The sequence below is a fragment of the Phodopus roborovskii genome, unplaced genomic scaffold, assembly GCF_943737965.1.
Source record: "Phodopus roborovskii unplaced genomic scaffold, PHOROB, whole genome shotgun sequence".
NCBI lineage: Eukaryota > Metazoa > Chordata > Mammalia > Rodentia > Cricetidae > Phodopus > Phodopus roborovskii.
Genome location: NW_026126485.1, coordinates 19760093 through 19828123, shown reverse-complemented (window position 1 = coordinate 19828123; position 68031 = coordinate 19760093). Strand labels below are relative to the sequence as shown.

The 68031-nt window shown below is 39.1% G+C and overlaps 3 protein-coding genes across 4 annotated transcripts; 1 reads left to right on the top strand and 2 right to left on the bottom strand.

Annotated features, from left to right (window-relative positions):
• Positions 1-8921: 8921 nt before the first annotated feature.
• On the bottom strand, positions 8922-17000 carry Orc6 (origin recognition complex subunit 6). 2 transcript variants are annotated; one of them, XM_051195029.1, is made up of 7 exons: positions 16712-17000; positions 15586-15715; positions 13881-14044; positions 13314-13403; positions 12122-12234; positions 11318-11386; positions 8922-9819 (listed from the first exon to the last, which is right to left on the bottom strand). In XM_051195029.1, exons 1-7 carry the CDS (start codon positions 16774-16776, stop codon positions 9692-9694), a joined length of 759 nt encoding a protein of 252 aa, XP_051050986.1. In that variant the 5' UTR covers positions 16777-17000; the 3' UTR covers positions 8922-9691. The 2 variants fall into 2 exon arrangements, with proteins under 2 accessions (XP_051050986.1, XP_051050987.1); XM_051195030.1 differs by lacking the exon at positions 13314-13403.
• Positions 17001-17077: 77 nt separating this feature from the next.
• On the top strand, positions 17078-47530 carry Vps35 (VPS35 retromer complex component). The gene is made up of 17 exons (XM_051195028.1): positions 17078-17237; positions 21436-21534; positions 25160-25256; positions 26916-27039; positions 28149-28331; positions 30420-30633; positions 32396-32479; positions 33079-33188; positions 34948-35044; positions 35140-35288; positions 37374-37581; positions 38735-38890; positions 40441-40563; positions 43754-43933; positions 44579-44818; positions 45335-45478; positions 46611-47530. Exons 1-17 carry the CDS (start codon positions 17235-17237, stop codon positions 46788-46790), a joined length of 2391 nt encoding a protein of 796 aa, XP_051050985.1. The 5' UTR covers positions 17078-17234; the 3' UTR covers positions 46791-47530.
• Positions 47531-63137: 15607 nt separating this feature from the next.
• On the bottom strand, positions 63138-64111 carry LOC127229959 (olfactory receptor 7C1). Its single transcript, XM_051195064.1, has one exon. It carries the CDS (start codon positions 64074-64076, stop codon positions 63138-63140), a length of 939 nt encoding a protein of 312 aa, XP_051051021.1. The 5' UTR covers positions 64077-64111.
• Between the last annotated feature and the right edge of the window lie 3920 nt (positions 64112-68031).

Sequence of the window (68031 nt, the reverse complement as noted above, 5' to 3'; positions counted from 1 at the left end):
ATGCTTGTATGGTAAGCAGTTTACCTACTGAGCCATCTCTCCAGCCCTCAGATCCCTTTTCCAGTCACTGTAGTGACTTCCAGATTTTAGTTACAGGTGCATAAGTTCCACCACACACACACACACACACACACACACACACACACACACACACACACCTACCTATCTACCTTTCTGGCAAAGAGACTGGGTGCAGAAAAGGAATCATTCTGCTGCTGTAGTTCTCAATTTGCAACATTCCTCAGCAATGGTAGCCCTTGTCAGGACAGTGAGGTTTCTGGGACCATCATGTAAAAGCCTGCCCCAAGATGACCACGAATGAACATCTGAAACAGAGCTGTGAAGGAATCTTAGACAGGCAGTGATCTGGCACAATGCCAGTTATTTTCCTGGGGAAGCAGTCTCTAGAGCCTAAAAAGGACCTTCTTAGTTCCTTCTAGGAGTTTGGTTCTTACCCTCCTGGACTTAGGACCCTTAGTGGACGTTTAGTCTTCCTGGAAATACACATAGGTTGTTGCACTGATCTAGAGAAGCTTGTCCAATAGGAATGCAAAACAAACCATGCACAAAGTTTAAATTTTCTCATCATTCCTCCAAAACATCTATTTAAATCGACTTCAATCACTTAACCAAATTTTTAGAGTCTAACAATGTACCAAATATTTGTTAATATTAAGTCTCCAAAATCTGGTGTGTAATTTATATGTATAACATGCCAATTCAGATTCTATGCTTTTTTAAAGATAGAACCTATACTTGGAGTTTATAAACTACACTGTAGAGAATGTATTTATATAGTCAAACACCTTGGAACATACTTAAAACTTCATCAAGTGAGGTATCCATTTTTACACTTAATTAAAATTAGAAAATGAGTTTAGGGGGTGGAGAGATGACCCAGTGCTTAAGAGCACTGACTGGCTGCTTTTCCAGAGGATCCCCGGTTCAGTTCCCAGCACCCACATGTCAGCTCACAACTGTCTGTAACTCCAGTTCCAGGGGACCCAACACCCTCACACAGACATAAATGCAGGCAAAATGCCAGTACACATGAAATCAAAATACATTTAAAAAAGAAATTTAGTCACTGGATTAGCTATATTTAATATTTAGTATTGCTGTTTTTAATGGTTTGTATGTTGGGTTGGCTGGTCTAGAGAGAATCCTGTGTCTATTTTATTGCTGCAATTCTTTGGTTATGTTCTTAGTCTTTGCCTAGAGAAACAATTTCTCTTAAAAGCCTCTATCACCAATGAACCAATGTGCTTTAGATACAGGATGTGGAGAAATCAGGGGGTGCTGAACTTCTATCTGGCTGGCATTCCCAATGCTGAAAGAGGATATATAAGCTGCTGAATTGTCACCAACAGTCTTGCTCAGCTATGGAATACCTGTTAGGCTATCACCATGCCAGGCAAGATGGGCCCATCACGGTAGTGATACAACTCTTGACGGTACAACCAAGTTTTCCAATAGGATTTAAGTCCACTTCACAGGAGGCACTCCATTCTTCCTCTTGTAAAACAGGGCAAGACCCTGTGGCTAGGAGAGACTTGGGTCCCAGTGAGGAGTCTAACATCCCTGTTAAATTGTCCTCTGAACATTTGTGCTGACACCCATATGTTGCTGCTGCTTTCAGTCATGCGGAGAAGTTCTTGCTACAGTTGGTGTCTAGCTAATCAAAGCACTGGGGCCAAGCGGCTGTTACTGTGGTCTTCAGTACTGTTTGACACAGCATCCCAATGTCAGCCTTAAAGAGAAAAACACAATCATATATGCATATCAAGCCCTCAAGGGTCAAACCTTGCATAAGAGTGGGAGAATGTAAAACCTGGAAGGAAAAGTGCAGTATAGTTATTTTCTCTTGGCCTGATACGCTCATTTATGTCTTGAAGCAGAGGCATTAAGATGACTATAGGAAACCTATAGAGCATAACTGACATCGAGATCTAGGGAATGGTACTCCACTTTTTGGCTTCTCATGGGCCATGTTGAATGAAGGATTATTTTGAACTACATATTAAACACACAAACACCATGAAAGCTGATGAGAAAAAGTCCATGATTATTTTATGATATCCACCTCCACAGATAAGCCAAAGGATCCTTTTAGAATAGTCCTAATTATAGGGTGCTCCATTTAGACTCTACATTTTAGAGTCTTTTAAATTGCGGAGTTGGCCCAAATTTGACATCATTAATAAAATGACTATACCTAAGTAATACAACTTCATCAGTCTTTATTTATTTGTTAGAAAAGTGAAAATAGAATAATAAGAGTAGTGGGATATTGACATTGTATTTGTGAGACAAACACATCAATGCTTGTGGTTGCAGCTGCTTATTCCTATATTTCGATATTAATTTTATTCTTGCTGAGTTCCATTCTTGAAAATAGTTGCTCACAAATATGAGTGTCATCAGAAAGTGATGACATGTGAATCAAAGGATATTTGTCACTGGAAAGACAGGAATATAGTAAAGTGTAGTGTAGTAAAGTAGTATAGTGTACTAAGGTAGAATAGTGTAGTAAAGAAGCTGGGCATAGTGGCACACATGTTTAGCCTCAGCACAGGGAAGCAGAGGCAGGCAGGCAGATCTCTGTGAGTTCAAAGCCAGCTGGGTCTACATAGTGAGTTCCAGGACAGCCTGAGATACATAGAGGGACCTTGTCTCAAAACAATAATGGTAATATACAAACAAAAACCCAAAGCAAATAAAAACCAGTAAGGAGACATGATCCAATTTTTCTTTGTGTTGCATGGCAGACCACCAGGAAGCTTTTTTAAAAATTGAAAATAGACATTTTTCTAGTAATATATTCTGATCACAGTTTCCCTCCTTTATGTTCTTCTAGAGCCTCCCTACCTCCCCACCCACCCAACTCCACACCTTCTACCTTGGAAGGGGATTAGTATACATTTTCCCTTTAGTCCAGCACATTCTCCAAACTCATATTCTCTGCACCTTGGCCATTTGTGTCTCACAGAGTTAATCTCCCTGGACAGCAGATAGAAAATTCTGAAGTAAGGCTTGAAAGATGCATTGATCTACTAGTATAAGAAGCTGGTTTAATATTATATTCATTTGGCATCATAACAGTAATGGATTATTCTTTGGGAATTATGACATGTCTAGTCCTATTATGTTAAGCAAGTAATGGTGGTTTTGGTTTCATCCTGTGTATCAGGACTTAAATCCAATCAGTAAGTGGTTGGTTCCTTCCATGACATAACTGCCACTACTGCATCAGTGGACATGTCAGACCAACCACTATTTTGTAGCTTACATGATTACCAGCTGGGTACTACTAATTGTTTTTTATACATTGCTAGATTGCTAAGCACCTTCCAATCACTTGTAATCTTGTGAACAGAGAAGAACCATTCAGGACATTTCCATCTGTATTTTACCATAGCCTACTACTCAAGTACGTTATATTTTTTTTAAAACCCTTCAGAAGTTGATGTTATTTTATGTTTTAAAATCTTCACTCCTGCATGAATACCTCTTAATGGTCTTGTTTTAATTTTTATGCTGCTCAATTAAGTTTTATAACTGTTCTTGTTTTCTTCCACACATACCCTATAGTGTATTCTCTAGTATTCTTATGCAGAAAGCTTATTCTGCCCTCTCTCATTTCTGCCTCACTTCATCTCTCTCCACAATCCTTTGTTTCATAAATTTACCAAACATTTCCATAGCAGTAATATTTAAACTGTGTATACTGACATTACAACTTAAGCTTCTATTTTTTTCTACTCAATATTTTTTTCTCAGTAGATGTTATATTAATTACCTTCTTTATTCAGCTGGATTCACTTATTTCCTAACCATGTTAACTAATATCTTATATACACCATGCTTTCCATTTCATTACTTTATTTCTCAGTAGTTACTGGTTAAAGGAATGAATTTTCTGTCTATTATGGCTTCAACAATGAGTATCTCAATCTTCTGTGATTTCTGGAGTTAATATTATGCTCTCAGAGTTGTGTTAGGGGTTTTGAAAAGCAAACAGAGCACATGATGTGAAGTGTTAGCTATTCCCTTACAACCACAGTCCAAAGAATACAAAGGACGTTTCAATACTACACAGCCTTGTTTCAGTTGAACATTCCAGATAATTTATTTGCTAGGCACATATTAGTCAGGTCCAATGTGGAAATACAAAAAAACAGGAGAACTCAAGCCCTGTGATTCCTAAAGCTACTAATTCTACAGTCAGGGAATGAGAGTGAACTATTCAAATGTATAATTGAAAGAATGTTTAATTTAATCAACAAAAATACCAATGAATTTTAAAATGAACTTTTATGGAATACAAATAAACTGCTAAATGGAATAAGGACATCCAAAGAGGGCATCCAAAAAGAATTTCATATGGAGATTAAAAATACTGGAGAAATTAGGGGACTGTAGAGTTGCCTCAATAGTTAAAAGCAGTTAATCCTTTTCCAGAGGACATGCCAGGTGACCTACAAACAGCTTTTAGGGTTTCATGCATTCTTCTTGTTCTTGAGGGAATTCACACATGTATGGAATACATACACATAGGCACTCATACATAATAAAACTCGATGATAAAAATACTGATAAAATAAGCTTAAATTTGAGATAAGAAAATCCCATTGAGTCAAACATTTAGAATTCAGTAGCTTCACAAATATAGTGAATCAAACAAAAGACAGTTTATGAGGCATGAACAACAACAAAATAAGCTAGAGCATTCATTTGTACTAAGGATAAGAAGATAAAAAATATTTTTAAATCAGTACAGGAAGATGGGCAGGAGAGAGGTTCAAAAGCATAGGGGAAGCTGGAAGGAGAAGTGAATGGCATATATTATCAAAATATATTATATGAAAAATTTTCAAAAAGGAAATAAAAATAATAATGATACTAGACCAAGTAATTCTTAATTTTAAATAAGGACATTATGAAAATATATGATATCTTTGACATTATTAAAAATTTAGCTTGTACAACATGATGAGAAGAAAATACATAGATTTTCTACAATGAGATCATTGTGCTATTTTCCAAAATACAGACAGAGAAGACCATACAATTCAGGGACATTTAGAACACCAAATTAAAAAAAAAAAAAAAAGTGGGAAAAAAAAAAAAAACATTTCTACCTATGTCAAGTTAAAATTAAAACTCTACATATAAATAAAAATAAGAAATTGAAAGTTACACAAGAGAAGGAACAAGCCCTCTATGTAGGCAAAGCACTGAGAATTACAGGAAAATTCTTAATAGATGTCATAAAAGACAGGAGAAAATGAAATTATGTGTTCTGAGGTCTGAAAAACAATGACTGGCAACATAGATATTACATACAGCAAAAATTTCCATCAACATTCAATAGCTTTTCAGGATGTACAGAAACTAAATTCATGACCACCAATCCAGCATTATAAAAGATACTTAAAGAAATCCTATTCACTGAATAAAAAGAAAACATAAATATGTGAGTATATAGGACATTATATGAGTAATCAAGAAAAGGAAAAACAAGAATCATGGGCAGAATTAACACATGCATCATAATAATTAGGAATACTGATACAAATTACATTGTTTTAGAAAACAGAACACAGCTTTTCTTGTTTTTCAAAATTAATCTCAATATCAAAGACAAACACATCCATAGAAGGAAAGCTTATAAAAAGGCATTCCAAGAAAATTGAACTAAGAAACAAGTGGCCTTGTTGGAGGAAGTGTGGTCTTGTTGGAGGAAGCTGGATGACACACCTTTAATGCAGACCTTGAGGCTAGAGGGCACATCTTTAATCTGAGCCATGCTTTCTGTTGAGGTGTGTCACTGTGGAGGCAGGCTTTGAGGTCTTTTACTCTAGCTTCACTCAGTGTGGTAGTCAATTGACTTCCAGTTGCTTCTGAGTCAAGATATATAGCCCCAGCACCTTGTCTGCCTGCATGCTGCCATTCTGCCCTTGATGATCATAATGGACCGAATCTCTCAAACTGTAAGCTAGTCACCTTCAATTCATTGCTTTCTTTCTAAGAGTTGCCACCATCACAGTGTCTCTTCACAGCAATAGAAACCCTAATTAAGATAGAAATTGGTACCAGGGATTGAGGTACTGCTGTGATACTGTATTTTTGTTTGGCATAACATGAACCTTGGGATTTTGAATTAGAAAAGCAGTTGAATGCATTAAGTGTTTCTTAATGGTCCATCCTAGTAGGAACATGGAAGATAATGGTGCTGAAAATGGCTTGAAATGTTGGGAGGTGATTCAAGAGTAACACAGGAAGTCTGGGCAGGGGGGGTGTTCCCTTTTATAAATATCAAACCTGTACACAATTACTACAAGATAGAATGAGGACTTTGAGTTGCTCCACTGTTCCCACTGGGGGACCAGCTTTCTGCAAGCCTCATTCCCAAAGGGCAAAGGGGGAAAGGAAGCCCCAAGCCATGGCTCTGCCAGCTCCCAAGGTCCACTCTTCCACTTGGATTTTATTGGGTTACATTGTCTTCAGAGAAGACCACACCTATTGGGCCATAAACACCCCCCATACAATTGGCTATCAGATCAAATTCCCACATTTCCCCCTTTTACCCTAACATAAAAAGGTTTTAATCCTAACAACAATAAAAACTATATACAATAAGAATACTTATCAAGTAAGAAATACACCTTAGATGTCCAGACCATAGGTAATAGGCAATTTTATAGAGATTACTCCAATAGTTGTCCCAAAAATCTAGACTGATATCTGATATGGCTTTAGTTAAAATTCATGAGGATCATAACTGTAACTATCAAGTCTTCAATCCCATCAAAGACCTAAGAAGGAAAATATTACCTGAGTAAGCAGGAAGTTCGAGCATGTGACTTCCAAAAAATGCAAGAAATGACAGAAACAGCTGGCTGCTCAAACAGTCACCCAAGATCTCTCTGCAATATTGGGTCATCCAATTTTGGTTTATAGGCCTAAAATATCTGATAGACCCTTTTTTTCAGAAGCAGGAAAACATCAAGGACTGTTCTACTCTGTCTTGGCAAACTTCAGTGATTGCTTTCATGTTCTCTTTGTCTAGACTGGACAGCATGATGTCAGCAGTCGAGACAAGGGCAGTTTTTGCCCAATAGTCCAGTTTTGTCAAAAGGAAAAAAACTCTATATAGAGTGTCTTTGTTGCTTATCATCCTCCCAGGAATAGATTGGTGCTGCCAGGAGCAGACATGTCTCATGCCAAAAGAATTCTGTTATTAATACATTTAAAATGTCATATTCTACAGGTCTTTGCAGATCACCTCTCTATTTGGAACATATCTCTGCATGCCTAGAAAACCTAACTAACATGACTATAAGTTTGATAAACATGGGTGACCTGTAATTCTTATTAACCTACATAGCTTAAGGACTAAACCTTCACATAAAAATACACAGGCTAGAGGGAAAATACTTTGTGCAAAAACAGAAACAGATGTACAAGATATGTACAGTATGACAATAACCACAAAATTGTGACAAAACAACAAAAATATATTTTTTGACAAAATAACAAAAATCCAGAGGTAGAAATGTATAATGTAATATGAACAAAAATAACATTTTTTTCCCCCCCGAGACAGGGTTTCTCTGTATTGCTTTGGAATCCTAGCTCTGTAGACCAGTCTGGCCTCGAACTCAGAGATCTGCCTGCCTTTGCCTCCTAAGAGCTGAGACTAAAGGCGTGTACCACCAATGCCTGGCTAAATAACCTTAATTTGAATCAATATACAAAAATATCTTAAACAGAAGTAGAAACATATATACAGTATAACAAAAATAATTTTACATTTGTCTCAATAAATAAAAATATCTTAAACAGAAGTAGGAATAAATATACTATATAATAAATATAATTTAAATTTATATCAATATACAAAAATATCTTAAACAGGAATAGGAACATAGTTAACAAAAATAACTTTGAATTTGTATCAATATACAAGAATCCACACCAATGTAAATTATTTAAAACTGATTGTTGCTTTTTTAGTTTACAAGTAGAATTAATAATCTACCTTATTAACCTACCATATCTATCCCTTTTTTTTTCTATTCCAAATGCAATATCTGAGCCTAACCTCTATTGTTCTGTCTCCAACCCTATAACAACTTATTACCAAGCCCCTAGAGATGGCAATTATCCACAACCCTGAGAAAAACAAAAAAACCACCTACCCCACCTATTGGGAAAGGGTGTGTCATTTTCTTAGAATTACTTCCTGGTGTCTGCGGGGAGATTGGTATCTCTATGGGACCCTGCAAAAACTAAAACAATGGTTTTAAATCTTAGGAGGACAAGCTGCAATATTTGTAGCCAGTCTCTAAGTAATGGGTAAAGCTTATCTAAAGTTCTGGCTAGAGTGGTGCAAGAGGGTGGACCAACTCAGCTAGCTATCCTGGAATTGCCCTGGGCAGTTTGTAGTCCCAAATCACCCTGGTTAAATGTTTAAATGTTTTTAGGGTTGCTATTGCACTGAAGAGGCACCACGAACACATAACGTTTTTTAGTGTATGGACATACACAAAGAAATAAACTTTGGTGCATTGTATAATGCACAAAATGGTGCTAAAATGTAATTCATTATGTCAGGCCTCTGTGTATTTTAAATCATTCATATTTCTTCACAGTAGATATTGTACTATATGCTTTCATGCATAGGGTCTGATATGCCTTTCAGCTATTCTAGGCAGCAGTGAAACAGGTTTTTGTGTATCCCACACTAGCTTTAAACTCATTTTGTAGTTGAGGATGACTTTGAACTTTTGATTCTCTTGCCTTCTTTTCCTAAGTGCTAGGATTACTGGGGTGCACCATGCCTGGTTTTAATGAAGTGCTGGTAATCAAACCCAGGCCTTCAAGCATGACAATCACCAGAGCAACTGAGACACATCCATAGTCAAACCAGTAAGTACCTTTTAATTTCTACTTTAGAGATGCAGCAAACAGAAGTTAGTTGTATTTATTCAAATGGCAAAGTAAAGTTTGTCTGAGTCTGGGCTCCAGGGAGAAGTAAGGCTCAGTACTCATGAGCTTTTTCATTTGGGCAGATATAGAGTTTGGCTTAATAAAGATTACTCAAAGCTGAAAGTGCAACTCAAATGCATACTAAAATAACATTTATTGGACTAGAGAGATGGTTCAGTGGTTAAGAGCACTGGGGTATGAGTCCCAGCACAAACATGACAGCTCACACTGTCTGAAACTCTAGTCTTAGTAGATCTGGCATCCTTTTCTGGCCTCCACTGGCACCAGGCATACATGCGGTACACAAACATACATGCAGGCAGAATACTCATAAACATAAATGAATCTTATAAAAACATTTATTAACTTAGGCTGTATAACCCTGATTTAGTGAAATAAAGTTAAAACATAAAAACAAGTAAAATGTCTGAGATGCCTTTCAGCTTGAAATGCGCATTCTCAGTTAAGTCAGGAGACTTCCCTAACTAAGCTTAACACAGAGAAGCAAAATGGTCCCAATTCCACCCCACAGGAGAGGACAGACCCGAGCCTATGGAGGTGGTATGGCTGATCTATTTTCATGTGAGGAGCATGTGTTAGTGGATTGAGGCAAACCTCAGCATGCCTGATATATAAGTTTAGACAAGATTGCCCTTCATCTTCCAGACCAAAGTGCAGGACAGCAGCGGACTAGAAATCACTCTGTTGTGGCTGTTTGAGCGTTGGCAGCATTTTCCAAAATCTTCCTTTTCCATTCTTCATAATCCTGTGACAGACCTTCATCTTTCGGTGGTTTATGTGGGGTTTCTATTACTTCTTCTAGTTCTGTAAGAGAAAGTTATCAAAAGTAATTTCAAACTTACATTTACAAATGGCATAAAAGTGAAAATTAACAGTATCTACTTTCATTAAGGTAAGAGAGAAAGACCCTAAAGTGGAAATGTAACAGGGCAGATTTTGCTTTTCTTTGTCTTACATGCTAAGTGTTCTAAAACACTGAGAAACATCACAAACATTATGAAGTAGGTGCTAACATTAATCAGGTTTTACAGATTAGGAAACAAACTTGTTGAAGTTGTGTTACCTTTTCAAATGCACAAAACCAGTGGGTGGTTGTTAAACAATTAAAAAGGAGGCCATTAGCATCAGATTGTCTTTGTAGATAGAGTTCCTATGTAAGTAACTAGAATTTAATTTTTTTTTTCAAGACAGGGTTTCTCTGTGGCTTTGGAGGATGTCCTGGAACTAGCTCTTGTAGACCAGGCTGGTCTCGAACTCACAGAGATTCGTCTGCCTCTGTTTCCCAAGTGCTGGGATTAAAGGTGTGCGCCACCAATGCCCGGCTTTAAAAATATAGTTTTAAGGAAAAAAGTAGCCAATCGCAAAAGCTACCTTTCTGGTTATCCAAATATGGACCTCACATTAGACCACACTTAAAAGTAAATGAGTAGTTTGACTCAACTGGATCTTTTCTATTCTCCTTTTAGGCTCAGTCTTGCTGTTCAACTATGAGGTGGAGTTCTCTGAGTCAGTTTTGGGTTTGATGCTGCCCAATTTATGAGTCAGTTTCTGCTTAAATTCTACTTAAATTGCTTAAAGATTTTAATAGTGACAAAGAACAGGCAGCGTAGGCATCCCCACTCCCATACACTGTTTTGTGTGTGGTGTGTGTGTGTGTGTGTGTGTGTGTGTGTGTGTGTGGTGTGTGTGTGTGGTGTGTGTGTGGTGTGTGTGTGTGTGTCTGGGTTTTTTTTGTTTGTTTGTTTGTTTGTTTGTTTTTTAAGACATGGTCTCACTGGCCTAGAACTTGCTTTGTAGACCATACTGGCCTTGAACTCAGAGATCTGCCTATCTCTGCCTCCTCTAAGTACTGGTATTAAAGGAGTAAAGGAGTGCTGGGATTCAAAGTGTATATCATCATACTTATACTGCACATACTTTTAAAAATTAGGAATATTTTTATTTTTGACACTTTAGATATATTTTTACTTACACTTCTCTTACTTCTACTTAACTATTTCTTAAAGGTAGTTTTTGTTGTTGCTGTGAGAACGTATCAACATGTAGTCAGCCCATGCTGGTCTAGAATTCACTATATAGACAAAACCTGCCTTGAATTTATAGCAATCCTCTTGTGTCTACTTCTGAGTGCTAGGATTACAGCTGTGCACAACCATGCCTGGCTTTAAAAATAGGTCTTATCAAAAGTTAGTTAGTAGTCAGACTTTTCTCTTGTCATGTAACTGTTGGGAGTGTAGAGGATTGCTCACTGCATAAATCACATCGCACCAACTTCAGCACAAGCACAGCTAGTGTGTCCTACCTTTTGCTGGTAGTTCAACCAATGGCTTCTTTTTCTTCAGTGCTGGACTAGCTAAATCTCCAGAGTCTCCTTTCAGAAAAGGAAAAAGTGGTTTTCAAGGTTGATTTTTTTGTTTTTATTCAATTTTATTATTTGGCCATATAGGTCCTTAGCTGGATCACAGAAATTAAAACCCCAGAGGAGCAAAGAGTGGTGAAGGAAAAGCAGATAATCTTGCTGTTCTCTTTTCTGGGTACATCTCTTGTTAGACATGAGAATCACTTCCATCCTAGCTTATGAACTCAGAGGCTGGCATTTAACACTGGAGTTTCTTAGTTTTTAGACAGGGTTTCACTACTTAGTGCTGGCTGATCTACTATGTAAACGAGGCTGACCTCAAACACAGAGATCTGCTTGTCTTTACATCCTGAGTTCTGGGATAACTGCCTAACGGACACTGATGTTTCTTAAAATATCTATTTTTAAATAATGTTTTAAAAATTTAAATTAGAAACAATCTTATTTTACGTATCAAACCCAGTTCCCTCTCTCTCCCATCCTTCCACGCCCCAAATTGACCCCGTCCCACCCCCCCCCCATCCACTCTCCAGGGAGAGTGAGGCCTTCCATGGGGGAATCATCAATGTCTGTCACACCATTTGGGGCAGGGCCTAAGTTCTCCCCCCGTTTAAAATATCTATTTTCTAGGCGTGGGTTTGTAGAACCATATTTTTTGAAGGTACTAAACCACTGCATTTGAAGAACAGGACAATTTTCTCATTAAAGAATTCATAAATGAGCATTTTTCAACTACAGCATACTCACTGTTAATCTGCTGCCCAATCTTCTCTAACTGCTTACATAGCCGATCAAATATTGCTTTTTTCACACCGGATGTTGTTATCATTTTAGTTTTATCCACTTTTAGCTTCAGAATTCTAAAATATAATTTCATAAATTTGCTTTTTTTCAATATCATCAATCTTCTTGGTAAGTCAACCAGATCACAGAATTATTACCCATTACCCACATTTTACTAAGATTCTCCAGCTGTCTAGATTTTCCTTTATTACAAATGTTATTAGCTAGAAGCTTGTAAATTTGTTCTTATTGAACCAAGAGCTAAACTACATCTATTCTGCAATAAATGGGGCAAATAAAGTTATCTGTTGTAGAGCTTCATGCCTTTCAAATGTTTCCAATTTGCATAATGGATTCATATCTTTTATGTGTTCAACTCACTTTGAGAATGTTTCTATTTATACAGGAGTGTCACATCACTTTGCCTCACCCCCAAAGCCCCAGAGCAAGCAATTAAAAAATAAAACAACTGGGGCTGGAGAGATGCAGTGGTTAAGAGCACTGGCTACTCTTTAAGAGGGCCTGGGTTCAATTCCAACACCCACATGGTAGGTCATAGCCACCTGTAACTCTAGTTCAGGGCATCCAATGCCCTCTTTTGGCTTCCACAGGGGCAGCACATAAGACACACACACACACACACAACAATTGACCATTTCTTGCTCAATTTAATATAATTCCAAAAGTGGAGTTATTTCAGAAATGTTTTATACTCAAATGAACAGTTGTAGGCAGCACTTTTTAAACAATGTGCCTGGAAAATCAAACATGACCATGGTCCTGATAAATTTTACCACTTACAAAAAGCATGGTCTGAATGAGACTTTGGTTGCCACTTGGCAAGTAAACTTCTTGAAACACTAGTTCTAAGTTGGCAGCTATATTACCTGATAACCCAAGAATCTGATCACCAGGCCACAAACCACAGTGTTTCAGGAATGAAAAACTTACATATTGGCAACATTTAGACTAGAGCTGGGTGTTGAGGCACACACACTTGAAATCTCAGCATTTGGGAGTCTAAGGCAAGAGGGTTACCATGAGTTTAAATCCAGTCTAGGGTACACAGTGAGTGTCAGGCCAGCATGGACTACACAGCAAAACTCTGCCTCAGAAAACCATAATAGCACCCCTCTTCCTCCCCAAACCCACTCACTTGCATGCTGAAAGTAGTGCAGCAGTGGTAAAGAGTGGTCTGGACAAGTCGAGATCTGCCTGCTGAGTTTCAGTGAGACTGGACTCATAGCTAGGAGATAGCAACATTAGTGGAGTTATTTGTCAGAAGTATTATTTCAAAGGGGTTCAAAATGCAACGAAATCATTTAGAAAACAAAACACAACTTGGGTATAGTCTCACCTAGCTTCCAACTTGAATTGCTCTCACCTATTGCTAGCATCTGTTTGTTGGCTGTGTTGTAATTAACTGCCAACAGTTATTACATATATTACCAATAATAAAAACATTTATTAAGAATAAAAAATATTTATTTAGGAGCTGGAGAGATGGTTCAGTGGTTCAGAGCACTTATTGCTTTTGCAGAGGACCTGGGTTCAGTTCCCAGTGTCCAAGTGATGGCTCACATCCATCCATAACTCCAGTCCAAGGAACCTGATACTCTCTTCTGACCTGAGGGTACCAGACATGGACATAATCTCTACAGACATACATGCAGGTAAACACTTGTACACATAAAATAAGTAAGTCTTTAAAAATAATACACACCTTTGCAGTATCTTTGAAGCCATGTCCACTGCTTCTGTACAGCTGAACTGTACAGCTAGGTCTCTTATTCCAATATTTGAATTTAATCCCAGTAAACACTCAAAAGATTTAAGACAGCTCTGATACATCTTTCTGTTCAAGCCAGAGAGCTTAATTAAATAAGCCTTTGAGAGGAAAACATACAAATTTTAAGTTCAGTTTATTATTGCCCTTAAATACTTATTAAGTGGTATTAATTATGTACTAATTTAATTTAACTAAAAAAATCAACAATCACATCAAGCAGACCACTATTTCAAAGAACTCACATCATAGAAAGAGACAATCATGCACATGTACAAATAATTTAAAAATGATTAAAAAGTATAGCTTGTCTAAGCTTCGCAAAACTATCCAGAGGGAGACACATATATGTGATTTTGGTGGAAATGTGCAAATCATGCTGGGAAAAGTGAGGGAAGTAATAGGAGTGAGGAAGGTGTGTGTCTGGAACAAGGGAGAAGAGCAGGATGCTCCACCACACAGGGAACCAGCTCCATCTGGGGGAAGTTAGGGGAGCTTTATAAAAGATATAACAACAAAGCACAGTCACATTCAGACAAAAAGAAACTTGGCAGAAAAGAATGGGAGGGGGATGTTGCATTTACAAAACTAGAAGTCACTAAGTGAATTTATAGCTTGAGGTCAGGATAAAAGACACCAAAGAATTGGATAGCAATAGAAAGTGAACAGAGCTTTAATGAATATATCAATTATAACACAAGTACTGTCAAATACATTACATAAAGATAGACTTCTTCTCTAATTATAATAATAATCCAGTGAAAGACCTTCTGTTTAGTTTTTGATTTCAGGGTTTCTCTGTGTAACTGTCTGGGAACTCACTTTATAGACCAGGCTGTCCTTGAACTCACATCTTCCTGCCTCTGCCTTGAAAGTGCTGGGGTTAAAGGTGTGTGCCACCACCACCCAGCAACATTTTCTGTACTCATTTTATGGATGAAGAAAGTGGCAGCTCATAGAGGTAGTAAATAGTACTGACGTTTGGTTTCAACATGTGACTCTTCCTGACTCTAATATTCTAAAACATTAACCTCCAACTGTGAGAGTTAACCTCAACTTTCAACTCGATGAGATCTAGAATCAAATGAAGAACATCTGGGCATGCCTATCACGGATTATGTCACTGGATTAACTGGGTGGGAAGACTTGCTCACTGTGGGTGGCATAACTTCCTGACACAGGATGCTGGGCTGTGTAAAAATGACAAAGTGAACCAGGTACAATAATTCATTGATTTCTGTTTCCTGACTGTAGCTGCCATACAATCAAATTGTTTTGATTGTAGCCTTGAGTTAGGAGCTAGAAACCCTCTCCTGTGAACAGTTTTTATTGGGGTAACATCACAGCAACATGAAAAGAAACCAAATCACTCAAAATATTAAAATGAAGCAAGAAGCTTGAGTTTTGCCTGGCACTGGTGGTGGCAGCACAGGCTTTTGATTCCAGCACTCTGGACGCAGAGCAGGTGGATCTCTGAATTCCAGGTCAGCCTGGTCTACAAGAGCTAGTTCCAAGACAGCTAGGGCTGTTACACAGAGAAACTCTGTCTCAAAAAAAAAAAAAAAAAAAAAAAACCAAAAAGAAAAAAAAGAAGCTTGAGTTTCATATCAGATCATTCAGATGTCCTATGGAACCTACTTACTCTATCCAAGGGGCACTTCATACAGGAAGCTGCAAGGTCCAGGCATATGACAGCACTGCTGGTTTCTGAGCTGTGCACAGACAGACCGGCACATTTCACCTTGGACAGCCGCAAGTACTCCTCTGCTTTCCTGGTTATAAAGGCAATATATTCACTAAAATGGTTGCCGAACTTTGTCTCACACTTCGGCAAAGAATTGAATGCGGCAGACTCATACCTCACCTAACTTTTGTGCACATTCATTTGGGACCTAGAATACACATCCTTTGGGGAGGGAAAGTTCTTTAGATTAGCTGTGGCCAAGCGCTTTTCAAAGAAACGTGAATTTAAGTCTCCACCAAACAACCCCCTTCCTTCGAACATTACTTCAAGTATAAAGAGTTAAAGGCAGGCAGGTTAGAGAAAATCAAATTCTTTCTTTCTCTTCCTTAAATATGCGGTCCTCAGTTTGGGCGGCTTGTGAAAACAGTTCCGAGTCCCATCCCATTTCTGTCCAGTAGCCCTGGATGAGGCTTATGAACTTATAATTTCTAACGAGATGGCATTGCTGCTGTGGCGGATTCGAGACCACGTTTAACGAAGCGCTATTTTAATGATTGTGGACGGAGTCCCCCATCTTCACCTCTCATTAGTGCTCCCCCTTCCGTCACCTCACAGGGTGCTGAGACTCTCCGACTGGTTCTTTCTATATGCTTGCCTGCAACAGCTTCACTTCCAACAACAAATCATACAACGAACCATCCAATCTCAAGGGCGTCTAAAAACCGAGGCTATCTGGGCCACTCTCGCCACATTTTTCCATGCATGGCACTGGGAGCCGTTCCTGAATTCTTAACGCCCTCCCTCCTGGTCATTCCAGCTCCTCACTCTGCACTATTTTCTACCTTCTGCTTGCCATTTACAGTCAGAGGTTCACCCTGACTGGTTCCTTTTCCGACCACTGTGCATCCACAGAGCTGGACCACAGACGCCCTCTCGGACCATCTCCCACAAGCCAACAGCCTGAAAGTTTCTCTCGAGATAGGGCCGCCCGAGTCTCGCCCGCACCGCCAGTGCCCCCGGCGTCGCCTTGGGAGCATCCAGGGCTGCGACAGGCACGCATCCCGGCACGCACGGCCGCACTCACCTCAGGACACCGGGCTCCGCAAGGCCGAGGCGAGGGGCGAGTCGCCGTACCAACTCCGACGCCATGGCTGGAAGAAACGCGCGCCGAAACAGACTGTCAGAGCGCTAAGACCCGCCCCCGGCGCATGCCGATTGGTTGCGACAAGGAAACGAGCCCGTTCTACAAAAACCAATCCTGGTCTTCGTTCTGCGCAAGTGCACACGAGGATGCGCTGGTCCCGGGGAAATGAAGGCGTACAGAGCTCTATCGCTGCCCGCCTTCTGCCGCGAACCCTTTAACTCCAGCTCCCCTTCCCGTTGTCCGCAGCCGGCCGCTGCGCAGTACTATTCCCGCCCCGTCCCGTCCACAACACATCGCCTTCTGCCGCTCTTCCCAAATCACGCGAGACTCGAAGTGGGCCAATCGAAAAGCCGCTACCGGCCGAGGGCGGAGCTAGAGAGGGCGGGGCTCGGGAGGCCGCGTCACCTGACGGCGGGCGGCTCCGGCGGAGTAGGCTCTGCTGCTTGCGGGTCCCGGAGTCACCATGGTGAGTGAGAGGAAGCGGTGGGCCAGTGGGTTGCCCCTGTCGCAGTCCTCGCTTTCTCCCAGCGCAGGGAACCCTGCGGGCAGAGTAGGGGGCCATACGTTCCGATCGAGGCCGGTCCTAGCCGGGCTGGGCCTGCGGAAGAGGGCACGCGCTGAGGAAGGCCGCGAGTAGGCTGCGGTGGGTTGCGGTGGGCGGTGGCGCTGGATTTGCTCTTTGCCCCGAGACCAGGCGGCCTCTCTTAGGGGTGTCTTGGGCTGGCGGTTCTGGGTGTCGGTGCGGGCCTGCAGCAGCCTCTCGTGTGGAATGGCCGTCCTCCCGGTGAGAGTCGGAGTCCCAGGTCTGCGGTAGCGAATGTGGAGTCGAGGCTGTGATGAGCGCCTGAGCTTTGGGCTGGAGCTCTAGCTGGGACGCGCCCAGATGGTGCGTTTCCACCTTTGTGCTCGGCTGTACTCGCGGGCCCCACGGCTTTTCTCTGCTAGAAAACCTCTTCGTGGAACCGCACTGGTCCCCCGGCCTTCCGTGGCCGCATACCCCTTGATCTTGCAGTGCCTGTCAGCGAATTCTAGGGACCTGTTCACGTGAGTTTCCCGAAGGACTCGTGCTTTCTTTCACTGAACCCAACCCATCAGGAAACCACTTTTCCTTTCTCATCTGTTCACTGAGGACTCTAGCTCACTTGCTGGAAGTAATCTCCTTTGGGTTTCTCTATGATGGTAGCCGGTCGTGGTGTAGCAGTGGCCTTACGAAGGTGAACTTCCTCAAAACTCGAATCCTGTTTATTTTCCACAGGACAAGTTGTCACTTGCATCATACTAGCATTTAATGTAATCTGGGATAATGTTTTTGGATGAATGTCCGTTTTAATTATTTCACCTTGTGTTAATAGGATAAAAACAGTATTAATTGATTTTGTTGTTGATTTTTTGGAGTTGGGGTTGGAGATGATCTTGCTGGGCTCTGACCAGCCTGGTAGTAATGGTCCTCCGTTCCAGTGCTGAGTTCTGAACTTTTGCACCTGTAATTTGCTTATCTTTGATGTGCACTACTTTAATATAATATTTTGCCTTACAAAATGATTTTTTTCCCTCAGAACTTTTACAGTCAGAATTGTGTACATGATCAGTGTGATGTTTAACTTTAGAATTTGTTTTTTCAAAAATTACTATTGACATAGTGTTTTATTGTACAGAGCATTTGAGGATATTATACAGACTGCATTTATGTGCTGGGTGAACCAGGTTGGAGCATAGCTTTTCCTGTAAATTTTACTGGAAAATGAAACCTAGGTATCAGTTCTGTCTAAGGCTGTTTTTAGGATTTGAACAGGTACTCAGGCTTTATTTAAGTCTCACTTTTGCAGGTGTTTCTAGATGCAGAAATTCTTCTCATTGGCAGTTTACTCCTAGAAATACAGAGTCTAGTTCAACTAGTCAAACATCTGGGGGAGAAGACATACTTTTGAAACATACTGTAGTACAGTACTTTGGGGTTATGATGGGAAAGAGCTGTGTCAGGAGCTTGGAGAAGACTTTGGGAGGGAATGTGAACAGATTCTGAGGAGAATGGGCAGGAATTCTCAACATGGAAAAGAAAGATTATTGCTATTTAATGTCCATGGTATACTTTATCATAAGACCTTTGGGGTATTACTAAGCTAGTCATGTATGGAATTCAATGTCTAGGGTTTTTTATTGTTTGCTTTTTTTCTTTATGTAGTTCTGGAGATTGAACCCAGGGTCCTTAGACTATTAGACAGAAACTCCAAACTCCCCAATCCAAATTGTTTGAAAGTTCCTGTTTACTCATCATCCTTAATTCTCTTTGAAGTATTAATTTGTGCCTTATCACCAGTTTATAAATACCATTTTTATTAACATAAATCAAATTCCATGTCTTTAAAGATTAATTTTCATTTTCCTATTGCTTTATGTCGTATTGGTACTTTACATCTGCAGTTTATAAGTGGGAAAATTGACCAACCAATAGGTTCCTACAACCAGTAGAGGTAATTGCTTTCAAATAGGAATATTGTAATAACTAACGCTTATGAAGTGCTTATTACTAAGTTACATATGCAAAACTTTATATGTGCTATTTTATTTTTCTAGTCTATACCAGAAGTGTGTGACTTCTTTTTATATATATAAATTTTTATTTAAATTAGAAACAATCTTATTTTACATATCAATCTCAGTTCCCTCTCCCTCCCTTCCTCTCATGCCCCCCACTGACCCCCTTATCCCACCCCCCTATCCACTCCACAGGGAGAGTAAGACCTTCCACAGGGGATCATCAAATTCTGTGACATCATTTGGGGCAGGGCCTAGGCCCTCCCTCATGTATCTATACTGAGAGGGTATCCCTCCATTGGGAATGGGCTCCCATTTTAACAAATCAATGATGTGTATGTATGTTCATATTTTGCATGTGAATGCAGGTGCCTGTGGAGGTCAGAGGTGTTTGGATTCTCTAGAGCCAAAGTTATAGTTGGTGTGAGCCACCTAATATGTGGGTACTAAGAATTGAACTCAGATCTTCTGCAGGAGCCTGAGCACTCTTAACCACTGGGCTATCCCTTCAGCCCTTTATTTATGATTTTGGGAAAGAAATAGTTGTGGGAAAACTCAGTTTTCTAGTTTATTAGCAAAAGCAATACTGGGAGATGCATGCCATGCTCATTACTCAGTTGTTATTGTTTTTTTCCTTTATTTGAAATCGAACCAAGACAAAATTTTCAACCCAAAATTAAACCAAGACAAAGCTTTTAGGTTGTATAAACTATTGTATCTCAGAAGTGAATTTTTTTTTCCTGTTGTTTAATCTTAATGAAGCATTTTGGTTGTCTTAGATTTGAAACATAAAAATTTACTTTCATGCTTATGTGTAAATTCTCCTACCTTTTCTAATTGATTATGTAGAAAGGTACTTTTCTTTTGGTTAGTCTTAAGATTTTTTTAATGAAATTTATACAAAATATATAAGTCAGTAGTTTTGACACATTCCCTTTTATTCCAAAACATTTTCATTACCTCAAAAGAAAGTTCTGTACTCATTAATTGGTGATTTGCTTACCTTTCCTCCTCTAAATTAGTAATCTGTTTAAGGTATTTCATATAATGGAGTCTTACAGCATACGTTTGTGTCGGACTTCTTTTATCTAGTATGCATGTTTTAATACTAGAGACTTTTTATGGCTCAACAATAGCCTATTATATATATATATATATATATATATATATTTACTACCTATCCATTAATCTAGTTATTTTTTTTAATCAGCTATATGATCTGAAAAGTCTAGAATCAGTTAATCTTTCCAGTGAACATTCATGAAGAACATGTTGTATATGCTGAATCTCAAACATATGGTTATATATAATTACATTGTTAGCATGTTGTGGTATTAATGTAAACATGGTGTTATTTAACATGAAGTACTGGTTAATTCTACTTGTCATGGAGAATGAGTTCATTTTGCAAGTGGTTTTGCTGATGGTGGCATGGAGTAGATTCACTTTGTTCTTTTTTGCTGTTTGTGTTTTTGAAGTAGTAGGTATTTGAGACCATCTTTACCATTTTGCTCTATTGTAAGTCACTAATAAGTCTAATATTTTATTTACAAGTTGTTTAGTTTTGCTATGAGGAAAGGGGCTGTGTTCTTATTAACATATTTCTTGGTGAAAAAAGTAGATTAAAATGTAGATGAGAGTAGTTCAGAGGAAAATAGAAGGTCTTAAAAAATTTGAATTATGCTAGACTTATAAGAAATAGCTTGGCTATACAGCTATGCTCCAGTTGGGTTTAGAGCATATTAACAGAATATAGCTATAAACTATCACCACCGGTTTCTTTGACAAAATATTTAGTTATTTATGTTGTACTCATTTTGAGATAGTCTTACTATGTAGCTCTTTCCTGGAACTCACTATGTAGGCCAGACTGGCCTCTAACTCACAGAGATCTACCTGCCTCTGCCTCCTATGTACTTGGATTTTAAAGGCGTGCATCTCCACACCAGGCTGGGCCAGAATTTTTGAGTCAGTTTACTTGACAAATTAGATATAGAGCTGGAATGAACCATATGTAAGAATATTGGAAAAGGACTATGGCTAGAATTACAGAAATGACTTTGTGTGTGGGGGCTAGGAGAAAGTGCTTAGGAGCCACTAATGAAAGTATTTTTAAATGTTTATTTCAGCCTACAACACAGCAGTCACCTCAGGATGAGCAGGAAAAACTCTTGGATGAAGCCATCCAGGCTGTGAAGGTTCAGTCATTCCAGATGAAAAGATGCCTGGTAAGAATGAAAATGTGAGACATACAGTGGGATACTGCATATTCCTAAGCGAGCATCTCCATTTCTAAATTACCTAACATCACTGCTTTTGGTCCATCTAATCACCACCAGCAGCTGCTTACTTAGCACTGTTCATATGTCTGAACAGAGAGCCCTACTTCTCTGAACTGTAACTATGACTAGTGACTGTGAAGGCAGGGGAAGTTACACATTGCCACGTTTGTTACATGTTGCCACATTAGCATCTAATCCAAATATCTGACACTCTTTGGTTTTATATCTTAGACCTGAGGAAAACTTAATATTAATGGGTGTTCAGTAAATATTTCATAAATGAATGTATTTGAATGCCCCAATTTGAATTATTCAGTTATGTTTTTCACCTGAGTATCCTGAGAACTTTTGAACATGTATTTTATTGTAGGAACTAGCTTAAAAACTATACTTAAAGATACATGTGGTAGTGTTGACCTCTGGAGGCAGAAGAGGACCAAGAACTTGAAGCCACCTCCGGTTTACATGAGATTCTTAAAACATGAACACAAAAGTTGCACATATTCCTGTTTATGTGTTTTTACAGTCCAAAGATAGCAATACTTTGCATAGGTCTTTTATATTCTGTGTGTTAATGTTTAAAGAATTGAACCAAATAGGCAGGTACTTTAAGCTATAAGTTTCTTGAGTGATGATACTTTAAAGTGTCTTATATTTTCCATGTATGTATGTGGTATTTGTGCATGTTCATGGAGTCCAGAGGTTGGTACCAGGTGTTTTCTTTAGTTGCTTTCCATCTCGTTGACAATTTCAATCTCATACATATATACACTAAACTTAATTTTGGTTATTTTTGGGCCCCGTTCTCCTTTCTCATCCTACCTTCTCTCCCACTGAAACCCTTCTCTTCCTCCTACTTTGAGCCCCCCCCCCAAGTTTAATTATATAGATTTACTTGACTGTGAGTGAGGGGTTATATCCCAGAACATGAGCGACTTGTCAGCTGTCTCCCAGCACCCATTAAAAGCTCATAGTCTGTCAGTGAACAGTAGAATCTTAGGAGCCCTTTCCCCATGTAGAGCGAAACAGACAGATCCAATATTCTATAGGTATCCACAGCTGCAGTGAGTGCAGTGGCCATATCAGGGTCACAAGACACTTTCAGCACTCCTTGACAACTTCTTGCTCTTAAATCTTTTCACCCTCTTTTGAGATGTTCTGTGAGCCCCAGGGACAATGTGGAACAGTCCATAATCACTTTGGCCAGTTGTGAGTCTCTGTATTAACCTCCCTCCACCTTTAAAAGAAGTTTCATTGATGAAGGTAGAGAGCTGAATTAATCTGTGAGTATAATTATAAGTATTTAGAAGGCAGTTTGATACTGCTTAGCAAAATAGTAGTAGTAGGTTTTCCCCAAGAACCTGTTCCTTTCCAGCTGGCTTTTTAATGTTTTTTCCTTTTTAAATGTGTATGAGTGTTTTATCTGCCTGTATGTATATGTACCTGTATATACCTGGTGCTTGTGGAGATGAGAAGAGGACATCTGATCCCCTGAAACTGGAGTTATGGATGGTTTCGAGTTATCATGTAGTTGCCAGGAACTGGACTTAGGTCCTATATAAGAGCAACAAGTTCTTTTAACAGCTACAGTCAAGAATTTTTGGGGTTATAATACTGTGGAGAGGGCCTTAAATCCAATTAAGTGGTTAGTTATACCTATAACATTACCAATGATAATTATTGTAGCTTCAGGGGTTTCCATCTGAGTAAGACTATTGATAACTTTCTTCCCCTAGTAGTTTATTAAGAAAGGTAGCCAGTTGAGTGGAAGCTTTCTGTTTAATTATAGCTTGTTTTCCCCAAGTACTGCAATTAGAGTATGTGGTCTCTTCAGGAGTAGGGTCTTATCAAGTTCTGGTAGAATAAACATGAGCAATGGCAATAACCTGTATCATTTTGGGGCCATCTGGGACCTCTCTGACCAACATTCATAGGAAGATGCCCTATACCTGGTTTAGTATTTTTATTTAGTAACCTGTGGCTTCTGTGGGAACATTATCTCCCTGCGTAGGGTACCCCAGTAAAACTCTCTATATAAATTACATATTCTCAAATAAGCTTATAAATAATAGGTTATCATATGGCTTTTTCATACATCCTTAGTGTTAACTCTTCCTCTGTTACTTCCTCTACCCTTCTTTCCTGTCCCATCCCTTTACTCAGTGGTTTTCAACCTGTGGGTCATAACTCCTTGGGGATTGAACAACCTTTTCATGGGGGTTTCCTAAGACCATCAAAAAATACAGATATTTACATTATAATTCATAACAGGAATAAACTTACAGTAGCAAAAAAAAATAATTTTATAGTTGGGGTCATCACAGCATGAGGAACTGTATTAAAGGGTCACAGCATTGGGAAGGTTGAGAACCACTGCCTTATGTAAATTTTCCCATACTACTTTGTTCTACTGTTCTCCTTTCCTTAAGTCTTTTCTTCCTTCTACCCCCTTTACTCCCTGCACCACTCTAATGCCCCTTCCTAGTTTCTTAGCTTCTATAGGTGTTCCTAGTTGCACACGTAAATCTAAAGATTGAAATCTAAGATCCACATATGAAAAAGAACATGCAGTGTTTTAGTCTTTCTCAGTGTGTCTTACCCTACTCAGCATGATTTATTTTTTCCAGTTCCATCCATTTACCTGTAATCTTCATCCTTCTTTACAGCTGAATAAAATCCCACTGCGCATATATGTGCCATATTTTCATTATCCACTCATCAGAAAGGAAATGAGTTTCAGCAGGAGTCTTAGCAAACTCCTTGACCTTACACGGTGACCTGGTGTGGAGGCTGCAGTTCTAGAGCCTGTCCATATGTCATAATATTTTTGTGTATGGGTATTTTGCCTGTGTGTATATTTGTGTGTCACATGTGTATCTGGTGTCCTTGGAGGCCAGAAGAGGATGTTGGATTCTTTAGAACTGGAGTTAACAGACATCTGTGAGCTGTCATGTGGGTACAAGGAATTGAACCTGGGTCCTCTGGAAGAGCAACGAGTATTCTTCAACTGAGCCATCCAACTAACCCTTTGTTTCCTTCTTGGCCTCAGAGTATGCCACTGGTAGTGAGGTTCCAAGTCTCCATACATTCTCTGAACTCAGGGTACAACCAGTAATGGGAACCTAAGTTCTGGCACCATCTGTGTCTTTAGATGATGACAGGGAGTGCATTCCTGGGCCCTTGTCCAATACCTGGCTTCAGATCACGTCTGATGCTGGGGCCCAAAGCCCTGATTTTCCTCTCTAATCTCAGAACATGACTGACAATAGCAGAGTCTTAAGTGCCAGTGGCCCTTACCTCTCTTTCTGTCTCATGTTTGAGATGGAGTTCCTGACTAAGCCTGTAGCTCACTGGTTAGGCTAGACTCTCTGTGAGCTTTGGAGCCCTGGGGAGGAGGAATTAGGCTCCCCCCCACCTTCAATGAGGAGAGACTAGTGAAGTTGATTCTTGTGTGTTTAAAATAAGTGCTGTATACTCTTAAAACTATATAACAGATCTTTGGTTAAATACAACCAAGATAAATGTTTAATTAAATTAAGTATTCTTATCAATTTTCTTGCTATTTCTGTAGGACAAAAACAAGCTGATGGATGCTCTGAAACATGCCTCTAATATGCTTGGAGAACTCCGGACTTCTATGTTATCACCAAAGAGCTACTATGAACTTTGTATCTTTTGAATGTTGAAGGATAAACATTTGGGCCATATTTATTTCTTGACAAGGCCAATTTTGTTATAGTTGCTGTTTTTTGTTTTTTTTTTTTTTTGTTTTGTTTTTTTTTTTAAAGTAGAAACAATGCAGATTTATTAAGGAAAGTGAGAGGAGAGCTCTTGAGAGTGGGTGGGCCACTGCATGTATGTGCATCACACTCATGACTAGTGCCTGCAAAGGCCAGAAGAGGGCATCAGATCCCTTGGGACTGGAGTCACAGATGATTGTAAACCACTGTGTGGGTACTGGAACTCCAACCCAGGTCCTCTGGAAGAGCAGCCAGTGTTTTTGCTCACCCCTCCCTCCCTTATTTCTTAGTCCAGGCTAACTCAAACTCACAGCAGTCCTGCTTCAACCTCCTCAGTGCTACTGGTTGTAGGTATGAACCATCTCTATCATGCCTAGCTTTTGTTTTTTCCTTGTTAAAAATTTCTGGAGTCAATTATTCTATCATTTTTTTAGACAAAATAGTTCTCTTCCAGACAGATACTGTAAAAGAAAAAGTTGCTTTCAGAGTACACTTTTTATAAGCATTAACCTCTCTCCATCTTTTTTTTCCCCCCAGTGTTGGCTATTGACCTTAATTTTAGGCAGACAAGTCTTCCAATTGAACTAAATCCGTACCTACATGCTTAAGTTTCTCTAAATAGATTGCTATTATGTCTCAATTTTTGAAAAATATTGAGGCTATTAAGTGGCAGTTGTTTTCTGGATTTTGTTATTTTTGAGGTAAGGTCTTGCCGTGTAGCCTTGCTTGGCCTCTTAACTCACAGTGCTTGCATATGCTTGTTGTGTGCTGGGTTATAGGTGCATGCCTCCATGCCTGGCAGCCCTCCTCCTTTTAAGATGATGAGACTGGTCTTGAATTCTTGGGTTCAACTGATACTCTGCCTACAGCCTACCTAGTAGCTGTGATTTTTTTTGAGTCAGTGTATTATGGTATAGCCCATACTGGCTTTGACCTCACTATCCTCTTGCTTGGGTTTCAGACATTTACTACTACACCAGCTTTAAAATTTTCTAAATTTATTTTTATGTGTTTGACTGCCAGTATGTATGTATTGCATCCCATGTGTGCTGGTGCCAGGGTGGTCAGAAGAGGGTATTAGATTCCATGGAAACAGAGTTATTGATGGTTGTGAGCCATCATGTGGGTACTAGGAATTGAACCCAAGTGTTCTGCAAGAGCAGCAAGTGTTTTAAACTGCTGAACCATCTCTACAGCCCAGCAACTCTTTATTTTAAAGTAATAAAAGCCAGTTGAAATTCTATTTTCTCTTTGAACATTCATTCTTATCGGGACCTTAAGTGTGGGTTTTCTTCTAAACTCATTATCCTATAGCTGCAGCTTTATGAGTAGCTGGGATTAAAGACATGTACTCTATGCCAGGAATCTGAAAGTGTGTGCACTTTTTTGTTGGTTTTGTTTTGATGGTGGTAGAAATTGAACTTGAGGTCTTTCTCATGGGAGGTAAATGCTGGCACTACTGAGCTATACCATTAACCCTGCCCGTTAGATTTAATTATTCTGACAAGTGTTGTGGAGTTGTTTGTTTGTTTGTTTTTATTTTTTATTGATTTACCTTTATTCTTAATCCTTAATCATAATTAAAAGACATGGCTATTTCCGATGAGCTGCACTACTTGGAGGTCTATCTGACTGATGAGTTTGCTAAAGGAAGAAAAGTAGCAGATCTCTATGAACTTGTACAGTATGCTGGAAACATTATTCCAAGACTGTAAGTAATTAAAGTCTTTTATATCTACATTTTCAAGGCTTTGTGTTGGGCAATATGGTAGCCAGTGAAGTCTTATCTGATGAACAGTTGCTGTTGAAAACCCATCATTGCATTACTTGCCTTGAGTGTATCTTTTTTCTTTTTGGAAATTTCTCCTCTCTCTTTTTTTGTAGACAGCATCTCATTGCCTTGAATTGATGATTGCTCTGGCTCAGTCTCCCAAATGCTGGGAATACAGGTGTGAGACACTGCTCAGCCAACATTGGCTTCATTAAAAAGACAGATGTGGTGGCATATACCTGTAAGTCCAGCACTGGGAGGTAGAGGCATTGCTACAGGTTGAAAGGCAACCTGGTTTTCATTTGCGCTCCGTAGTGAGAAAAAGCAGGTGTGTATATGGGAGAATCAAAATAGAAAAAAAATCTGCAGTAGTTCCCACAAGCAACCATGGTCTAAGGTTATTAAATAGGAAAATCCTGGAAGTAATTAATTAAGTTTAAAATTGTGTGCTATTCTAAGAAGCCTGTTAAAACTTTGTATTGTTCCCCTGGGGGTGTGAATCTTCCTTTGTTGAGCACACTGTATGTTATCCACCTTTTAGTCACTTAGCAGCCATCTTGTTGGAACAGCTGTGCAACCTTAGCTTCACTCACCCTACTTTATTCTCATTATTTAGTCTTACATCATCTCACATCATTGCAAGAGTGGTGAATACAGCATAGTAAGATAAGAGATACTCACTTATAGCAAACTGCTACAGCTATCGTATTAGTTACTGTGGTTTGTCACCTTGACTAATTCATAAACTCATAAATGTATGTGTACAGGGGGGAATAATGATACCCACTAGCGTCAGTTTCAGTTATCAACTAGGGTTCTTAGATCATATTCTTGATGGCTAAAAGGAACTGACACTGGGGTCAGTCAGTGATACTATTTTTTTTATATATATACATTTAGTAGTTATATTAAAAGTCATGATTTTCTCCCCATAAACAATACTGTTGAAGACAACAGTTCTTGTCTTGATTATTTAGTATATGTGTAGTGTTTGGATACAATCAAATGTTTACATATCACATCTCTAATCAAATGTTTTCTTCTCCCAGTTATCTGTTGATCACAGTTGGAGTTGTGTATGTCAAGTCCTTTCCTCAATCCAGGAAAGATATTTTGAAAGATTTGGTAGAAATGTGCCGTGGTGTGCAGCATCCACTGAGGGGTTTGTTTCTTCGGAATTATCTTCTTCAGTGCACTAGGAATATTTTACCTGATGAGGGAGAACCAACAGAGTAAGTAATCTTGGGTTAGTTGTACTGTGGGGTTTTTTCCTATAATAAATGTCCAATAATTGTAGAAAAGTATACAGAAATAAGAACATAAGAGTTGGTATTTTTCCCCATTTAAATTCTTGTAGCATTTTGTGTCTAGATTTTCATTGAGATACAGAACTAATTCACTATATGGTATGAGGCAAAATGTACTCACTCATATTCAAATATTTCTTTGGAAAACTTCTTTGGATTAGAATCTGCGTTTTAAAATTTTTAGTATTTCTTTTGTTTTGAGATAGAATTTTGCTATGTAGCCTTGAGTGGCTGGTACTCAACTCTGTAGGCCAAGCTGGCCTCTCAAATAGTGGGATTACAGGCATCTAACATAGTTTAGAACATTTTCCTATTATATTATATAATCTTTGTAGGTGTTAACTAGTGAAAAATAATTTATGGAAACCTCTGTTTCATTTGTGCGCTCTGTTCTAGCATTAAAATCTATGATACCTTTTTTTTTTTTTTCAGAGCAATGTAGTTAGCTTTTTATGTGATGGGTCCACAGATTGAAGAACCAATAATTTCTTCTTATTTAAAGTTTAAGTATTTTTTAAGTTTCTAAGACAAGGAAATCAGTAGATCTTAGTATCTACATCAATCCATTTAACAATATATTATGATGTGTATGTGTGGGAATGTGTGCCATGGTGTGTATATGGAGGTCAGAGGATAACTTTATGGAATTGGTTCTTTCCTTCTGCCTTTAACATGGGTTCTGGAGAAACAAATTCAGACCACCAGGCTTGCATGACAAATTCCTCCCTCTGAACCACACCTCTACATTCTTTATTTTGAAACAGTGTCACTGTATAGCTCATGTTTGCCTTGAGCATGTAATCCTCTTGCCTTTGCCTCCCGAATGCCCATATTACAGGCATGCATATGTCACCATGCCAAGGATCATTTACTTTAAATATTATTATAAAGCAACGTGTGACCACAAAGTAAACCACACAGAAAAGATTTAGTGATGTATAGAGAGGATGCTTCTATTTTCACTTTATTATAATTTGACTTTGAATTTTAAACACTAAGGCAAGTCAGTAAAATATTTCAAAATAAAGTTTCCTGTTTTGGAAGATGTAGAAAAATAAGGTTATGGTGTCTTTCTTAATAAAGCTTGTATTTCTTTGAAGCCAAATTATTCAACAATAAAACAGCAGTTATTAATATACCCTAAATGTCAATTTTGGGGGCCTTTTGTGTTTTATTTATTTTTATTTATGTTTTTAACCAGTAAGTTTTTGTTGGACATTGTTCTGTTTTGGTGTGAAAAGATTCAGCTGTATTTGAATTCTTTTGGTTTTTTTTTTTTTTTTCCTTTTTCCTACAGTTTTGTGTGTGTGTGTGTGTGTGTGTGTGTGTGTAGTCCTGGCTGTCCTGGAACTCTGTAGACCAGGCTGGCATCTCTAACTCACAGAGATGCACCTGCCTCTGCCTCTGAAGTGCTGTGATTTAAGGTTTGCGCCACCACAGCCTGGCTGTAGTTGAATTCATCTTGGTGGGAGCTGGGAAATGTTCAGCAGTGCAGTGCTCCATATTGACCCTCTTCAGTGGTCTTTGTATCAGCACTCATGTTTGAGTTCTTTCTAAGAACTGCAGTAGCTAAAGAGTAATATACTCTGCCAGCACCGAGTTAAGCCTTGTAATTCTCTTTAAAAAAAAAACATGGATTGCTTCCAGATTTGCTTGTCATTGCAAGAGCCATTTTAACCTCTGTACCATTCCACTTTTAGCATGTGTGCTGCCAAACTGAGTGCATCTTCTTGTTTTTTAGTGAGTGAGTCACTCACTTGTAAGACCAAGTCCAACAAGCTCAGAATAGGAAGTCATGGGAAGTGATTTGTCTTCTTAATATGTATTGTGTTCTCCCCCAGTTTTTAGTTTTTAATGTTAGAGTCTGTTCTTGAGATTTAGCACTAAACCAATAACATGAATCTGAGAGTGGCTTTGTGAAGCATGAGTATTCGCAGGATAAAGAAATAAATGGAGGAGGAGTAAATTGATCCTGTCATGTATAAAGACTTTTTTTTGACTTTTTCTTGGCAGTGAAGAAACAACTGGTGATATCAGTGATTCTATGGATTTTGTACTACTCAACTTTGCAGAAATGAACAAACTCTGGGTGCGGATGCAGCATCAAGGACATAGCCGAGATAGAGAAAAAAGAGAACGAGAACGACAAGAACTGAGAATTTTAGTGGGAACAAATCTGGTGCGCCTTAGCCAGTTGGAAGGTGTAAATGTGGAACGTTACAAACAGGTTCTTACCATTTTCATTGTCACTTTACACTGTGCAGTAAAAACTGAACTCTTACCTTTGAAATGTTTTTGTTAAAAGTTCAATTAAAAAATATTTTTAACTGTTTTTTTACTTAAAAAAGACCTAGTTAAAAGTACTGCCATGTTTATGGGTTAGAGAGTCAGTATTGTCAAGGTACGTTTTTCTTATCTCCACCTATATATTCAGTGCAATCTCAGACATACCTCCCTCTGTTTACTTACTTTAAAAGCCAACAAACTGGTTCTAAAATATGTGAGAAAGAGTAGGGACGCTGTAATACCCACAGCAGTTTGAAAGAGTAGAGGTAGTTTGTGGGTTTGACACATACCAGTATAGAAATACATAAAAGGAAATTAATGAAAACAGACACAAGTCATTGAAGGGGAGTAAATAGGGATCAGCATATTTTTCTAAAGACATTAAAAAAAAATGTGTATGGGTTTTTTGCCTGCATGTATGTCTGTGTGCCATATATGTGCCTGTGCCCAAAGAGACCAAAAGAGGGTATCAACTGTCTTAGGACTGGAGTTACAGATGGTTGTGAGCCACCATGGGCGTTGGGAATCGAACATAGGTTGTCTGGAAGATCAGCCAGTGGTTTTAAAAACTCCCAGAAAACTTTCTGCAAAAGGCTAGATGGTACATATTTTTGAGCTTTGAAAGTTATTAGTTATAACTAGTAAAGTAGATGGCTAGGCAAAGCGTTAGGAAAATGAGTATGGCAGGGCTTGGTTCTATTAAAATTTTAGAGTATAGCTCAGTGGTGTGGCTATTATTTAACATGCTTAAGGTTCTGGATTTGGATCCATAGCACCAACAATACAAACAAACAAAAACAAAAACCCAAAAAACAAACAAACAAAAAAGCTCTCCCTAAAATTTAGTGAGGGAGTTAGATTTACCAGTCCCTGGATTAGATGGTCCATTATAGATTTCACGTTGACCATTTTCCGCTCTCCCTGTCCCGTGGCGATCTTAGTAGTTCAGGCTGTCCTCCAGCTCACTATGTACTCAAGGATGACCTTGAACTTCTGCTCCTCCTAGTGTGTTTGATGTTTTCTATGATGCTGCATTATCAAATCCAGGGATTTATGCATACTGGAGATTCACTCTGCCAACTGAGCTACATCTTTAACCTTGTACTCCAGTTAATTTTTATGAAGGTTCAACAGCAACCTTCTTGTTTGTTAGTTAGTTAGTTAGTTTGTTTGTTTGTTTGTTTTGAGACATGGTTTGTCTCTCTGTAGCCTTGGCTATCCTGGAGATCAAACTTATAGTCTTCTGCTTCATGAGAGTAGAGATTAAAGGCATATGCTACTATGCCTGCCCAGGACAACCTTCTTAATAAATGACTCCAGAACAATTGAATATCCGTTTATGTGTAAACAAAGAAACTTTTTAAGTCTTGAGCAATTTCTCACACTGTGTAGAAACTAGAAAAATTGATCAGATATATATATATATATATCTAAAATCTAAAAGTACTAGAAGAGAGCACAAGGGAAATCTTCATGGTTTTGGATTATGTGAAGACTTGTTAGGACATGCAAAAAATGCACAAACTATTTAAACAACCTTTTTATATAACCATTTTTTTATATTTAAAAATAAGTTAATTTTTAAAGTTGAACATTGAAGTGTGGATGAGAGCAATATGAAATACAATTTTCTAGTTCAGTTTGGGATTTCTATTTCAGTTTGGGATTTTCAAAATGAATTTTTTTTTTCCCTCTGTTTTCAGATTGTTTTAACAGGCATTTTAGAGCAAGTTGTAAATTGTAGAGATGCTTTGGCTCAAGAATATCTCATGGAGTGTATTATTCAGGTAAGTATTTCTGAATACTTCATTTCTCAGAAGGATTTTTATTAATTTTCATTGTTTGGAGAAAAAAATCGTAGGGCCAAGTGGAGGCCTGAGTTCAAGGCCAGCTTGCCAGTGTGCCGAGAATATGTCTCAGAAAACTAAGAAGAAAATATTTTCCTGAATAAAAAATTTACTTCATAAATTTCCATTTTTAAACTTGGTCTTTGTACTAATAGTTTGTTTTGTTTCTCAAACATGTAGGAAAATAATCTTGAGTTTTCCAGGTCTTATTAGATTTAATATTAGTTGTATACTGGTAATGGAATATTTCTGGTTTTGATTTTAATTATCTAAGATTAAATTATTTTTCTGTAAACAGTAACTTTACATATTATTTATAAGATCATATTTACTATTTATTTATTTATGTATTTAATTTTGTTTTTCAAATTAGGATTTCTCTTTATAGCCCCAGCTGTCCTGGAACTCTCTCTGTAGACCAGGATGGCCTCTGCCTCCCTAGTGCTGGGATTAAAGGTGCATACCACCACTGCCCAGCAAGATCAGAAGATTTTATGAAGTATTTCTTTATTGTATTAATTAATCCTTGTCTGATTTAGGTTTTTCCTGATGAGTTCCATCTGCAGACTTTGAATCCTTTTCTTAGAGCTTGTGCTGAGTTACACCAAAATGTAAATGTGAAGAACATAATCATTGCTTTAATTGACAGGTAAGACTGTTCAACGCTGTTACAACATTTTCATGAGTTTTGTTTCTGTTATGCCTTTTATTATTGATTTTACTGTGATTTTTGCTATAAATAATTTAACTTTTAATGTCTAGTTAGTGTTTGCCTGACTTAGGTGTGAAAGCTTAACTTTTTATTCGAAGGTGTATAGAGGTGCTATTTTTTAAAGTTTTTTATTTTTATTTTTTTAAATGTAGCCCAGGCTGTCTCAGACTCACTGTGTACTTGAGGATGACCTTGAATTTCTGATTCTTTTGTCTTATTTCAAGTGCTGGGATTATACATGAGCCACCATACCTGGTTTACAATGATATTTTTAATCTGTTCGACTGATATGTAGACATTATTGTATAGACCTTTCCTTGAATCTTAGGAATCCAGAGTTCATTGAAGAACATAATTCCTCACAATTACATAAATTATCTTTCAATGATAACTTTATTTAGTTTTGTATAGTAGCAACAACATATGCTTAGGTAATCAGTCTGCTACCACATTTTTATAAAAGAAGAGTTTTTAAGAATCACATTTTTAGGAAATCCCCTTTGAGTATTTTAGCCATTGGTCTTAGTTGATAAAGAAATATCAAAATTGGGGATAGACCAGCAGTTAAGAGCACATACTACTCTTGAAGATGACCTGAGTTCAGTTCCCATCACCTACACTGGGTGACTCAACAATTGTCTGTGACTTCAGTTCTAGGGCACCTAACACTCCCTTTGGATTTCATAGATACTTGCATTTACAAGTGCATAGTCCCACATACAGAAACACACCTATACCTAGATTTTAAAATAAAACCTTTTTTAAAAAATGTGTGTGTATGTATAACTTGACTTTTGATAATGTCTGTAATGAATGACTGCCTGTTAGCCCTGCCACCTGATAATACATTGCTTGTGGGCATATATTATGGAACCAGACGTAACATCAAAGATTTATTTCAGTGAACATTTTCTTGTTTAGTTTTTCAAAACAGGGTTTCTCTATGTAGCTATAGTTGTCCTGAAACTAGAGGTCTGCCTGCCTCTGTCTTTCGAGAGCAGAGGCCACCACCCAGTTTTTGTTATGTTTTTAAGCTATCTAATTACAATCTAAGAATTAATATAGCGGAAGTCTCCAGATTGTCCCAAATAGCATATATGCTTGCTTACTGGGCCCACTCTTAAAGCTGGCTAACCATATTTTCCTCTGTAGGAGTGATGTCCTTTAGCAATCCCAATCTTTTTTTTTTTTTTTTTTTTTTCTGCATAAGAAAATGTAGATGCAGTTCTGACCTTGACAGGTAATATAATATCTATAATTTTGAATAGTTTATAATGTAGGTTATGAAAGTTAACTTTATTATTTCTAGTGGTTTCATGTAGGTGCTGGGGACTGAACTTGGGTTCTCTATAAGAACAGTGAGAACTCTCACCACTGAGCCATCTCTATAGCCCTAAAGATCATTTATTTAATCTGGGTGTGGTAGTACATGCATGTAGAGGCAGGAGTACCATTAATTCTAGGCTAGGCTGTACTATATAAAGTAGATAAGTAAACATAAGACTGCCAGTGGTATAGGCATCATTAATAAAATTTTAGTTAAGAAGGAATTGAAAAAAATGACTCATACATTGTAGCTCTTGTTTTAAAAAAATCTTATGTTTTTATAGAAATAGAAAATACAGAAAAGGAATAAAGAAAAAATGATCTCACTGCTTAGACCCCTGTATCTTTAAAGTTGTTTTTGTTGTTTTAGATTAGCTTTATTTGCTCATCGTGAAGATGGACCTGGGATTCCAGCTGAGATTAAACTCTTTGACATATTTTCACAACAGGTGGCTACAGTAATACAGGTTTGTGTAGCATTTTCTCTAAGTTCTCAACTTTGAAACTTCTCTATTGGTATTTTTGTAATTGTTTAAATTATATAATTTTCTAAACATTACAGTCCAGACAAGACATGCCATCAGAGGATGTTGTATCTTTACAAGTCTCTCTCATTAATCTTGCTATGAAATGTTACCCTGATCGTGTGGACTATGTTGATAAAGTTCTAGAAACAACAGTGGAGATATTCAATAAGCTTAATCTTGAACAGTAAGTCAAAATTAAACTGAATTTATTTGTTGTTGGGGAGGGATAGAAAAAACACATTTATGGAAGTCAGAAAAACTTGCTGTAGTTGCTTTTCTCTTCTTCCGGGTGGGTTCTGTGGGTAGAACATGGGTTGGGAAGCTTGGTGGCAACTGCCTTTACCCACTGAGCCTTGTCTACACTAACATTACAACTTCGAAAAAATTCTTGGCACATTTTTTGTCTTGGATTTGCTTTTTTGGGTTTTTTGTTTGTTTGTTTGTTTGTTTGTTGTTTTGTTTTTTTCTCAGTTATTCTTCACAATGTTAGCATTTGTCTTGTTTGAAGTATGTGCTGAGATTGTCATGTGTGATGCTAAACGGGGTAGGAAGTTTTGCTAGCTGCTTACTTGGTTGTATACTGTAGTGAAGTAGTGGCCTTATAGTCCAAAGTCTTCAAAGTTCAGTGCCTCCAATTCAGATCCTTCCTATATTTGAATGAGCTAGTTTTTTTTTTTTGTTTTGTCTTTATTGTTTTATTCTATGTGTATAAATATTTTACCTTAGTATATGTATGTGTACCATGTGTGTACCAGGTGCCTGCAGAGGCCAGAAGAGAGGGGGTTGGATTTCCCTGAAACTCAAGTTACAGACATTTATGAGGCACCATGTGGATGTTGGGGACTGAACGTGGGTCTTCTTTAAGAGCAGCTAGTGGTCTTACCTGTTGAGCTATCTCTTTAACCTCAGGAATGAGCCAGATTTTAAACTAGTAGGGAAATAATATTTTAGCCTCCCAAAGAAAAAGGTTTCCTGCAGATGATTAAATTGTGAGAAACAAGGGCATATGTAAATTTAAGCTGAAAAATTAAAGAAATAAGTATATATTTGAAGTATAACAATAAGCTTTGTTTTTGACACTGTTAGGGAAAGAATGGTTTCCTGCTTGCTGCTTCCTCAGTCATACTGTCCTAGACCTGCAGGGGCTACTTTGGACAATTTTAGGTGTCCTTCCTTCTCTAAGTCATTTATAATTTTGAGGTGTTAATGTACTATTTTTATCTTTTCTTTTTTCCATCCATTTGGTTCAGTCACATCAGGAAAGTTTATTTCCTTTTTACCCCCTCCCCCATTATGTTTTGTCTTTTAGTTATTCCTTTATTCTTATGAACTAAAAAACAGTACAGATCTTTAACAATTAAGTTTGAGGGAAAATTAAGTGATGTGTCTTTATTCCCACTGCCCCCAGAAGATGAGCTTTAAAGTAACAGTTAGTAAAAGAACTGGAAATCCCAGTGTCTAACGGTCTTGCAAAGCAGCTTCTAGAGAATGTGTCTTTGCAGGATGCTACTTTAAATTCAGCTTGTTCTCCCATAGTCATCACATGCAGATCTTTCTTCTGGATGGCTTTTGCATGGATTTTTCTCCTATTTACTTTCCGCATGAATGCATAATGCTTGTTGGTTATCTGAGGAACCATAGTATCACTTAAAACAATTTTCTGAGAAATACCAAATTGTAGCAATTACCTTAATTGTCTCTACACCAATTCCTGTTCATAAATTGGAAAGTATTATCAATAGAACTGTAGTGGATAAAGAAGTGTATGTGCTTAAATAGGCATCTTTATCCTCTTTTTGATTTGTTTTCAGTTTTTTGTTTTAAGATGGAATCTTGCTGTGTAGTACAGACTAGTTTAGAACTTCCATTATCCTCCTGAGTGCTAGAATTACAAGGCCACCAGTCCTGGCTGTATTTATCTTGAGAGGAGGTCATTGTGAAATAGAAGAGATTGAATGTATTGCTCTTTTTCTCAATTCACTGGGCCTATTTCTTTTAATGTGTAAATGAAGTTATTGTTTGTTTGCTTGGTTTTGGTTTTTTGAGACAGGGTTTCTAAGTGTCCTGGAACTCACTCTGTAGAACAGGTTGGCTTCAAACTCACAGAGATCATCCACTTGCCTCTTCCTCCAGAGTATTGGGATTAAAGGCATGCACCACCACTGCCTGGTTAAATGAAGCTTTTTTGTTTAATATGTGAAACAAATGCTGTGTGTCTGTATACAAGATCAATATTATTCATAGAAGGGTTGCTGTTTTCTCTTTGTAGTATTGCTACCAGTAGTGCAGTTTCAAAGGAACTTACCAGACTTTTGAAGATACCTGTTGATACTTACAACAATGTCTTAACAGTCTTAAAACTAAAACATTTTCACCCACTCTTTGAGTACTTTGACTACGAGTCCAGAAAGAGCATGAGCTGTTATGTGCTTAGTAATGTTCTGGATTATAACACAGAAATCGTCTCTCAGGACCAGGTAAGAATACAGCATGATGTTTTAGGGAAATAGAGGATGTGGTTGTGGGGTCTTAGACATTGAGCCTTAGATACTAACTGGGAAAGGTAATGTAATAATAAAAACCATAAATAGCTTATTTGTTATAGAAGTTAAAAGATTGGAGATATAAATAGAATTATTAATTGATTTCACCAAAAGGAGAATAACCATAGTTTATTAGCATTTGGCATATCTCTTTTCAGACTTTCATCCATAAATGAATACATTGACCTATTTCTTTTCAATGCCTCTGGAACAACCTCTACTTCCTCCCAATTTTATGTCTTCATTTTTTAAAAACTCACTGAGTTCAACTACTACTGCCTGTGTATGCATGGGTGGCATCTGTTAAAGTATGAGCAACCTACCAGTGACCATACCCAAAGAAAGTGACTGTCCCTCCTTCAGCAGCCAGCATTTGCTGATAGCTCCTCAACTAGGGATTGATGCTTGGGAGCCTCCTTCCTATCCAGGATGGATGCTAGCTAACATGATCTTGTGTAAGCAGTCACAGCTGCTGTGAGAAGATGTTATTTTGCAGCAGTCTTTCCTTGATCTCTGTTCTTACAAACTTTCTTCAATGTTCCCTGAGTCTTGTAAGGGAGGAGGTGTGATATAGATATCCTGTTTAGGGCTTAACACTCCATAGTCATTTATTTTCTACCCTTTCAGTTTGTATTAACTGTTAACCACTGCAAAAAGAAATGCCTTTAATGAGGGAGTAAGAGCTATAATAACCTATAAGGATAAGTATTTAGAAGGCAATTTGATACTATATCCATTTAGGAAAATAATAGTGGTAGATTCGTCCCTAGGGCCTCTTACTTCCTAATCATTTGGTTCTTTGTTATGTTTATAGTACCAGGCATGAATTCCACTCTGTCAACAAACCTTAAGTCCAAGTAGAAAGCTGTTGATTATTCCCATTGCATTCATTTCATTGTTGTGCCAATGGGCTAAGCTGGTTGTTACTTTAGTTTAAAGGGTTTACAGCTGGGTGCTACTGTTCATGCCAACTTCTTACAAAAAACTGAATTGTTTTACTGATACTATTTCAAAGATTATATATACTTGAGAAACTGTTACCTTTTTGTTGGTGGTTTTACACTATTTTCTATTTCCCATGTTGCAGGTAGATTCCATAATGAATTTGGTGTCCACGTTGATTCAAGATCAGCCAGATCAACCTGTGGAAGACCCTGATCCAGAAGATTTTGCTGATGAACAGAGCCTCGTTGGCAGATTCATTCATCTTCTACGGTCTGATGATCCTGATCAGCAGTACTTGGTATGAGCTATCTCACATCTATAACCTTTCATCAGCAGAGAAGGGTCTAATATGCCTTAATGCCCTTTTTTGGTCTTAGTTTAAGGTATTGAAAAACTTGCTACCGAGTTAAAGTTCATGGATTCTATGGAATTTAAAAAAAATATATTTACTTAGTTTTATTTACTTCTCTGTGTAGCTAAGTTGACCTCCAAATCATGATCCTTCTGCCTTAGCTTCCTGAGTGCTGGGATCTTAGTTATGTTGCCAATTGTTAGACAATCTCCAGCAGGTAGAACAGGCTTTATTTAATGCCAGGAAGGTGGTTTCTCTAATTCTGGCCATTTAATGGGGCATAAGCAGTGATTTAGTAAGAGTTCAGGAAAATGCCTTAAGCTGGGATTTTTTTAAGCTAAGGATAGGGAAGGCAGAATGGGGAAGTCAGTTCTTTTCCGTAGATAACCTATTTTATGAGGCTGTAGGTTCTGTTATTGCTTTCTGCAACCACAGGATATCTGAGGCAGCTGCTTTGCTTCTGTAGCCCCCAAATAGGTGGCTTCCTGGAGCTATGAGCAGTTTAGGGCCTGGGCTTTTAAGAGTGATTCTTCTATTACTGGTAATGCACACACAAATACACACATCCCCACACACCCCATTACTGTTTTATTCCCATAGCAGCCAATACTTTCTGAGCACATAACGTTGTGCAAGGTGTTGATGACACAATTGAAACTGTGTTATTTAATCTTTTGAACAGTTGTAGGAGTATGCTACCCTATTTTTCAAGTGAAAATTGGGCTAAGAGGAAGGCTATTGTTATATGACATTTCCCCCTGGGAGATGCAACTCAGACAACTATTCAGTTCTATAGGGAACAGATAAGAGGCCCAAATAATGATTCTACCAGTGTCCAATTTGGCCAACTAGTGAGTTTATTGGGATTACTTATAGGAGTATTGGGGGAGGGTGGAAATACTCTACAGAAACAGGACTGTCTCAACGGTCCTGCTCCAGTGCTGATGACAACCCATCAGAACTGCAGTACTGGAGCTCTGCAAGCTTGCAGGCAGCATGCAGATTGGCAGCCCTGCTGGTCAGTCTCCTCTACCAGCGTGGTTTACTTCCACAACCTTGGGGAGGGGCCTTTGTTAGTTTTCTAAGTTTCAGCTATATGGAACTTGTAAGATTATTTACCTCCTGAATCTTAGAAACTTCCCTCCAGAATGGAATGTTTCAGCCGATTGCTACATAGCAGCAATAAAGAGTAGAGAGTACTAGGATCTACCTTTACATGTAAGTCGGACTTGCTCTATCAGTCTGCATTCTTTATTAACAAAGTGTAGTTTATACACATGTATATGAGAATAACATGTATATCTGCTTTTGGCTAGTTACCTAAGTTAGTTATACAACCTGTGTAAGCTTCCAGTATATAAAATGGGTTAGTATTTTTAGGGTGGTTAATGTAGAAAGTGTGTACCTCTACTACTGCTGGTCTGTCACAAAATGGTAACATTTGTAAACAACTGATCCTAGTGTGGAAATATTTTTAATTTTTTTTTCTTTGTTAGATTTTGAATACAGCCCGAAAACATTTTGGAGCTGGTGGAAATCAACGGATTCGCTTCACACTGCCACCTTTGGTATTTGCAGCTTACCAGCTGGCTTTTCGATACAAAGAGAATTCTCAAGTGGTAGGTTTACTTTGAAATATGTCATTACATTTTTTTCTATTTTCTTTACTTTATCTTCTGAGTTGTAGAAAAGCTCAAGCACACACAAAAATAAGTAATATTGATATCAGATCCCACTTAGGAATGCCTGATTCATTCATTACCCTTTGCTATGAGTTCCTAGCTGACACTGATGAACCAGACACTAGCTGAGGAGTTATATAACAGCACTAACAATTATCTGACTCACTCGATTCAAATTGATGCTAAAACTTCTTCTTAGGTTCTAAATCAGGTTAACTGTGCCTAGTGATAGATAGGTCCAGTGTTGCATAATCACATCTCAACAAACCTGCAGTTTTATAATATTAGTAATTATGTACAACTTCCCTGTGGTTTTTTTCTTCCTAAAGCAGTCATTGCTTGACTTCAGTGGCATAATTAAAAAAAAAAAAAAAAAAAAAAAAAAAACACCTCAGTCTCTCATATACATGAAAGGTGAACACCCAGGATTACATTAAGGAATAAAACTCAGTAAACCATATTTTTTAAAATAATTTCTAAAACAAATTTTTTTCTTTAATACTCTTATCTGCTTGCATGCCGGGTTTTTGTTAAGATAGTTTCTATTCTATTTTCCAGTATTTATGACTAGGTATTTATCACTATAACAATAAAAGTGGCCATATTTTGAAGCTGTAATGTTCAAAATGGTATAGTACTAATAGAAATACATCTAAACAGACTAATAGAACTAAGGAGTGATCCAGAAAACCAAGTGTATTGGTTTTTTTGGTTTGGTTTTGGTTCTTTGAAGATAAAGTTTCTCTCTGTAGACCAGGCTGACCTCTAACTCAGAAATCTGCCTGACTCTGTCTCCAGAACACTGGGATTAAAGGTGTGCACCACCATGGCCCAGCTAGTGGATCAGCTTAATTGTTATCACCATGTCAGAAAAACAAGGGGGAAAGGAGTCATTAATAATTGGGGATTGGAAAACTAAATGTCCACTTTAACAGAATGAAATTAGATCTTTATCTTGTATCACACACACACACACACACACAGAGAGCTCAAAATGGTCTAAGAAGCCAAACCTTGTTCTTGTGATTTTTTTTTTTTCTTTTTGCAGTGAGAGTACTAAAAGCATAGTCAACAAAAGCAAAAAAAAAAAAGACAAGTTAGTTGTCTAAAACTAAAAAGTTTGCATAGCAAAGGAAAAAATAGTGTAATGAGATAGTGTATAGAATGGGAACAAAAATTTGCAAACTATACATTTGATAAGGGGCTAAATCCAAAATAAGGAACCCTGAACTGGAGAGATGGCTCAATGGTTAAGGGTGCTTGTTGCCCTTGGCAGAGGACCTGGATTTGATTTCTAGCGCCCAAATGGTGGCTTATAAGTATCTTTAACTCTAGTTTTGAGTTATCTGACTCCCCCTTCTGACTTCCATGAGCACCAAGCATGCACGTAATGTACTTAACATACATGGAAGCAAAGCACACATAAAATAAAAATAAATCTTAAAAACACCCCATAAAACAAAATAAGGAACTCAGTTCAGTAACAAGAAAATAAAATCACTTGATCTAAAAATGGGTGAGGAGTGCCAGCCTGGGCTATAGAATTTAACCCTGTCTCCAAAACAACAAATAAATAATGGACAAAGAACCCAAGTACAAACAAAAAAACATCATGGTGTAATGAAAGGGAACACTGTTAGCGTCTCAGTTTAGTACAGCCACTGTAGAAAGCGGTAAGGTGGTAGCAGGGTGGTAGAGCACATTAAAGGTGTGTGCCACCACTGCCTGACGGGAATCAGCTTTTCTTGAAGAGTGATCTACACTCCATGTTCATTGCACCATTACTTATAGCGGCCATGAATGGTTAAACACATCAATGATGAATAATAACAATACAATTTGTGTGTACATACATATGTGTGTATACATATACTGTAACATTATTTGGCTCTAAAATAAAAGAAACCCTGCCATTTGCGACAAGATAGGTGGTCCTGGAAGACAGTATGCAGAGTAAAATAAACCAGTTACTGAAAGATAAATACTCATGACCTCATGTGTCTAATCTGAAGTTGTCAGTAATTATCAGATGAAAAATTGGGGGGCCAACAAAAATGAAAAAGAGAAAACAAGGATTTGAGACACCCTCCTGAAACAGCACTTAGTATTTATATTGTAACAAGTATTATATACTTGGATTTTTGCATTTAATCCTTGTAACAAGTCTTACTGTCACCCTTTAAAAGTAAAAAGAGCCCAATGATTTTACAAAAGTTTGGATGGTATAAACACTGGTGTTTACAACTTTTCTAGAAATTAAATTAGCAAAGGGAAAAGAACAATAATTTTCAGCAATGGCAATGGTATATTGAGAATGTAATCTAACAGTGGTAGAAATGTGAATTACTATATTTTTACTAAACTATAGTGTTAAAAATACATTAATTTCTCTTGTAAGATTTTACATTAAGGAAATAATCAGTGACCTTTTTTTAAAAACTTAGTTATTTTTTTATTATTGTTAGTGTGATGGGTTGGGGAACCCTCATTTGTGGTGTACGTGTGGAGTGGCAAAGGACCTTGCAAGGGTTCAGTGTCAAGCTCAGGTTGTCTGGCTTGTGTGGCAAGTGTTTGTAACTTTCTTCACAGCACTGGGCACATATTAAGATCTTAAAGCTTTGTGTATACTGATCATTCAGTACGTTTTTACAGGTGCTTTCTAAAGGGGAACAGTATAACCAATTTAGACTATAAATGAGTTGATGAAATAATTTCTTGTTAAAATAATATAAAATGATTTAGTATTATGAGGAAACTTGTTAAGAAGTTGTATATAAATTATTTGTAGTATGAACCAAATTTTAACTTTTTCAGTGATCTGCTTTAAAGCAAACAGAACACAAAACTACACATGTATCTCCATTATATTTACATAGAAAAATTGGACAGGAAGACATTAGCAACTGTGTTAGCAGGGATGGTTTTATTTTCTAAAATTATTCATGTATTTCCTCAACATAGGGATGTGTTTCTTTTCTGGTTAGAAAATAGATACTAGATCTCAAAAATTCAGAAGCAGCAGCTTTAGATACGGGTTTAGTTTTTAAGGAGACATCCTGCTTGGTTTACTTGTGTGTTCCATAAATGAACAAATTAATCTTGAACTCAATTGTTTTTCCTGTTTTAGGATGACAAGTGGGAAAAGAAATGCCAGAAGATTTTTTCATTCGCTCACCAGACTATTAGTGCTTTGATCAAAGCTGAGCTGGCTGAATTACCTCTGAGACTTTTTCTTCAAGGGGCATTAGCTGCTGGAGAAATTGGCTTTGAAAATCATGAAACAGTAGCGTATGAATTTATGTCCCAGGTGAGCTGTCTTCCTCCATGGGTTGTCTGGTCCAGTTTGTTGAGTTCAGTCACTGTTCAGTCTGGGTTTTTTTTTTTTTTTTTTTTTTTTTTTTTTTTTGAGGTAATGCAGTTGATGTTCCTGGTTTACTTTTTTTTTCTTTTGGACAGGCTCTCTCTCTGTAGACCAGGATGATCTGGAACTCAGAGAAATAGATCCACTTGCCTCCGCCTCCTAAATTCTGGGATTAAAAGTGTGCTCATCCATGCCTGGTACTCTTATCTTTTAGTATGTAATTATCACTAGTTGGCCATGTAGAAATCCTTCTGTGTGATAGTCACATATAAAGAAGCAAAGTATTGAGTTGCTGGGACAAAAGAAACCTAAGATTTACCAGCAGGTAGTGGACAAAGTGTTTCATGAACAAAAGTTTGTGTGGTTAGTTTAGTTCAGTTGACAAGTCTGAGCTCAACAAAGTTGGGATAAGCTTCTTAGTAACTTGTTAGCAGCCTTCCATCTGGCTGCAGCTTATGCCTCTTCCCTGGAAAGTACAGTGTGCAATGATGTGAATGTCCTTAGATCATCGCACAGAGTGGGTTTGTTCTGAAGAACTTTGGGAAATCCTGTTGATGGATGGCTCCTGAATATTCTGTCCTTGTCTGCCAGGCATTTTCTCTGTATGAAGATGAAATCAGTGATTCTAAAGCACAGCTGGCTGCTATCACCTTGATTATCGGTACTTTTGAGAGGATGAAGTGCTTCAGTGAAGAGAATCATGAGCCTTTGAGAACTCAGTGTGCACTTGCTGCATCAAAACTTCTGAAGAAACCAGATCAAGGCCGAGCTGTGAGCACATGCGCACATCTCTTTTGGTCTGGCCGAAACACAGACAAAAACGGGGAGGAGGTAAGGTTTCTCTTGGCTGTTACAGGAGATAGAATTGGTAACAGGGATTGCTTGGTCACTTGGCCATGTGCTTAGGAAGTGAAACTGGGTGCTTGCTTCATTAGAGGAAATGAATGGGTAGTGATGTTAGCATCTCGCCCTGTGCTAGAGTCTACTTTAAGTATATGGTTACAGTGACTTGTTTACAGTTACTTGTTTTGATTTGTTTGTTTTGAGATGGGGATCCCTGTATGTAGCTTTGGGTGTTCTGGAACTTACTCTGTAAACAGGCTGGACATGAACTCACAGATACCCATCTACCTGCCTCTGCCTCCTGAATGATGTAGTTAAAGTTAGGTATGTGCCTTCATACCCGGTACCAGTTCTGTTTTTAAATACAGTTGTCTGCTTTGTTTTAGGGTTTCATTTTGTTGTGTCCAATTACAGTATTAAAAAGCCTTATAGCATTTTAAGGTGAGAAAGTGGGACCATTCTCATTCATTAATCCATTCCATATTTTCCTGCCCTTTATTTTAGCTTCATGGAGGCAAACGGGTCATGGAGTGCCTAAAGAAGGCTCTAAAAATAGCAAATCAGTGCATGGACCCCTCGCTACAAGTTCAGCTCTTTATAGAGATTCTGAACAGATATATCTATTTCTATGAGAAAGAAAATGATGCGGTAAGTAAAATAGTTCTCTCTTTCTGTTGATTTGATACTTTGTTTAATTTGTGAAAATTTGACTTTGCTTAGTTACCTACAACCTTCTTCCATTCTCCAGAATCCTTTTCTGTCTGCATACTGTGCAAGTTAAAAAAAATACCAAATTTCACCAACATGTAGGCTTGATTTGTCATCATGTAGCATTCAGAGTCATTCCTAAGGCATTGTCTATTTGTAGCATTATAGTATTCATTAAGGTTTTATGTTAAATACAATTTTGTTTCTTGTTCTTTTGCTGGTTTATGTTACTCTGTATTTTGAGTTTTTAAAATTATTTTTTTTATTTTAATTTTATATAACAAAGTCCAATTAAATGAAAACAAACATTTTTATGTAATATTTGGGAATTTGGGCGTCGTTCTTTCCAAACTACTTCCTGCGCCGGAAGGGGCGCCGTCTTGGGGGATTCGAAGAAGATTCAGATATCCTGGCTGTAGTCTGTAGGGCTGTTTTGTCCAGCTGTTTTGAATGTAGGATCAGCTTGTACTCTGTTTCAGGGGGTCTGGCATGATCAAACCACATTAGTCTGGAAGGAATCCACATCTTTTCATTTTCTGTGGAAACAAAAATAGAAATCCATTTCCCCAGTAACTTGTCCTTCAACTTAAATTTTTGGAGTCAAAGCATTTTTTTAAATTTATTATTTTACATGTCGATCCCAGTTCCCCCTCCCTCCCGCCCTCCCTCCCTCTTCCCCTCCCTTTTACCCTCTCTGCCCTCTCACATGCACTCTAAACACCCTCCCCTCCCATCCCCCCACCCCAATTCCATATGTAGGGGAATGCCATCCAGTTGGGGTCATGTAGATCTGACAGGTCCTGTGAAGTAGGGACTAGGGCTTCTCTCCTGTCTCTATATTAAGGCAGTTATCCCTCCATGGGGGATATGTTCGCAAAGTCCTTTGAGTTTTTAAAATTCTTATTTTGTCCTTAATGAATAGCTAATAGTTGTTGCTTAAATTTAGAATCATGTCCTCATATCTTTTTCATAATTACTAAGGTATTTGATGAAAGTAATACATATTTCTCACAACATTTGCTACTAAATTGTCTTTTGTAATACATGCCTGCTACACAATTATTCTTTTTAGGTAACAATTCAAGTTTTGAACCAGCTTATTCAAAAGATTCGAGAAGATCTCCCAAATCTTGAGTCCAGTGAAGAAACAGAGCAAATTAACAAGCATTTTCATAACACATTGGAGCATTTGCGCTCAAGGCGGGAATCACCAGAGTCTGAGGGGCCAATCTATGAAGGTCTCATCCTTTAAAAGAAGACAGCTCAGCAACTCCTTTCTACCCACCAGAAAGGGCTTCCCTAGGTCTCCCTTCCATAGATTGTGCCTTTCAGAAATGCTGAGGTAGGTTTCCCATTCCTTACCTGTGATGTGTTTACCCAGCACCTCCAGACACCTTCAGGACCTTAACTCACTTCATAATTGTTTAAGTCTGTCTGATCACCCCAAGTAGCATGACTGATCTGCTCTTTAAACTTCTTGTGATCTGTGAAAACTGAAAGCAAAACCCACTTAACCCAGCTACTAATGGAGCTCTCTTTCCTTATTTTATTTTGTTGCATTGTTGATTGTGTATTTTCTTTATTAATGGGGAGTACTAACCCAAACATACTTGTTTATTTGTTCTCTGGTCCTATCTGAGATTACTTTAAAGGACAGGAGTACTGTGTGTGAAATTCAGCTTGGGCTTTCCCTGAATGCAAGATAAAGCCTATGTGTAATATATTCCCTACAATTAGAATATATTAATGCATGTTGAAGAATTTTAAAGCACTGTGGTCAAAAGCAGAAGCTATATTTTGCATATTTGGACTCAGCTATCCATTAAGAACTATGTCATCATCTGGACACATCAAAGTAATTTGATTCTATGAAATAGAAATTTTGTGACTTAATGTAATTTATGTATAACCTCCACTATTGTAAATTTATGTGAAATGCATCACAATTACAACTTTTTCATCAGTGAAATAATAAAGTTGATGTTAACAATTTTGGATCTTTCTTGTTTTTTGTACAATTGATGGAGTGAACTCTATGGATTACCTGTGGGTAATGTCTCATAGGCTTATGGAATTCTCTTATTTAACTCTAGGTTTAGCACTTAATGGACAAGGTACCACCTGTTATTTCAGACATTTATAGCTAATTACCTTCTTCAAGCACACATACTTTTTTTAGGACATGATGTTACCATTACATCCCTAAAGGCTCTTTACCTGTGTAGTTAACCATTGTGTAAAAGATATCCCTGAAACTGCCTTAAAACACTCCTGTCACCATTGTCTGGTGTAGGGAGTGCAGAAAGTCCTGAGTGAGTGTGTATTGCTTACACAGGGACTGCAGTGCCTCATTACCCATGAGAATGGTAAAACCTTACCTGGGTGAGGCTAAGGAGGACTAGCCAGGCTTTCCCCTAGAATCTGATTGCTTACGGATAGTTGCTGCCTGCAGTGTCCTCCTTGGGGTTTGTCTGCTCACTTACAGGGACTGCCTCCCTCTCCCTGTGCTGTACCTAATAATCACTGAGGTTTTGGCTTGCTTGGGCTGGTAGCTTATCCCACCCGGTAACAGCTTTTCTGTACCGGTTTCTGTCTGTCCTTTCTTCATTTCCTTGCTACTCCTTGTCAGGACCTTAGCTGGTAGGTTGTGGTAGTCTGGATTAGGAATTTGGGAACAGCTTAGCATGGGTTCTAGGTGTTTTATCACATTTTTGGCTGCTGTCATCTGAAGGTTTGGTTATGACTGACTTCTAAGTACACTCACATGATTGTAAGCTGGAGGTTTTAGTTCCTGTCTCATGGCCATTTCCACAGAGTAGTTTATGCGTCCTTTTAACATGGTAGCTGGCTTCTCTAGGATAAACCCCAAAAGAGGAGGAGGAATGCCACAGTACCTTTTAATGACTTGATCTTGGAAATCTAGCCTATAGTAAAAAGAGAATTATGCTCCAACTTTTGTTTTTATTTAGATAGGTTTTCCTTTTATCGCATAAACTGGCTTCAAACTTGTGGTCTTCTGCATCTTCCTCATCAGTGTTAGAATCACAGGCCTCCTCCACCATGTGCCCCTCTGATTGGGGTTTTCATACAAGAACACAATATATCTTAAGCATACACACATATATCCACTTCCTCTTCTTCATGCCCCCCCCCCCCATAAACCCACTGAGTGGTAAGTGCTGCCTGCATGTTCATTCACTCAAGCAAGGGTGACTTACTAGTGCCCACACCATAGAAGAAGAGTCCCCCGACCCAAGCAGCCATTAACTGCTAACAGCTCCTCTGCTAGGGGTGGGACCTCGTGAGCCCTGCCAACCATGCTGAAATGCCAACTGTTAATCATCTTATACAGTAGCAGTTAGCGTGAGTTCATGAGTGCAATCCATGTCATATTCAGAAGGCAGTATTCCACATCCTACAGCTCCTATATTCTTCTTGCCCCCCCCCCCTTTTTGCAATATTCCCTGTGCCTTCAGGTGAGGGGGATGAGGTAGGAAGTTGATATCAGCACTTTGACCACTTACAAACTTGAAGTGATACTAATCTGGTTATAAATACAGTATTTGGAAGGCAGTTGCTAACATGTCATTTGGCAAAACAACAGTAGTAGTTTTGCTCCTAGGAGTTAAGATTTTCATAGCTATGAGCTTCTAACAAGACTTAGCACCAGGCCTCAAATCTGTTCTGAAAATAGTTGATTGACACTGTCATTATTGCACTAGTAGGCACACCTTGTCTGATAGGTTGGTATTGTAGTGTGCAGAGTATTGCTGGGTAAGTCCATTTTTTAACACCCCCTTCCTTACCCCAGGGGCAAGCACTTTCTAGCACCGTGGAAGCTTTCAGGTCAGTTCCATCTTGATTTTTCTATCTTGGAAACAAAGTATGTTGTGTGTTCATCAGTAGGGTCTTTCCATCCAGCTATGGTGGGCAAGAGCAATGGCAATATCGTGTGTCATTTTGGGTGCCTTGGGCCCCTCTGACAAATAACGCTTAACTTGCTTAACAGTCTCCTTTGCTGTATAGAGGCCTTTTAATTCTGAAGGTCCCATTTGTAAATTCTTGGCATTATTTCATGTGCCATTGGATTCTTTGTCAGAAAGTCCTTCCTATAGGGATATCTTTTTTTTTTTTAAGCTTGTGTGTGTGTGTGTGTGTGTGTGTGTGTGTGTGTGTGTGTGTGTGTGAGTGAGAGAGAGAGGAGAGAGAGAGAGAATGTGTACCATGGTGCCTGTCTAGAGGCTGAGGATAACTTAGAAGAGTTGGCTCTTTATGGGAGTCAGTTCTCTCCTTCTCGTCCACCATGTAAGTCCTGGGGAACTAACTCAGGGCATCAGTTACCTGCTGCACTGACTCTTACTCACTGAGCCATCTTGATGACCCCTATGGCTGTGTCTAGGATACTCCCTGCTTCTCTTCTCACACTCTATACTTCCAGGTCTTATGCTGAGGTCCTTGATCCATTTGGAGTTGAGTTTTGTATATGGTGCATGGGAAGGATCTAGCTTTGTATTGATACAGTTTTCCCAGCACCCTTGGTTTAAGATTCTAACCTCTATAGCATTTGACATCTTCATTTTAAAAAAAGAAAGAAAGGCGAAAAAACGGTGGCTGTGTCTATTATATATATTAATCTGTTTTTATGCCAGTTCCATGCTGTTCCTATTAGTGACTCCAGTGTATTGAAATCAGCCATGATGATGCCTCTTACTGTATCCCTTTTGCTCATTATTGCTTTGGCTCTGTAAGGTCTTTTGTGCTTCCATATGAACTGTTTATATTTCTGTGAGGAATTGAACAAGTGTTTTGATTGGGAGGACACTAAATTTGTAAATGGCTTTTAGAGGATGGCCATTTTCACTGTCGATCCTGCATGTCCATGAGTACAGTTTCTGTCTCTTCACCATTGTAAAGTTTTCATTATGGATATCATTCACATCCATTTGTTTTCCCCCTCTTGTGAATGCATTTGTTACCCTGATTTCCTCTCATTATCTTTGTAACTGTTACGCAGGAAGGCTACTGATCTCTGTGTGTTAATTTTGTAGCCTGACACTTTGCTGAAAATGCCCCCAGTTCTAGGACATTCCTGGTGTCTCTGTCTCTTTCTGTGTTTCTGTCTTTGTTCCCCTGTGGGCTCCCAGGCCAGATGAGGGACTTCAAAGTGTTGTCTGTACCCTGGACATCTCTCAGAGAACATGGCAGGAGTGCGGCCACTCCCTACCCAAATCAGACCTGGATCCATTCAACTCTGCGCGATAAATAAAAGACCCAGAGATTGATATTCAGGTTCAAACTTAAAGCTGAAGATCAGAAAAGCAAAACAACTGTCTACTAGTTCTTACTCTACCTCAGACTAAAAGATGATCCTGCTCTACCAAACCAGTGTGTTCTGGAGAATCCTGAGACTTCAATGTCTTCCTATCCTCAGTGTGGCTGGAGAATGAATGCCTGATATTGAGACCTTGTTCCTGTCTTATATACCTCCCTAATGCTAGGATTAAAGGTGTGTGGTCCCAGGTGCTGAGATCATCTTTGTGTGAGCTTTGTCTCTTTAAGACTGGATCAATCTCATGTAGATCTGGGTGGCCTTGGACTCACAGAGATCTGTCTACCTCTTAATCCTGAGTCCTAGGATTAAAGGTTTTTACCACCACCTCCTAGCTTCTGGCTGCTGGGATTAAAGGTGTGTGTCTGGTTTCTATGGCTTGTGGCTGTCTTTGCTTTCTGAATCCTCAGGCATGATTTAATAAATTATAAATAGTACATCATTACACAAATCCATATAGACAAAGGCCATGTCATGTTAGAGTTACATGCTTGGAAAGTCCCTGCCTCCTCCATGCAGTACTTCCTCCCACTTGCTCTGGTGACTCGTTAACATTTGCCTGTCTTCAATCAGGTCTGCATGTGCAAATTAGGTGCTTTTACTCCCTTGCTCGGTTCTCTCCCCACCCCCACTCCCTACCTTCCCACCCCCTGTGGTTGTTCATTCCATGCTGCCTGAGACCCTGCTCCCCAGCTCCCTGAGGTCTCCAGTGCTCAACAACTAACTGGGGACAGGGACCCATTTCCCTTGCTTCTAGGATGTAAAGTTCTCAACTACTGCTATAGCACCATGCCTGTCTGCTTCCCATCATGATGATCATGGACAAACCATCTAAAACTGTAAGCAAGTTCCCAATTAAATACGTTCTTCTATGAGAATTGCCTTGGTCATGGTGTCTTTTCACAGCAACAGAACAGTAACTAAGACAGTTTTGAATATTCAGTTAGGGGGCTACTCTGGGGTGGGCAACAGGAGGTGGGGGTGAGTACTTAGTTCTTTGGGGTGGCCCGTAAGATTTCTTACTTTCACGTTAGCATGCCTGTTGGAGTTGTCCTTGTTCCGGTGTGGTTTAGGTAGCCATATTGTTGAAGTATTAAAGTGAAGCTTCCCAGTCATTTCAAGGAGATACAACAGACTTCCTGGTTCTCTGGCTTTTGCAGTCTTTCTGTTCCCTCTTCCCAGAAGTGTCCTGAGCCTTTGATGTAGGAATTATATTATAGGTGTATCCATGATCAGTTGTTCTCTTTATTTTGACTAGATATAATTTTCTGTAACTGTCTCTGTCTGTCCCAAAAAGAATAATCTTTGGTGAAGGTGTAAGTATGGAAAAATACAGCCTAACTCTCCAATGACCCCAGGAAGCTAGAAGTTTAAAAATACTAAATACCTTAAATTCCAGACCCTGTCCTCAGCCAGTAAATAGGCAAAAGGTCACACTCCTTGCCGCTTATCTGACTGTAAACTGCTTGGGAAACCCCCGCCCCAGTGACCTAACCTAACTGCCATTTGTCACCCCACCTAGGAGCCCACACAAATACAGACCTCCAGGTCTATAGGAAACCGATTGGTCTATAAAGTGTGGGTTTGGATGGTTTAAATTGATTGGTCAGCACCATGGGAGCTCTGGATGCTATAAGATGATTGGTTTATGATCCACGGGCTTTGTTGTAACCCTATAAAAGCTGTCTCAATTCTGTACTCAGGGTCCTCAGTCCTCTACCCCTGTGTGGCGTATGACTGTGGACCCCAGTGCACTTGGAATTAAAAGTCCTCATGCTTTTACAACAATACCACTTCTCATGAGTGATTTGGGGTGTCGCCTTTCCTGAGCGGGAGCGTGAAGGTCCATGCTCTGCGGGTCTTTCAAAGGTTGAGAGCTACACTTATCTACAAATATAAGGATAACAATTCAGAATGCAGTTAGAAATTATGCAGGTCTTGTAAAGTGTCAGTAGTAGGTTCTTCTCCAAGATTGGTAACGAGTAAGGTTTTTCCACCTGCCGTCCCGCCGCCGCGCCAACCCCAAATAATGCACAGAGACTCTGTATTTGATATTATATTGTTGGCCAGTTATTACTTTCTTATCAGCTAGCTCTGTCTTAAGTATTAACCCATTTGTGTTAATCTATGTATTTCCACGTGGTCTTCTTACCCGGAGCCAGCTGCCGCATACTGCTCTCTCCGGGCTCTCCATCTTGACTCCCTTACTACTTCCTATTTCCTCCTTGTCTCTCCTATCTTCCTTTCCTATTGGCCAATGGTGCTTTATTATTAACCAGTATGAGAAACATATACAGAATGACATCTCCCATCATCTCCTCTTTTCTGTCTAAATAAAAAGAAGGGTTTTAACCTTATTATAGCAAAATATATTATACAGCAGTTATCAAGTAAGAATCACAGTTAACAATATTTAGTTCATTAGCATTTAGCAAGATTTGAAGAAAATATTCCATCATCTATTCTATCTTTGTGTGTCTAAAGTCTAAGTAACTTATCTTTAATCCTAACTAATGAACTATAACCATAACTATCTGTCTTCAACTCCATCAAAGACCACACAAGGATAATATATAAACTCTAGAAATGACAGAGACAACTCACTGACTGTTCAGTCACCCGAAGTTCTTTTGTAATCTTCCATCTTCAGCCCATAGGCCATAGTGTGTCTAGCAGACTCTTCAGCAAAGCCGGAAACTTTAAACTGTCTTCTTGTATTGGCAGTTTGTCAGTCACTTTTCTGTGTCCTGCAGACTGTCTGGCAGACTCTTCCATGAAGCAGGACCATTGTAGCAATGTCCATCTTGAATCAGCAGTCACTTTTCTGTGGGCCCTGCATGTCCAGTTTATACAGCACAAAGTCAAACAGTCCAGACAAGAGCAGTATCTTGTCCAAATGGCTAGTCTTGCCATATTGGAAGTAAACTTCATAATGCATTTCTTCGATTTCCATCTTCCTTTCTGGTGCAGGTGGTATTGCCAAGAGCAATTATGTCTCACTGTCACGAAAAGCCTAAACCATTTTAAATGCCATATTCTGTAGGTCTTTGAAAGGTTTGAAGAATGCCTATCTATCTCAAATACATCTCTGTGTATCTTGAAAAACCTAACTAACTTAACTCTAAACTTTGACTATCATAGATAATTATCTATTATCTGTACTACATTATACATTACATTTCTAAATGAGCTATATAAACACAATACCTAAACAAAAGGAGAATATACACATCACAAAATTGACATTAAATTGTATCAATAAATGAAAATCCATTCCAAAACAAAGTATTCATATCTATACCATAATTCCCTTTTTACCTTTTAAAAAGAATATTGGTTGTGATCATTAACCATTTATAACCAAGTCCATTTAAAAGAAAACAAACATTTATAAACAATATTTGGGAATTTGGGTGTCATTTTTTCTAAACTACTTCCTGCTGATAGGGGGTGCTGTCATGGGGATCCTAAGAAGATGCAGAAATCGGCTGTAGTCTGTAAGGCTGTCTTGTTTAAGCTGTTTTGAACGTTGTATCACCAGCAACTCTGTTTCAGGGGGTCTGGCTTGATCAAACTACATTAGTCTGGAAGGAATCCACAGCTTTTTATTTCCTGTTGAAACAAAAGAAATCCTTTTCCCCAGTAACTTGTCCTTGAACTTAAATTTTTGAGTCAAAGCATTTTTAAAAATATATAAATTGAATTAATTCAGCAGCATTTGTTTTAACAGTTGTTTCCTCAGCAGTCAAACAATGCAGAGACAACACAATAGCATACAGTAACCAGATTCTCTCTGAGCTTTTCATCTTTACATGGCTTTATTATTACTCTGTTTATTTTACTTTTATTTTTTCATTTTTTGACATAGGGTTTCACTGTATAACTCTTATCTGTCCTGGAATTTACTATGCATACCAGGTTTACTTTGCAAATCACAGAGATCTGCTTGCCTCTGTCTCTTGAGTGCTGGGATTAAAGGTGTGCCACCACACCCAGTTCCTCTTTGTCTTTTTAAAACCATTCCTTTTTTTTTTTTTTTTCTCTTTTTCTTCCAAGCCTACGTATATTTTTAAAAACACACTGTAAACCTTTAGAGGTTTTTCTTAATATGAATCTGTCTTTACTGTAAATCTTTATCTTTGTCTGGCCACAAGTCTTTATCTGTTAAACAACAACATTGTTAAAATGAAAGTCTTTGTTGTTTCTGCCGCAGTTATTAAAGATGGTGGTGGGTACCTTTACCGCCAGCAATGAAAGCTGTGGTCACTGCCCTGGTCAACACTGCCATCCAGCCGCATGCTGCCAGCTTGGAGATGTGGTCGCTGCCATTGCCATCTCTCATACACACCAATAAATTGTTAGCAGTACTTTTTAAAAGCTGTGCGGTTTTTTGCCCTTAAAGGAGCCGCGCAATCTGCTTGTCTCTCACAAGTCAGAGTCCAACCAAGAAAAATGCTGTTACCAAGAAACCTTGCTAGTCTCTGTTCTTTTGTTTCTAAAACTCTTTTTTAAGCTTTCGTTAAATTTTAAGTGGAAGTTCTTATTAGCCACGTGGGCGCCATCTGTAAGGGGTACGGTTTTTTCGCCCGCCGCCTGGTATTGTCCTGCCGCCGCGCCAGCCCCAAATAATACACAGAGACTCTGTATTTGATATTATATTGTTGGCCAGTTATTACTTTCTTATCAGCTAGCTCTGCTGTCTTAGTTAGGGTTTCTGTTGCTATGATGAAACATCATGACCAAAAGCAAGTTGGGTAGGAAAGGGTTGTATTAGGCTTACACTTCAGATTGCTGTTTACCAGTGAAGGAAATCAGGACAGAAACTCAAACAAGGCAGCCTCCTAGGGGCAGGAGCAGAGGTTATGGAGGATGCTGCTTATTGGCTTCCTTCCCATGGCTTTCTCAACCTAACTTTTTATAGAATGGAGAACCAGTAGCCCAGGGATGGTACCATCCACCCTGGGCTTCTCCCATTGATCACTAAATGAGAAAATGCCTTACAGCTAGATCTTGAGGCATTTCCTCAGCTGAGGCTCCTTCCTCTAGTGACTATAACTTGTGTCAAGTTGACAAACAAAACTACCCAATACACTATCCCTAAGTAGCTAGCTGGGTTTCCTTCTTGCTGAGCAGGCCTGAAGTTCAATTAAACAGCTATTGGTTACTATTCAGATGAGTGCCACTATTACATCCTTAGGGATATTTTACCATGCTGTTTTGTATTGTTCATAGGCATCCCTGACCATGATCAATAATATCTTACAACTAACCTCCTTAAATGATTACAAGAATCTATAACCCACTGAACAACCAAAAACCACCACCCCACCTTTTGTGGGCATCATGTTCTTAAAATTACTTCCCGTTGTTTGGGAACAGTGGCATCTGTAGGGAACCTTGAGAAAATCAGGATAGTGTGGTCAAGTTTTGGAAGAGCTAACTATATTATTTGTTGCCCAGCCCATGTGATGGGAAAGTGCACAGCTTATCTGAAGTCCTGGATAGAGTAGCCTATGAGGCTGGAACATTTTAGGTAACTGCTTTGAAGTTGTCCTGAGCAGTTTGTAGTTCAAAGCTGATCTTTGAGTGATGTTTGTCAGCTTAGTGGCATTACCACTATCCAGGTGGATTTGTCATTCTTGGAGACCTTACTCTCATCACTGCCAGGAATGTCCATGGTTCACTGCAGAAAGCTCAAACATTCTAAATGTCATATGCGGCAGATCTCCAAGAGGTTAAAGGACCACAATCTGATAAATACATTCACAGCACACAAATTTAGTTTCTAGTTACCTGTTTCACACTCAAACCCAAAAACATGTATAGGAAGCTAGATGAAGCTTATTTCCTGAATTAATTAGTATTCTATATGACCACTAATATCACAATAGGTAGTTATATATGTACATGCATGCATATATGCATATATGTAACATGAATAATAAAATCCCAGAGACTGATATTGGGGTTCAAGTTAATGATCAGAAAAGTAAAGCGGCCAGTCGCTAGCTCTTACTTCTACCCTCAGATCGAAATGGGTGATCCTGATTCCACAAATCCTCAGAGTAGGATCCTGATTGCACTGCTCTCCACCAAGCCTCAGACTGCAATCCCCAGGTTCCTGTCTCCTCCTACCTTGTATTCCTTTCCCCACCCAGCCATATCACTCCTGTCTCCACCTCCCTGGTGCTGGGATTAAAGTGTGTGATCCCAAGTGCTAGGATCACCTTTGTGTGAGCTGTTTCTTTTTTAGACTGGATCCATTTCATGTAGCTTGGTGTGGCCTTGAGCTAAGAGAGATTTGTCTGGCTCTCTCTCCTGAGTCCTGAAATTAAAGGTGTGTACCACCAATGCCTGGTCTTTATGGCTAGCTAGTATTATGGCTGCTGGGATTAAATGTGTATATCATTACTGCCTGGCTCTATGGCTGTGGCTAGCTTTACATTTTGATCTCCAATGGCTTAATTAAATCGTAAATAACATATCACCATATACTTACATACATACATCTTATATTTATTTTATATTTATCTTAAGAAAAGTTTTAAAGAGTCGAAACCAAATGATTATGAGATGAGTTTCAATGGCATAATCCCTTTTATAGTCTGACTATCCTGGCTTCCTGGATCTCACTGTATAGAACAGGCTGTCCTTGAAATCACAGAGATCCTCCTGCCTCTGCTTTCTGGGACTAAAGGCATGTGCTACCATGCCCAGCAGAGATAGGATCTCATAATGTGGCCCAAGCTAGATTCAAACTCCAGACCTTCTTGAGGCCCCTGCAAAGAAATTGTGTTCATTCTCATGTGAGATTTTCCAAATAGCAGGACGGACTCCATGACATAAGAATGGCTAAAACCTATCCGTACTCCAGAAGCAAACATTGACAGTGAGTTCAGTTATATCTCCAATCTTAATTGCTGAAGGATATACAGAGTCTTCATCTGTTCTGTGGCAAAATGTGCTCAAGTCCGTTTTCTATACTTCATTTCCTAGAAAATATTTGAATGGTTTCAGAGATGTGCTGACAGAGCTGATCCAGGATGAAGGAGTTACACCCTAGCACAAAGGTGTAAGACTCCCTAGCCACAGTAGTCTGTTTCCTTGATTTTGAAGTGGTTGTCAAGATATTGGGGGAGGGGTTGAGATAGGCAATCTCTGTGTAGTCCCAGCTGTCTTTGAATTCTCTGTAGACCAGGCTGGCCTCAAACTCACGGAGATCTATCTGCCTTTGATTCCCAAGTGTTGGGAATCAAAGTGTGCATCACCACCACCCAAAGCCATCAAGATTCTTAATTGGATTGCCTCCAACTGAAGACTGCACAAGACTTCTGGATACTGGAACACTGTCTTTGAGAAGCAGTAGTCAGTGCTGGGTAGTCCTGAAGAGTTAGGGGAAGGGAGTGGTCATATTCAAGTTCAGTATATGGACACTATGGCAGAATTGTTGTCTTAATGACATCCTTTACCTTGTATAACTTGGTTGCCATTTTGAAATTTGAATTCACTCGTGTTAATTTAGGAGAGTTTAAAGAATTGGAGATGGCATAAATAGTTTATAGATCTTTGGCCAAATAGCCACCTACTGGTTGACTGCTAGCCCCACTGCACTCAAAACGCCTCACCTATTTTCAGTCAGCTAACCAGGAACTGGCATTTTTTTTCACACTAGAAAGGAAAACCAAACCTATCAAGAAGGTTTCGTCCAGTCCTGGGCTGTACACAGAGATGTGATACAGAAGCTCACATCTATCTACATAAATATACTAGTTAGATACACCTAACATAGACATGCTATTATTGGATTTTTTTATACAAACAAATAACAAAAATTAAACTAGAATAGTCTAATTTCCTAGGAGAGTATGGAGATTTGATTCTTCCTATACAATGAAGGTAGCCTAGTCTGCTTGAATAAATGTGTATTTTGAACATATTCACCCTTCTACCCTCAACTCTTCCAGTAAGTACCTTCTCCATTCTTTCCCCTCAAGCCCATCCAACTTTGAATTTTCTTTTTGTCCCCCATCAAGTTCAGTTTTTATTGTTCAACTAATCTTGGGAGTAGGGCCTACTCTGGAATGTAGTTGACCTACCAGGGGGTCTCATCATTAAAGAAAACTGTCTCTCCCTTCTCAGCAACTAGTGACTTCATGCCTACCTTCCCACATCCATGCTGGGATTTGTCTGGTTTGAGCTTGTTTAGATTTTTGTGCATGTTGTCACAGTTGCTGTGAGTTCATATTTGCAAGTACACTGTTGTATCTGAAAAACTATTTCCTTGATGTCATCCACCTACTCTGGGTCTTACAGTCTTTCTATTCCCTCCTGGAAGGCATCACCCTCCCTGAGGAGTTGGGGAGGAATGAGATGGGAGGGTGGTCGGAGGGCATGGGAGGGAGAGGGAACTGAGATCGCTATGTAAAATAAGAAAAATAAGTCAATTAAATGATTCCTTATGATATTCTACTGTACTTATAGATTAGTGTCTAGCTCAGTTGTCATCAGACAGGCGTCATCCAGAAACTGATGGGAGCAGATGCATAAACCCACAGCTAAACACTAGGCAAAGCCAGGGGAAACCCACAGAAAAGGGGGAGGGAGGATTGTGGAGCCAAAGGGGTCAAGGAAACCATGGAAATATGGCCTGCCTACAAAATCAACTAAGCAGGGCTCATAGGGGCTCACGGAGACTGAAGGAACAATCATGGAGCTTGTATGGGCCTGAGCTAGGTCCTCTGCATGTATATTATGGTCGTGTAGCTTGGTGTTCTTGTAGGGCCCCTCACAGTGGGGGTGGGGTGTGTCTGTGCCTGACTCTTTTGCTTGCTCTTGTGATCCTTTTCATCCTATTGGGTTGCCTCATCCGGTCTTGACACGAGGGTTTGTGCCTAGCCTTGTTGTAACTTGTTGTGCCATGATCAGTGGATATCCCTTGGAGACGGCTCTAGGGGAGAGCGGAGTTGCAGTGAGGGTGCTGGGAGGAGTGGAGGTAGGGGAAATTGCAGCTGGGTTGTAACATATGGAAATAATAGAAATTAAAGTAAAAAGCAGAAAAGTGTTTGTTGATTGCAGTTGGTTTTTTTGTTTGTTTGTTTTGTTTTTTCCTGTTCGTTTTCTTAGTCCTACTTTGTGTTTCAGTAATTACTGCTTCTACAGTCTTTTGGTTATGTTCATTCCTCTTTTTCATTCTGAAGCATTGATTTCAGTATTCTGTTTAGGGATAGCTTGGTGGACATGAATAGTTTTAGCATGTTTGTACAATGAGAAGTTTTGGTTTCTGCTTCAGCTATGACTAAGTAGTGTAGATTGGCATCCACAGCTGCTTAAGAACTTGGAATACAATGCTTCACGGTGGTCCAGCTTTCAAAGCTTCTATTGAGAAATCAGCTGTCATTCTGATGGGTTTTGCTTTGCATGTGACTTGTGTATTTTCTCTTGTAGCTTTCTTGCTCTTTCTATGTTCTGTGTATTTAACTATGTTATGTTGCGGGGAGTTCCTTTTCTGGTCTTGTTTATTTTGGTGTTCTGTGTGCTTCTTTTATAGATAAGCATTTCCTTAGTTTGGAAAGGTTTTCTCTATAATTTTGTTGAAGATATGGTCTATGCTATCAACCTGCGATGCTTCTCTATCATCTATGCCTATAATTCAAAGACTTCATCTTTTGATGTCACACCAGGGTTCCTACATATTTTTTATTATTTAATTTATTATTTTTCTTATTTTACATATGGATCCCAGTTCCCTCTCCCTTTTCCCATGACCCCCAACCTCCCTCCTCTCCCATTCCCCACCCACTCAGGGAGGGTGATGCCCTCCAGGAGGGATCATCAAAATCTGTCAAGTCATTTGGAGTAGGGTCTAGGTCCTTCCTCCTGCCTCTTGGTTAAGGGAGTATCCCTCCATGAGGAATGTGCTCCCAAAGTCCTTTCATGCGCCAGGGATACATCCTGGTTCCACTGTCAGAGGTCCCTTAGACTGCCCAGGCCTTCTAATTGAGACCCATGGTCAGGGGTTCTGGGTCGGTCCAATGCTGGTTTCCCAGCTATCAATCTGGGGGTCCATGAGCTTCCCCTTGTTCAGGTCAACTGTCTCTGTGTGTTTCTGTAGCCCGGTCTTAACTCCTTTTCTTATCACTCCTCCCTCTCTGCAACTGGATTCCAGGAATTTGGCTCAGTGTTTAGCTGTGGGTGACTACTTCTGTTTCCAACATGAAGGTTCTAGGATGGCATAAGTTAGTTATCAATCTCATTATCAGGGAAGGGCATTTAAGGCAGCCTTTCCACTGTTGCTCAGATTGTTAGTTGGGGTCATCCTTGTAGGTCTCTGGACATTTCTCTAGTGTCAGTTTTCTCTTCAAACCTATAATGGCTCCCTCTATTAAGGTGTCTCTTTTCTTGCTCTTGTCTATTCCTCCCTTGACTCAACCATGTGGTTCTGGCTTTAGAGTCAAGGATATAAGAAAAGAGGTGTGAAATCTCTCTCTGTGTCTAAAGAAAGCCTCTAAGGCCAGGCAGATGTCAGGGGTGTCTCTGCATGAAGACTCAAAGGACCATCGCACAAAGCTCCAAAGGTGAAGCCAGGATTTTGCTGGTGATCCCAAGATGTTGAAGATGCTGGAGTCATGGAATACATGTCAAGGAAAGCTGTAGACTGGGTGTGGCACCAGCCCAGGAGAGAAAGAAGTATGTTGCAGTCAACAAAGCTGGAAGGAGTTGGAGATCTGAAGAAGGCTGGCATCAGATGTGGAGAGGCAGAATGTGAAGTTTTCCCTGCTGGGTTTCAGGCTTACTTTGACCAGTATGTTCTCTGTTATGATATATGGAATGAAGGGGACCTTTGGCAGGAAGCTTCGGGGCAGATGAGGGACAAACACGCCATCAGGCAGAACTTACGTGGGAAGTTTATTGGGGAAAGGATAAAAAAGTAAGGGAATGGAAGGGAGAGAGGGTAGAGAGAAAGAAAGAGAGAGAGGAGAGAGAGAGACAGAGACCTGCAGCCTCAGAGAAACAGTGTAAAGAGAGAGCAGCAGTAAGCAGATCCTGTCTCTTAAAGGGACCTCCTGTACCTTCATAGAGCCAGGGTACTGCTTGCCATGCATACTAAGGGGTGGAGCCAAGCTGGCTATGCCTAGATAATTACATTCTCTATGATACCCATGATACAGTGTATATCCTGTGTCATTGTATGTTGGAAGTATATGATCTGCTTTCTGATTTTTTATTTTACAAGGGGTTACATTTAAGAGAGTGACAGTAGTCTAGAAGAGACTTTAAAATTTAAACATTGTTGAATATGGGGATTTTTGAAGTTGGACTGGATACATTTTTGTATTATGATATGGCTACAAACCTATGGGGGCCAGTAAGTAGAGCGTGATGGTTTGAGTTAAAATGGCCCCCAAAGGCTCATATATTCACTCAGAAATGGCACTATTTGAAAGGATTAGAGGGATTAAGTGGTATAGCCTTGGAGGAAGTATGTCACTGCGAGTGGGCTTTGTGGTTTTGAAAGACCATTTTAGACACCCCCCCCACACACACTACAGATTAGGGTGTAGACTCTCAGCTAACTCAGCACCCATGCTGTCTGAGTGCCACTATGCTCCCCACCATGATGACAATGGACTAACTTCTGAAACTGTAAGCAATCCCACAATTAAATGCTTTCTTTTATAAGAGTTGCCTTGGTCATGTCTCTTCATAGCAACAGAACAGTGACTAAAACAGCACATAAATGTCTAATACAGAATTTAATGCTTCTCCACATTGAAAATAAGAAATATTAAAACCTAGGCAAGGACATGAAAGCACTTCATAAAACAATATTTACTAATTGCTACTAAATATATTAAGCAAAGCATTGACGTACATCAGACATCTCAGAGCCTCAACTATTGAGCATTGTGCTCTACAGCTCCTGATCAAATATGTCCAAACAAAGTCCAAAACACTGTTAGCAAGGACAGGGCAGACACCTCAACTTTCAGAACTGTTAGTCAAGTAAGTGTGAGCACCCCAATTTGACCCATGTGAAAAATCAGGATGACACACATTCATGATCCTGATACAGGGCAGGCAGAGACAAATGAGTTCTTGGGTCTCACTGGCTAACTACCCAGACTGAAGCAGTGAACTCTATGCCCCCAAGGGACTCCAAAAACAAGGTATATGGTCATCTTGAAGAATGACACCTGAGGTTCTCTGGTCTACACACACACATGCACTTACACTTAAACACACACACAGACAGAAAAACAAACCCTACTTTCAAGATGAAGATGATAGATTACGTAGAAGCATATTCAGGGCTCTCTTCATGTCCCTGTTCCTCAGGCTGTAGATGAAAGGGTTCATCATGGGAGTGACCACAGTATACAGAACAGAAGCAATCACCCCTGCCCAAGAAGCTTGTGTCCATGTAGAACTGAGGTACACTCCAAGGCAGGTTCCATAGAACAGAGAGACAACTGAGAGGTGAGAACCACAGGTGGAAAATGCTTTATACTTTCCTCCTGCTGTTGAAATCTGCAGGACAGATGTCACAATTTGAGAATAAGAGAAAAGTATCCCAGCAAGAGGGAGAAAGCCCATGATGCCTGTTTCAATATATAAGACGACATTGTTGACGAAGGTGTCAGAGCAGGCTAGCTTGAGGATTTCAGGAAGCTCACAAAAATAGTGTGGAATTTCCACAACGGCACAGAATGACAGTCTCAGTGCAGTTAAACTCTCAGGCAGGGCTCCAAGAATGCTTATAAGCCATGCCAGGAGAAGTAGCTGGGAGCAGAGCTTAGGGCTCATGAGGACAGTATAGTGCAGGGGGTGGCAGATGGCCACAAAGCGGTCATATGCCATCACAGTCAGAAGCAAATTGTCCAGAAGTCCAAAGACCATGAAAAAGTACATCTGTGTGATGCAGCCCGCATAGGTGATGTGCTTACTCTGTGTCTGGATGTTCAGCAACATCTTGGGGACAGTGGCGGAGATGAAGCAGATGTCAGAAAATGATAGGTTAGAGAGGAATAAATACATGGGTGTGTGCAGCGTAGGGTCAGAGACAATGGCCAAAATGATGAGCACATTCCCAAAGATGGTCACCAAGTACAAAGACAGGAACAGCCCAAAGAGAGCAGACTGCACCTCTGGGTTCTCTGAGAGTCCCAGCAGATAGAACTCTGCAATCCTTGTGTGGTTTCCTGGTTCCATGTAAATGAGGTGTCTGTAAAGGAGAAGAAATGGGAAGACTGAACTAGAAGGAACAAACATAGATAGTGTCTGCCTTAATTGAACCCAATGCATTGTGACATGGGGCATTTGCTTAAAGCTTGTTTCTCTTTAGAGGCTGAGGTTTCAAGTTCAGCCATGTTCTCCTGAGGGTCCCCTCATGTGGGACTCCTAGTCATAACAATTTAGTATTCACAGCTGACTTCAAATACTCAGTTACCTAAATCCACCCCCTCAGCCAGGTTTTCTTTTCAATTACTTTTCATCTGTCATTTTAAAAAAATGTATTCTTTGTGAATATATTCATAAATATATAGATATAATCCACAAAGACAGTTAGTGCTGCCCATATATGCATGGCTGTGGAATCATCCACTGAGGTGTGTGGAACCTACCCAGGACCTACTCCTGAAGAAAGTCACTTCTCCCTCCCCTAGAAGCCATCAGTTGCCAATAGCCCCTTTATAAGGGCTGGGGTCTCAATAGCTCACCCCTTTTTTGTCCTCACTTGAATTTATACAGGTCTTATGCAGAGATTCACAGCTGCTGTGAGCTCACAAGTAACATCCCATCTAGAAGACATTTCACAGCACTCCTCCCTATCCACTATCTCTTACATTCTTTCTGCCTCCATTGAAACACTGTTTCCTGAGCCTTGCAGCTGTCAGGAGCTGATAGAGATGCCTCACTTAGGGCTAAGCACTCACAGTTGTTCTCAGCATGTTGACCTGAGTCCACACTGACTGCTGCCCACTACAGACAGAAGCTTTTCTCACCAACACTGGCAACAGTTGAGGTCTGTGGACATAAACATAATTATTTAGAAGGCAATTTGACAACAGAACCATTTAGAAAACAACAGTAGTAGGTTCCACCATAAGGCCTAAGACTTCCCAGACATGAACTTTTGACCATTTCTACAGTACCAGGCATGACATTCCTGCACCACTAGTGTAGCAGTGGGAGTATTGCACCCGGAAGGCCAGTACTATAGAGTTCCAGTGATGGGCAAGGTCCTGGATAACTTCTTCCCTAGCCAATTGTACAGCACCTTCCAGCATTGTGAAATCTAGCCAGCAGGGAAGTGGTTTCCTGGAAGGGTGGAGATAACTGTATATCCTGCAGCCAGAGAGCATGATACCATTACTTTTAAATGCCATAATAATAAACTTAAATCAAAAGTTTAAAGTTACAGTTAAATATGACTTTAATAAGTTACGAGAAGGTCATTAAAAAACCTAAGGGAAGGAGAGGTGACACAGCAGTCACGAGCCCCTGCTGCTCTTCAAGGAACCCTGAGACTGATTCCTAGCAACCACATGGCAGCTTTCAACCATCAGTAGCTCCAGTCCCAGGGGATCTGATGCCTTCTTCTGGCCACAGCGGGTACCAGTCACACACAAGGTACACAAATATACATGTAGCAAAACGCTTACACATTTTAAAAAAACAAATTGAACAAGTATAAAGTGTGATATTCACCCAATGAATTCCACTCTCTCGGAGGACAAGCGGCTAGTGAAGTAATTTTGTCTAATTTCAGTTTATAAGAATTATCCAGAGTCCAGTGAGATAGATCAATAGGAAAAGGTATTTTCTCTGGGGCTGATAGGTCAGAGTTCAGTCTTTGGGATCCACATGATGAAAGGATGGAATGAACACAGGACAATGTCCTCTGACCTCTACAGAAGCACCACAGCATGCCCATTGTTCCTCCCCCAGTGAATAAATAAAACTTAGTTAACCCTGATGCTCAAAGAAAGCAACTTTTCGCACACAACCAGGGTAAGAAGCCCATTTGCTTCATGAAGTAGAAAGCATAGAAAACTATTCCAAATAAGTTGGCTACTATATATGATGATCCAGTTACCAGGAAGCTCAAAAAAGCAATATACTTCCCATAGTGATAATTGACTTATTACCATATAATTAGTCAGTAGAAGGCATTCTGAACGTAGTAAGCTCATCTTTACAGGTGCCAAAGACAACTCCGTGGAAATAACTTGGGGAAAATTCTGAATTCAAGGATCTTATTAACCATACAAAGCAGCATCTTTATCAGCTGATATCCATCCAGACATGAAATTATAAAAATAATTTCCATTAAGTTCATATTGAACACAAATATTCATACCTGCTACTCTCACTAGCAAATATTGTTATGAAACTTCAAACCAATTTGATTAAAGAAAAAGTGATAATGTGGGTAAAAGTAAGTTAACCATTTTCAGACGAGAAAATGACAGTATAAGTTGCTTGAAAGGCTATTACAATATGTAAGACATATTTAAGTATAAAACATACAACTTTTCTATCAGCAGCAATCAACAGATAATTTGTAGAAAATGGTCACACACCTACCCAACTTTCTGAGCTGGTGAAGTCATGATTCTTAGAGTAGAATGTCCTAATTGCTTTCTGAATACTAATCCTCATACCCACAGATAAGTGTAGCTTCCCCTCCTCAGCAAAGATCATACCTCATCACCCCTTCTCTTTGTAGAAGAAACAGTAGAAAAACTGTAAGAGCTAGAAATGACTAGGAAGTTACACCCATGGTACCTCAACAATATGACTTCGTAAACAGAATCTGAACAAGGACCACACCAGTAGATATGCTAGCAAAAGTGGGACATCTCGGGGGCTCCCACCCCAGACAAAGAACTATAGGCAACTAGGCAACTAAGGACTGCCAAGAGGAGGAAAACCAGTCATCCTCAGGGATGAGCACCTAACTGGGTATCTGCTTATCCTTGGCAGCAGATGCATACAAGCAACAAAACAAACAAACAAAAAAACAAAAAAGAAAAAAGAGAAGACATACATTTGAGAGGGAATGAGTGGTATATGGAAGGGGTTGGAAGAAGGAAAAGGAAGAAGATAAATGATGTAATCATATATTAATTAAATGTATATTATGTTAAAAGAATCTAGATTAAATATGCAGCTAGAGGGCACAGGAGAAGTATAGCCAATAAGCTACCAGGGGGTGAATATGATTAAAGTACACTGGATGTATGTATGAAAATGTCATAATGTAGCCAATTATTTGGATATTATATACATGAGTAAGCACCATCATAAAGAAAAAGATACATTTCAGAGTGGAAGTATGAAGCTCCACAGCCTCAGGATGGCTGTTCTCCCTACAGAAGTTCACTGAGGTTGTAGACTTCGGACCTGTTTAATTTTGGCGTGTGATGTTTTTTACTTACAAGTTTTTATAATAAAGTTTTTTTTCTTTTTTCTTCATTTTTTTCAAGGCAGTGCTTTTCTTTGTAGCCTTGGCTGTGCTGCAACTCATAGAGATCAGCCTGCCTCTGTCTCATGAGTGCTGGGATTTAAGGTGTGTGCCACCACCACCCAGAAATAAAGCTTATTTTTAAAGGCAAAATATTGCAACATGCACAGAAAGAAAATTTTGTAAATTGGAAGAGATCAGCCAACAGGTGAATAAGTCATATTTATAGGAAGTACATTAATTCTTCCTGTTGAATGACATCATTGAATCCATTTCATATCTCCAGAAACCCATGGAAGTGGGAAGCCGTCAACTGTATTTTGAAGGTATGAAGGAGGCTACAAAAGATGGGCAGATGTGTGAGCAATGAGGTGCAAAGTGGATAAGAACTAGTAGGCAATCAGAAGTCATGAACATTGAATAAAACACAAAGGAAATCCAAACTAAAACACAAAGGAAGCCAGAGGAAACCGTAGGGAGAAGCAGGAAATAGTCACAGCTGATGGGATATGATGTACAGCCTGTAGACATGATGTCAGGAAGACTAGGGGGCAAGAGGGATGCTGAATATGAACAGCTGCAGTTAAACTTGAGCTACCTTTCAATTAGTCACTTGCCTCTTTTAAATTGTTTTTGGAGCAGTGACATTTCCTTGCTTCCTAACCCAGGGCTGTTCTGCAGGAGGAATTAATTCCC

Coding starts and splice junctions, on each gene's coding strand:
- LOC127229959 (XM_051195064.1), bottom strand. CDS start 64,076: ATGGAACCAGGAAACCACACAAGGATTGCAGAGTTCTATCTGCTGGGA.
- Orc6 (XM_051195029.1), bottom strand. CDS start 16,776: ATGGCGTCGGAGTTGGTACGGCGACTCGCCCCTCGCCTCGGCCTTGCG. Junction 14,045..15,585: donor TGAAGTGCCCCTTGGATAGA/GTAAGTAGGTTC, acceptor TTCCTCTCAAAG/GCTTATTTAATTAAGCTCTC. Junction 13,404..13,880: donor GCTTCAAAGATACTGCAAAG/GTGTGTATTATT, acceptor GCTATCTCCTAG/CTATGAGTCCAGTCTCACTG.
- Vps35 (XM_051195028.1), top strand. Junction 27,040..28,148: donor GGAAACATTATTCCAAGACT/GTAAGTAATTAA, acceptor TTCTTCTCCCAG/TTATCTGTTGATCACAGTTG. Junction 44,819..45,334: donor CAGACAAAAACGGGGAGGAG/GTAAGGTTTCTC, acceptor CCTTTATTTTAG/CTTCATGGAGGCAAACGGGT.